At 34.8% G+C, this 68,251-nt stretch overlaps 11 protein-coding genes, 1 long non-coding RNA gene and 2 pseudogenes across 15 annotated transcripts; 8 read left to right on the top strand and 6 right to left on the bottom strand.

Moving 5' to 3' along the window:
* Positions 1-344: 344 nt before the first annotated feature.
* On the top strand, positions 345-1,986 carry LOC125607028 (protein FATTY ACID EXPORT 6-like). The gene is made up of 3 exons (XM_048776541.1): positions 345-826; positions 1,468-1,555; positions 1,686-1,986. The coding sequence occupies exons 1-3, from the start codon at positions 628-630 to the stop codon at positions 1,759-1,761; spliced, it is 363 nt and encodes a 120-aa protein (XP_048632498.1). The 5' UTR covers positions 345-627; the 3' UTR covers positions 1,762-1,986.
* A 148-nt stretch (positions 1,987-2,134) lies between these two features.
* Positions 2,135-5,269, top strand: LOC106424449 (glycerophosphodiester phosphodiesterase GDPDL5-like). Its single transcript, XM_048776540.1, has 9 exons — positions 2,135-2,499; positions 2,588-2,848; positions 2,919-3,028; positions 3,108-3,591; positions 3,667-3,708; positions 3,779-4,063; positions 4,147-4,289; positions 4,380-4,878; positions 4,952-5,269. Exons 1-8 carry the CDS (start codon positions 2,412-2,414, stop codon positions 4,665-4,667), a joined length of 1,701 nt encoding a protein of 566 aa, XP_048632497.1. The 5' UTR covers positions 2,135-2,411; the 3' UTR covers positions 4,668-4,878; positions 4,952-5,269.
* A 329-nt stretch (positions 5,270-5,598) lies between these two features.
* LOC106420397 lies at positions 5,599-8,039 on the top strand. The gene is made up of 2 exons (XM_013861236.3): positions 5,599-7,482; positions 7,608-8,039. The coding sequence occupies exon 1, from the start codon at positions 6,349-6,351 to the stop codon at positions 7,444-7,446; it is 1,098 nt and encodes a 365-aa protein (XP_013716690.2). The 5' UTR covers positions 5,599-6,348; the 3' UTR covers positions 7,447-7,482; positions 7,608-8,039.
* A 3,574-nt stretch (positions 8,040-11,613) lies between these two features.
* Positions 11,614-13,516, top strand: LOC106424452 (probable serine/threonine-protein kinase PBL23). Of its 3 annotated transcripts, none has more exons than XM_013865206.3 (5): positions 11,614-12,033; positions 12,131-12,312; positions 12,394-12,583; positions 12,663-13,057; positions 13,137-13,516. In XM_013865206.3, exons 1-5 carry the CDS (start codon positions 11,898-11,900, stop codon positions 13,350-13,352), a joined length of 1,119 nt encoding a protein of 372 aa, XP_013720660.2. In that variant the 5' UTR covers positions 11,614-11,897; the 3' UTR covers positions 13,353-13,516. The 3 variants fall into 3 exon arrangements, with proteins under 3 accessions (XP_013720660.2, XP_022572264.2, XP_022572263.2); XM_022716543.2 differs by having other exon boundaries at positions 13,156-13,436; XM_022716542.2 differs by having other exon boundaries at positions 12,663-13,064; positions 13,137-13,295.
* A 159-nt stretch (positions 13,517-13,675) lies between these two features.
* Positions 13,676-16,953, bottom strand: LOC106424448 (FHA domain-containing protein DDL). The gene is made up of 11 exons (XM_013865202.3): positions 16,859-16,953; positions 16,263-16,689; positions 15,673-15,704; positions 15,526-15,592; positions 15,375-15,432; positions 15,046-15,138; positions 14,599-14,713; positions 14,437-14,484; positions 14,303-14,348; positions 14,129-14,199; positions 13,676-13,944 (listed from the first exon to the last, which is right to left on the bottom strand). Exons 2-11 carry the CDS (start codon positions 16,662-16,664, stop codon positions 13,905-13,907), a joined length of 972 nt encoding a protein of 323 aa, XP_013720656.2. The 5' UTR covers positions 16,665-16,689; positions 16,859-16,953; the 3' UTR covers positions 13,676-13,904.
* Positions 16,954-17,179: 226 nt separating this feature from the next.
* On the top strand, positions 17,180-22,427 carry LOC106424447 (protein disulfide-isomerase 5-3-like). The gene is made up of 15 exons (XM_048776542.1): positions 17,180-18,163; positions 18,357-18,447; positions 18,529-18,623; positions 18,818-18,875; positions 19,344-19,528; positions 19,635-19,692; positions 20,261-20,301; positions 20,411-20,485; positions 20,650-20,706; positions 20,907-20,973; positions 21,095-21,241; positions 21,323-21,544; positions 21,624-21,785; positions 22,133-22,210; positions 22,299-22,427. The coding sequence occupies exons 1-15, from the start codon at positions 18,123-18,125 to the stop codon at positions 22,374-22,376; spliced, it is 1,455 nt and encodes a 484-aa protein (XP_048632499.1). The 5' UTR covers positions 17,180-18,122; the 3' UTR covers positions 22,377-22,427.
* Positions 22,428-22,526: 99 nt separating this feature from the next.
* LOC106424446 (early nodulin-like protein 3) lies at positions 22,527-23,442 on the bottom strand. Its single transcript, XM_013865200.3, has 2 exons — positions 23,179-23,442; positions 22,527-23,096 (listed from the first exon to the last, which is right to left on the bottom strand). The coding sequence occupies exons 1-2, from the start codon at positions 23,363-23,365 to the stop codon at positions 22,669-22,671; spliced, it is 615 nt and encodes a 204-aa protein (XP_013720654.2). The 5' UTR covers positions 23,366-23,442; the 3' UTR covers positions 22,527-22,668.
* Positions 23,443-23,661: 219 nt separating this feature from the next.
* LOC106424445 (COBRA-like protein 10) lies at positions 23,662-26,856 on the bottom strand. The gene is made up of 3 exons (XM_013865199.3): positions 26,034-26,856; positions 25,175-25,653; positions 23,662-24,863 (listed from the first exon to the last, which is right to left on the bottom strand). Exons 1-3 carry the CDS (start codon positions 26,626-26,628, stop codon positions 23,931-23,933), a joined length of 2,007 nt encoding a protein of 668 aa, XP_013720653.2. The 5' UTR covers positions 26,629-26,856; the 3' UTR covers positions 23,662-23,930.
* Positions 26,857-29,223: 2,367 nt separating this feature from the next.
* LOC125607029 lies at positions 29,224-32,678 on the bottom strand. The gene is made up of 2 exons (XR_007338275.1): positions 31,591-32,678; positions 29,224-29,448 (listed from the first exon to the last, which is right to left on the bottom strand). It is a non-coding gene; the product is annotated as an uncharacterized LOC125607029 (long non-coding RNA).
* A 399-nt stretch (positions 32,679-33,077) lies between these two features.
* On the top strand, positions 33,078-34,402 carry LOC106424444 (protein NDR1-like). The gene has a single exon (XM_013865198.3). It carries the CDS (start codon positions 33,559-33,561, stop codon positions 34,192-34,194), a length of 636 nt encoding a protein of 211 aa, XP_013720652.2. The 5' UTR covers positions 33,078-33,558; the 3' UTR covers positions 34,195-34,402.
* Positions 34,403-36,692: 2,290 nt separating this feature from the next.
* Positions 36,693-42,364, bottom strand: LOC106424469 (ubiquitin carboxyl-terminal hydrolase 14). The gene is made up of 20 exons (XM_013865231.3): positions 42,110-42,364; positions 41,870-42,041; positions 41,654-41,766; positions 41,223-41,559; positions 40,707-40,801; positions 39,907-40,040; positions 39,771-39,827; positions 39,562-39,639; positions 39,303-39,357; positions 39,167-39,190; positions 38,949-39,029; positions 38,591-38,789; positions 38,432-38,489; positions 38,237-38,359; positions 38,058-38,146; positions 37,872-37,961; positions 37,620-37,790; positions 37,426-37,538; positions 37,217-37,346; positions 36,693-37,112 (listed from the first exon to the last, which is right to left on the bottom strand). The coding sequence occupies exons 1-20, from the start codon at positions 42,203-42,205 to the stop codon at positions 36,934-36,936; spliced, it is 2,394 nt and encodes a 797-aa protein (XP_013720685.2). The 5' UTR covers positions 42,206-42,364; the 3' UTR covers positions 36,693-36,933.
* A 1,883-nt stretch (positions 42,365-44,247) lies between these two features.
* LOC106424381 lies at positions 44,248-46,764 on the top strand (annotated as a pseudogene).
* Positions 46,765-51,978: 5,214 nt separating this feature from the next.
* LOC106424480 lies at positions 51,979-53,866 on the top strand (annotated as a pseudogene).
* A 4,745-nt stretch (positions 53,867-58,611) lies between these two features.
* Positions 58,612-61,593, bottom strand: LOC106424416 (transcription factor bHLH123-like). Of its 2 annotated transcripts, none has more exons than XM_048776544.1 (7): positions 61,055-61,593; positions 60,331-60,943; positions 60,128-60,241; positions 59,698-59,763; positions 59,424-59,489; positions 59,263-59,313; positions 58,612-59,015 (listed from the first exon to the last, which is right to left on the bottom strand). In XM_048776544.1, the coding sequence occupies exons 1-7, from the start codon at positions 61,273-61,275 to the stop codon at positions 58,863-58,865; spliced, it is 1,284 nt and encodes a 427-aa protein (XP_048632501.1). In that variant the 5' UTR covers positions 61,276-61,593; the 3' UTR covers positions 58,612-58,862. The 2 variants fall into 2 exon arrangements, with proteins under 2 accessions (XP_048632501.1, XP_048632500.1); XM_048776543.1 differs by having other exon boundaries at positions 60,331-60,946; positions 61,055-61,579.
* Positions 61,594-68,251: the final 6,658 nt, after the last annotated feature.

Genomic DNA, 68,251 nt, shown 5'->3' on the forward strand with positions numbered 1-68,251 from the left:
GAACTGAAAACATTGTATGGAGCTCCTCCTTGCATCTCAAAGCTAATTGAAGGAAGCTTCTCTTCATCAGTGCTGCAAACAACAAAACAACAGACACATAAATATTCCTTCTTAAGTCAAATGTATGTAGTCTACGCACGATGATATAATAATGTAGCAGAACTCAAATTTTAAATAAAAATTATATAATTATTAAAAAAAATTATTTTTAGTGCTTAAAATAAAAATTTTAAATAAAAATTATATAATTATTAAATATATACATTCAATTAATATTTACTAATTTATTTTTTAATAAAAATGTAATTATCCGCGCGAATGCGCGGATTTGTTTCCTAGTATTTTTAATACAACTCCTTTTTAAAACATGCATGTTTATGAGACTAGTAGTTAGATGATTGATCCGTAGAAATGATGGAATAGTTGTTTAAAGACCGTTGACGAAAAGAAGGCGTACCAATTCCACGCGCTCACCACACCAAACCAAAACAAACACACTCTTGTAATAAAATTTCTTAAATCCACCACCAAGTCGTCTCTTTCACAACTCAGATCATCAATTCAGCACGATCCATCGTTTTCTTCATTCATCCCTTCCACCTTTCCCGGAAAATATCTTCGAGAAAAATGCATGATTTCTGCTTCACAATCCCCTACGGGCTACTCCTAATCGGCGGTGGGTTCATCGGGTACCTGAAGAAAGGAAGCATCACATCTTTCGCAGGAGGTGCAGGCACTGGGCTATTACTCATCCTCGCTGGATATCTCAGTCTCAATGCTTTCAAGAAGAAGAAGACTTCTACCATCGCTGTTGTTCTTCAGACAGGTTCTTCTTTGTGTTTTCTGTCTGATCTGCTGTGTTTTAGATGTCTCATGTTTAGAAAAAAATTAATTGAGGAAGGAGTGGTTGACTTTTGTTATGGTGTTCACTGTTTGAATCAAGAACTTGAGCAATTGGTAGTATAAGCTATGTTATTATTCAAGATCTTAATTAGACCACTAACGATCTGGAACCGAACATAAGTAATCTGGCTACATGATGTTGATCTGATTCATTGGTGTTCACTGGCGAATTTTTACTAGTACCATTTATCATGACTTCGATGGGATTTGAATATTTAATTATTTTGTAAAAACCAAAAAAAAAAATCAAAGTTTTGAACTGATTACTTGAAGAAAATCAAAATTTAGACTTGATTAACAAAGATTTGAAAACCAACATTTTGCTTTGTTTAGATATTCAACTGTAGCAGTATTTTGCAAATGAATATTCAAATGCAAAGTTTCTGACTTTAAGGATTTGGTTACAAGAATAAGAATAATTGAAGGCACTGACTTTTTTTTTTTGAGTTATACCATTTTGTATCAAAGAACACTACAGAGTAGCTCACAAAGAATCTATTTTTATTTCTCGTATTTAAGAATCTCGGTGACTGAAACTAATCTGAATTTTTTTTATTGATGCAGTCATCTCAGCTGCTCTCACACTAGTCATGGGACAGCGTTACTTGCTCACTCAAAAGATCATGCCCGCTGGTTTGGTTGCTGTGATCAGGTTAACCATCTTCCTTTTCTTTTCTTCTCATTTCCTTCTGGTATCTTTGTTTCGCATCCAATATTTGGTAATTTTTTGAGATTCTTCTACTCCATTGATTTTTAACATTAGAACCATATATGTATTGCAGTGCTCTCATGACCTGTTTTTACGTATACAAGATCGCTACTGGTGGCAATAAAATCCCATCAAAAGCTGCTGAGTGATGATGGTTATGCAACTCTGTTGGACGCAGACGATACTCTCCTTTGTTTGAATTTGTCGATTAGAAATCTCTCTTGTGTGTCTCTGAGATTAGTTTGTATGAGTTAAAAGAACTTTCATATGGTCTTGTTTGTTTGAGATTAGTTTCTTGTCATTATGTTTCTCTTAACCACAAACGTTTTGGAGCCAATATTAGATATTATGAAGATATCATCATGTTTGTGTTATCAACAATATATCTTGAACTGTTTCTAATCTTTCCTAATAGTATACAATTGATTCTAACGAGTGCAGGCAGAGACTAAGGCAAGACTCTTGCATGAATATTAAAACAGGAGACAAGCAAGGGAGACTTAAGCTACAGGTTCCATGCTGAGTGGAGGTAACACGGTTTCAAAAAATGTTCTTTTCTCACAAATTTAGAAACAAAGTGGAGTTAATGCTTACTGCAGAATCTCATTACCTGTTCTAGCTAAAATTTCTATTCTAAGAACATAGTAGTTTGTGTACATTATTGCTGAACTTTAATACCAAAAAAAGAAGAAGATTATTGCTAAACATCTAAAGGCCACAATTAAATACACTTTTTTTTTTCACTTCAATCTTCATCAGAATCAAAAACCAAACACTCAGAAAAAAAATCTCCATCACTATGACATTCCTTAGAATGTTTTTTCTGATTCTGCTCCAGTTCTTCAACTTACACAATGTTTCAGCAAGTTCTTGGCAGACACTAAGTGGTTAGAGACAGAGAGTTCTTTTCAGTTTTCTAAACATGATTCTTTATGATGTTTTTACACTTTCTTGATGTGTTTTTGTTTTGGGCAGGGAAACCTCCTGTTGTGATTGCTAGAGGTGGGTTCTCTGGTGTGTTTCCAGATTCCAGTAGTAAAGCATATGAGTTTGTCAGTGTGACCACTTCACTAAACCTAGCTCTGTGGTGTGATCTTCAACTAACAAAGGATGGTGTTGGAATCTGCTTCCCTAATCAAAATCTCTACAATTATTCTGATGTCAAAGACGTTTACCCTAATAAGAAAGAATGGTTCTCTGTTGATTTCACATGGAAGGACCTCTCTGATGTGAACTGTAAGCTTACTACCTTGAACCCTTTTTCAAATGTTTCCATACAAAGTTTCTGATAGTATCATTCCATCAGTGGTCCAGAACGTTAAGTCACGATCAGGAGTTTTCGATGGTTCCTACCAGATATTAACTGTTGAAATTGTAGCAGAACTAGGACCTCCAGGCCTCTGGTTAAACATTCAGGTATATATAATGTACATACTCTTGTATCCTTAAGACACAACTAATCTTCTTCTTCTTCTTGTCGTTCCTATACTTACAGAACAGTGCTTTCTACCGGCAACATAATTTGAGTATGAGAAACTATGTTGTCTCTCTATCAAAACGCGTGGACTTCATATCTTCTCCAGAGATCAGTTTCCTTAAGAGCATGAAAAAGGATGTGACAAAGCTCATCTTTAGGTTTCTGAATCAAGATCAGATAGAGCCCTTCACAGACCAAACTTACAGCTCTCTTTCCAAGAACCTAAGCTATATAAAAACGTTTTCATCTGGAATCCTTGTTCCAAAGTCTTACATATGGCCTTTAGGTTCAGATCTTTACCTGAAACCCCACACGTCACTAGTCACAGAAGCTCATAGACAAGGCTTACAAGTTTTCGCCTTGGAGTTTGCCAATGATTTTGTGTTTGTTTATAACTACAGCTATGATCCAACAGCTGAGTACTTATCTTTTATTGACAATGGAAACTTCTCTGTTGATGGTTTCTTATCAGACTTCCCAGTGACTCCATACCGAGCTATCAGTAAGTAGAAAGAAACCTTCCTTTGTTATACCTTTAGAGGTAAAGAAAGTAACATTCGTGTTTGCTTTTTCGCAGGTTGCTTCTCTCATTTAGACACCAAAGAAGATGAGGAGCCTGGTAATAATGCACAGAGTAAACACATCTCTACATCTTTGAATTGTTGTTTGATTTTGATCTGATCTTGCAGCTGTGGTTACTATTATTTCAAAGGATGGAGCTAGTGGAGACTTCCCAGGGTGTACTGACTTGGCATATGAGAAAGCTGTGAAGGATGGGGTTGACATTCTTGATTGCAATGTTCAAATGTCCAAGGACAAGATCCCCTTTTGCATGAGCTCCATAGATCTTCTCAACACCACTAATGTCTTTGACACAAGCTTCAGAAACCTGTCATCAACAGTTGCAGAGATTCAGCCTAAAAGTGGAATCTACACTTTCAGCTTGACTATGTCTCAGATAAAAACATTGAAGCGTAAGCACAAAAACTACAAAACTAATTTCAAGATTCAGTTCAATTTATGTAAAAGAGAGTTTTGTTTTTTTCCTTCATTGCAGCTGTTATCTCGAATCCTAAAGAGGATCATGCTCTATTCAGAAACCCAAGAAACAAAAACGTTGGAAAGTTTCTTACGTTATCAGAGTTTCTGTTTCTTGCAAACCGTTACAACTCTCTCTTAGGCGTCTTGATAAAAGTGGAGGTAAGAGCTCTGTTCCTAATCTTGTGTGTCAAGTAATAGCACAACACATGATTCTTTTCTTGAAACAGCATTGTTTTTTTGTTGTCTCAGAATGCAGTGTACTTAGCCAAACATCAAGGAATCAGCGTGGTGGATGCTGTGCTAAATAAGACGGAGAGACTAAGTACTCAAGAAGGCCAGACAACTTCAATAGCAATCATGTTCCAGTCTACTGATAAGTCTGTCTTAATGGACTTTAAAGAAAAGAAGCTAATATATCCTGATGAACTTGTCTATAGAGTGGATGAAGACATACGTGATGTCACAGATTCAGCAATCAAAGAGATCATGAGTTTTGCAGGCACTATTATCATCAGTAAGGAGTCTGTCCTTCCTTAAAATGGAGGGCTTGTTAAAAAGAAGACAGATGTTGTTGCTAGGCTGAAAGAAAGTGGGTTTCGTGTGTACGTAGAGACGTTTAGCAACGAGTTTGTAACTCAACCGTTTGATCTTTTCTCGGTTTCAACTGTTGAGATAAACTTCTTTGTCCAGGGTGTTAAGATTGATGGCATCATCACTGACTTCCCAGCGACCACTGCAAGATACAGAAGTAAAAACAACTCTTCTCACTCTTGCTTGTTTAAAGTTTTATTGAGGCAATCTGAGATGATGTTTGATTGCAGAGAGCCAATGCTACAGAGAGATGGGTATGTTTAGAACCGGTGAGCTCTTGCCTTTCGCGAATCCAAGGCTTCTTTCACCAGCTCAAGCTCCTTATCCATTACTAGTTGAGTCAGATGTCATGGAACCACCACTTCCTGATGTAAAAAGCAAGAACTCTACGCCAACAAAGGCAATGGCAAAAGCAATACAAGTTTTCTCTCCGGTTAGAACCATGGTGGTTCTTGTGATCTTCTTTATCTCAGTTTAGTGTACTGAAGTGCTTAACTTCAACTGCAGTATCTGGCAGTAAAGCTATTAATAACAACGTTTGATTAGTATGTCATTCTTCTTTTAAGATTTCTATTATAATATATCTGAAATTTTAAAATAAGATGAGGATATTAGGAATTTGGCAATGGATTTTAATTAGTGTTCTTGCCATTGATTGACACAGGACAAAGCTCAAACAAAATTACATACAAGCTTACATAATCTGTTTTCATTCTGCTATATAAGAATCTCCAGTGACTGAAACTCATCATATGGATGTTTTCACACAGTCATCTCAGCTGACCCATATGGAAGTTGATCTTCAAAACTTATTTGTACTTATGAAAAGGGTAAATCTATATCTAATTCGATATATGGTCTATCGATGGAAGTGACACATAGTTTTAGAAAATTGGCTTCTCTCTTGCTAGAAATGTAACGGAGGCCGAATGAGTTATGTGAAGATAATTTCTCGTGCTAGTAACCTTTACTTAAGGTCTCCAGCTAAGATAACATTTTTATCCTATTTTCATAAAACGACATTATTCTCACAAATACAGAAAAAGTAGCAAATAATGCTGCTGAGAGATCTGATTATGTTTTGAAGATAACTTCTCCATTTAAGAAAGTAATAACAGCTAGAATGTACAAATTATTAACTCCATTTTCAACAAGAAAAGTAAAAAGAAAACACCTAGCCATGGCGTGTACTAGGCTGGTTCTACTGATTCTGATCAAGTTTTTAATTATTGAGAGTGTTTCAGCTAGTTTTTGGCAGACATTTATTAGAGCAAACCCATTATTTGGGTCTTCTCAGCTCAAGCCCACATCTGAATCAAAGCCCACAAGTGAGCAGAAGCCCAAAACTGAAGAAACACTTCAACGGTCTTCTGCAACACAGCTGGAGAAAGCACATGAAGTGTACGGAAAGAAGAAGATGTCTACAGCTCAGCTGGTCCCGGTGCACAATCGATTCCAGCCATTAGATCCTGAAGACACATGAGATGAAAACCCTAGTGTTTAGCATATAAATATGAATGTTCTATGTAACAGGAACTCTAGGGAAAATCAATAAGAAAGAAACGTTTTCACCTTTCTCCTAGTTTGTTCATACTTTCATGGTATCAGAGCACTAGGTGTTCTAGCCATGGAACTAGATCCATACACTCCTCCCTCCTTAAACATCATCCACTGCGTCACAGCAAAGCTAAATGAACAAAATTTCTTGTTCTGGAAAAGACAGTTTCAGTCCTTTCTAAGTGGACAACGCTTGTTTGGATTTGTCACTGGTACCATACCTCAGCCTGTTTCGACCATCTTGGCGCCTTCTATTCAAGGTACATCTACACCAGTGCCGAACCCGGACCATGAGCTTTGGTGGCAGACAGATCAAGTCATTCAGTCCTGGTTGCTTGGATCTGTCACAGACCAGCTTCAGAGTGTAGTTGTTCACTGCACCACATCTCACGAGATCTGGACAACGCTGGACAACCACTTCAATCGACCCTCTAACTCACGCTTGTTTGAGCTGCAACGCAAACTTCAAACGGTCACAAAGGCGACCAAAACTATGGACGTGTATCTTCAAGAGATAAAGACTATCAGCGATCAACTTACCTCCATAGGATCGCCAATGACTGAAGTTATGAAGATCTTTACTGCTCTCAGAGGTTTGGGAAAAGACTTTGAGCCTATTAAGACCGCCATTGAAGGAACCATTGACTCTCAACCCTCTACTACATTTGACTCCACATGCCTCGACTTGTTGCCTTTGATGACAGACTTAAGAGTTATGATACTGGCCAAGAAGTTACTCCTCACTTGGCTTTCACATCAGTTCGCTCAGGTCAAGGGGGCCAGTATTACTCTTCACGAGGAAGAGGAGGCAGAGGTAGATCTGGAGCTCGTGGTCGAGGATACTACACAACAAAAGGTCGCGGCTTTATGCAGCAGTTCTCCTCCTCTGAGACAGATACGCGCATTGTCTGTCAGATCTGTGGAAAACCAGGACATCAAGCATTCAGATGCTACTTTCGCTACAACAACAACTACCAGTCTGAAGAATCTACTCAAGCCCTTGCTGCTATGCGCATTACTGACATTTCTGATGAGGCAAGTGCTGACTGGTATGCTGACTCTGCAGCTACTGCTCACGTCACCAACTCTGTGCACAACCTGCAACATGCTCAGCCTTATCACGGTTCAGATACAGTTATGGTTGGAGATGGGTCATATCTTCCTATAACTCATACTGGATCTACAAACTTGGCTTCAGCATCAGGTAATCTACCTCTAAAGAATGTTATTGTGTGTCTTAAAATAAAGAAATCTCTAGTTTCAGTTTCTAAAGTTACAGATGATTATCTTTGCTCTGTCAAATTTGATAACTCTGAGGTTCGTTTTAAGGACAAAATCACAAAGAAGGTACTTACCAAGGGAAGAAAGGTTAACGGGTTGTATCAGTTGGAGAACGCTCATCAAATAAAAGCTCTCTACTCCTCTAGGCAGCATTGTGCATCAGATGTTGTTTGGCATAGGAGACTTGGGCATCCTCATCAGCAGATTCTCCAGCACCTGTCAGCAAATCAACTCATTTCAATAAGCTCAAGATCAAGCGAGATGTGTGCATCATGTCAGTTTGGCAAGAGTAGTAGATTACCTTTTCAACCTTCAACCTTTGTTTCTAAAGCTCCTCTGGAGAAGGTTCACTGCGACTTATGGGGACCTGCTCCAACAGAGAGTATTCAAGGATTTAGATACTATGTAATATTCATTGACCATTGGTCGAGATATTGTTGGCTCTATCCTATGAAATATAAATCAGATTTCTATTCTATCTTTTGCAAGTTCCAAGCATTAGTATAAAATCAACTGAAGAGTAGAATAAAAACCTTTCAGTGTGATGGTGGTGGAGAGTTCATCAGCTCTGCGTTCCTGAATCACCTGCAAAAAGATGGGATTCAGCAACAGATCTCATGCCCTCATACTCCACAGCAGAACGGTCTTGCTGAGAGGAAGCATCGTCACATCACCGAGTTGGGGCTGTCTATGATGTTCGACAGTAAGATGCCATTGAAGTATTGGGTAGAAGCCTTCTTCACAGCAGCCTTTCTGAGCAATCTTCTACCAACTTCAACCCTGGAAGATCATCAAACACCACATCAGAAGCTGTTTGATACTCAAGTTAACTACAGCTTTCTAAGAACATTTGGGTGTGCTTGCTATCCATCTTTGCGAGACTATGCTATCAACAAGTTCGATCCTAGATCACTAAAGTGTGTTTTCCTAGGCTACAACGACAAATACAAAGGATATAGGTGTTTATACCCACCTACTGGTCGTGTATACATCACAAGACATGTGCTATTTGATGAGACCCTGTTTCCTTTTGAAGACACCTACAAGAAAAGCCATCCATCAGTCTTAACTCCATTGCTTAAAGCATGGCAGATGAGCTTTAAAGAGAGCAACTCTACACCTGAAGAAACAGAGCATCAGGAGAACAATTCTGTACCTGAAGAAACAAGAGTTTATCATCAGACATCTGCTCCTCGTTTCTCAGAAGCTGATTTTCCTCCTCTTGCTTCACAGAATACTCTCACTGTTTTTCCAGACTCTTCACAAAGATCAAGCACCAGTTCTCCTGATCAATCATCGAGCAGTACAACATCAGGTTCTTCAATTCCTGCTGCGGCTTCACCAATTATGGATGCTCCTGAACCTGCTCAATCACAACATCCAATGGTAACAAGATCAAAATCAGGAATAGTCAAGTCTAATCCAAGATATGTTCTAATGATACAAAAGGTTGCTATTCCTGAACCAAGAACTATAGCTGCTGCACTTAAGCATCCTGGTTGGAGACATGCAATGCAAGAAGAATATGATACATGTGAAGAAACTGGTACCTTCACTCTGGTTCCTCGAACTCCGGATATGCACGTTCTAGGATCAAGATGGGTGCACAGAATCAAGCTCAATGCGGATGGTTCTTTCAGTAAACTTCGCTCGCGTGTGGTGGCAAAAGGAAACGAACAGGAAGAAGGGATCGACTACTTGGAAACATACAGCCCTGTGGTAAGAATGGCAACAGTTAGAACTATTCTTCACATAGCAACAGTTCTAAACTGGGAAATAAAGCAGTTAGATGTAAAGAACGCGTTCTTACATGGTGATCTTCAAGAAACGGTTTATATGAAGCAGCCTGCTGGATTTGTTGATCAAAGCAAACAAAATCATGTGTGGCGTCTCAACAAGGCAATCTATGGTCTTAAGCAGGCTCCCCGTGCATGGTTTGATAAGTTCAGCTCCTTTCTCATCAAGTTCGGCTTTGTCTGCTCCAAGTCTGATCCGTCGCTGTTTGTCTACAAAATAGAAAAAGATATCATCATACTTCTACTATATGTTGATGACATGGTTATAACAGGAAACAGCTCAGACAGTCTTGCTAAGCTTCTTCAACATCTACACAAAGAATTCAGAATGAAGGACATGGGATTCTTACATTATTTTCTTGGAATTCAAGTTCAAAGCCATGAGAAAGGACTCTTTTTGTGTCAACAGAAATATGCGGAAGATCTTCTCGCAGTTGCCTCTATGACTGACTGCACTTCTATGCCTACTCCGCTTCCTCTTCAACTGAACAGAGAACAAGATGAGTCACCTCTATTCTCAAATCCTACTTATTTTAGAAGCTTAGCAGGGAAACTACAGTACCTGACACTGACGAGGCCAGATATCCAGTTTGCCGTCAACTACGTCTGTCAGAAAATGCACAGTCCAACTGTCTCCGACTTCAATCACCTGAAAAGGATCATCCGATATGTTAAAGGAACAATCACCATGGGAATCTCTCTGCATAAAGACACAGACTTCACACTCACTGCCTACAGCGATAGTGATTGGGCAGGATGTGGATCTATGAGACGTTCTACAGGAGGATACAGTACTTTCATGGGAAAGAATCTGATCTCCTGGTCATCCCGGAAACAACCTACAGTATCTAAAAGCTCTACAGAGGCAGAGTACAGAACCTTATCAGAAACAGCATCTGAAGTTACCTGGTTGTGTTCGATCTTCAGAGAATTGGGGCTTCCTCTTCTCACCACGCTTCTGTTACTCTGTGATAATCTCTCAGCAGTTCTTCTCTCTGCGAATCCTTCGTTTCACTCTAGAACCAAGCACTTTGCTCTGGACTACCACTACGTTCGCGAGAGAGTAGCTCTGGGTGCAATTGAAGTCAAGCACATACCGAATTATCTTCAGATCGCAGACATCTTCACCAAATCGCTTCCTCAGGCTGCATTCTCTTCTCTCCGTGACAAGCTAGGAGTTGATACCTTCGGTGCTGACAAACTCGATGTCGATGTTCTCTCCAAGCCGAGTTTGAGGGGGCCTATTAGAGCAAACCCATTATTTGGGTCTTCTCAGCTCAAGCCCACAAGTGAGCAGAAGCCCAAAACTGAAGAAACACTTCAACGGTCTTCTGCAACACAGCTGGAGAAAGCACATGAAGTGTACGGGAAGAAGAAGATGTCTACAGCTCAGCTGGTCCCGGTGCACAATCGATTCCAGCCATTAGATCCTGAAGACACATGAGATGAAAACCCTAGTGTTTAGCATATAAATATGAATGTTCTATGTAACAGGAACTCTAGGGAAAATCAATAAGAAAGAAACGTTTTCACCTTTCTCCTAGTTTGTTCATACTTTCAATAGTGGTCAGAGCCAGTGATATTGCATATGGGTCGGTAAATTTCTCCAGACGTAAGGATATTATGGTGTGATCTTGAACTGCGAAAGGATATTATGGTGTTGGAATCTTCTTCTCTTGACAATGGTTCTAATGTCATGGACACTCAAATAAAAAAGAATGGTTTCCTGTTGATGTCACATGGAAGGACTCTCTGCTAGTGTTGTTAGTTGTAACTGGATTTTTAAGTATCTTGTTTTTTTTTTCTTGGAACAATTTTCTTGCGAGTAAAGTTTTCTAAGTATTATTCAATCTATTGGAATAACAACAACTCTGCGAAACATACTTAAGATATCAATACAAGTTTTCTCTGCGGTTAGAAACATGGCGGTTCTTGTGACCTTCTTTAACTCAGTTTAGTGTAATTAAGTGCTTGTAACTGACTTCAACTGCAGTATCTGCCAGTATAATCTATGAAAAACAATGAATAATATACACCATTCTTATTTTGTGAGATATCTCAAATATTTCAAATTTAGAAGAGGATATTAATAGGAATATGGAAAATGGATAAATATATCTATATATGAATCCTGCAAAACCAAATATAGTTTAACTTGATCTTAATTATCTTCCAATGGATTTTCATCAACCTTCACCATCCATTTATTTCTTTTTTTCAAGGAAAAAAATATACATAAAATAAAAAGCCAAACATCCGGAAGAGTTCATAGTAGCAAAATTGATTTCTCATTGTTTTTTGTTGTTCCTTCTCCTTTTGAGGCCATAGAGACCAGATTCATTTTTGGTTTCTTCAAAGGCCAAACCTTATTTTCTCAGCAAACCCTTTTGCCATCTTACACAAAAAGAAAAAAAAAATCTTGTTCGTCTGAGAGTCTCTGTCCCTTTTGGATTTGAGGTTCAACAACATTCATGAACTTCAAGTAATCTATAATCTTCTTGTAGTAGTAATCCAGGAAGATACATTTACACACATAGACAGAATGAAAATAAGTTGCTTGTTCTGTTGTATGTCCGAGAGACAATTAACCAGACGATCATCATCAAGACAAGGCATCAAAGACTGCATTGATGCAAACAACACTCTTTCAAGATTTGAAAACATCTCTTATAAAACAGGTCCCAGTTCTTTTTTTTTTTAATCATCATTTTCATAATATACATTGTCAGATTCCAAGTTTTTTTTGGTAAAACAAGCTGACATATGTACTTGCAGATAGCAGTAGGAGAAGATTCATATCCGAGGAGATATCAAAACTCGGGAAAGGGAACATAAGTGCTCAGATCTTTACCTTCAGAGAGCTCTGCGTCGCCACCAAGAACTTTAACCCCGAGAATCAGCTCGGTGAAGGCGGTTTTGGAAGGGTTTACAAAGGGCACATAGAAACCTCTGAAAAGGTATATATACTTCCACTATTAATTACAACATATTCCTTCATATCCTTGTTCTTGAATCTGATTCTTGCATGTATTATATAGGTTGTTGCGGTTAAGCAGCTAGACAAGAATGGCTACCAAGGGAACAGAGAGTTTCTTGTGGAAGTCATGATGTTGAGTCTCTTACATCACACAAACCTTGTCAACTTGGTTGGATACTGCGCAGACGGTGATCAACGGATTCTTGTCTATGAATATATGCCAAATGGCTCATTAGATGATCATCTTCTCGGTATATATACATCTCAAACGTTACAAAACATCATTACCTATGCATTTTATAGTTTTAAAATATTAGCTTTTTATTTCAGACTTGGCGCGGACCAAGAGGAAACCGTTGGACTGGGACACAAGGATGAAAGTTGCGGCAGGAGCAGCTAGAGGGCTTGAGTATCTACATGAAACAGCTGATCCTCCTGTGGTCTACAGAGATTTCAAAGCCTCCAACATATTGCTTGACCAAGAATTTAACCCAAAGCTTTCGGATTTCGGTTTAGCTAAAGTTGGTCCGACCGGTGGACAGACTCATGTGTCGACCAGAGTAATGGGAACATACGGTTACTGTGCCCCTGAGTATGCTCTCACGGGACAGCTCACTATGAAGTCCGATGTGTACAGCTTTGGAGTTGTGTTCTTGGAGATGATCACAGGAAGAAGAGTCATTGACACGACCAAACCAACTCGAGAACAGAATCTAGTGACTTGGGTAACAAGTAACGAAAAAAACCTTCAATGTCTTTTATTCATTTGTGTTTTCTTGATTGGTGGGTTGCTAAAATGCGCAGGCGAGTCCATTGTTCAAAGATAGGAGAAAGTTCAGCTTAATGGCGGATCCGTTGCTTGGAGGGAAGTATCCGATGAAGGGACTGTATCAAGCGCTTGCAGTTGCAGCGATGTGTCTTCAAGACGAAGCAGAAACGAGACCTAATATGAGTGATGTAGTCACTGCGCTCGAGTACTTAGCTATGACCAAAAGCGAAGAAGATGGAGAAACGAATTAATGTAACAGATCTAAGCTTTGAAGCATTTTTGTTTTGTTTTGTTTTTTGTATGTAATTTTAATGATCTATTAGGAGATTTGAAGACTTTTTGAAAAGAATAAAAAAAAACAAAGAAGATTAAATCTAGAGTTTTCGATTTCCCTCCTTCAAGCAGATTCAAATTTCAGACTTCACATACCACTACTGTGGCTTATTGGTTGATTTTTCACTCAAAAGGCTTGACAAATCTTGAATATCTTCTTAGATAAAAGTCATGTTTTTTTAGTACCTTAAGTTGAAAACTCTTAGCTCGTCTCCAATGCCCAAAAGGGCTGGAGCTCTACTAAAAAAATTGATCTCATTACCAAATGCCAACCTTACAAAACCAAAATTAAAAATCTCATTCGATAGGTAAGCAAATGCTTTCTAAATGGTAAGTATTAACAAAATGTCGAGACTGTCACCAACATAGTAGATAAGCTATCTGAGGAAAGTATAAACGAAGCTGCTCAAATATCCTCTCTTTAAACCCCTGAGAAAAGCGATCTTCTTTCTTCTCGACTCTGATTTAGTTCACTCTGCAGAACCCTCGTGCAACAGTACGTACTCTCGACTGAAACCAAAAGAACAGGATAGGTCAAGACATTGTCAGAAAAAAAACGAGAAATCAGATACCAAGCAACAGTGTGTTAACCAAAACAATATACAAACAAGCAAAGATTGGTTAAGAAGAGAACAGACACGATCATTATTCAAAATTAATAAGTGACAAATTGCAATGTTCTTCAGTAGCATACCTGCTGTTACCAAACTTGATGGTATCTTTCTCGCGCAGCTCATAGTAGCGTTGTGGTTCAATAGGATCTTTCTGAAAGAAAGCAAAAAAAAAAAAAAGTTCAGTACAAACATTTGATCTTAATATGAGTATATGACAAAGAAACAATCAAGAAGGAATGCAATTCAGCACTTACATTGATGTAAGTCTTGTTGGTGCTGCCAAGATCCATAAGGTAAGGCCTGCAAGATGACATTAAGGTAAACTAATTTTTACCTCAAAAAAACCAGAAAATTTCTAAGCAAAAAGAAAGAGAATATAGATTCTTACTTCACTTGCTTCTCCACCATACCATCTGGTTTCTCCACTGTCACTTCCCTGGGACAAGAACATTCACGATGACATTAATATTAACCTAAACTCTTTCTTCTCATTAGAACCATGTTCATAAAAATTACTATTAAAGGGTAGAATTACAAATCAGAAATCTACCGGTACTGGATAACAGCATGCTGCTTGCTGCAAGAAGGGTGATCAGTAGGAATGTCGGCGATTCTTCTCTCACGTCCAAAGAGGTAGCAGCTTTGGCGATGGAGCTGGAGTGGCTCTGTTAATCCAACACATTTTCACATGCACAAAAATCACGCATCAAGAAAACCTCAAAATGCAAAACTATGTTAAGGATTCAAACGAGCATAGACACCAGAAACCAGACCAATGTATCAGATCAATTAACAGCGCATGACTATATTCATTATAGCCGCAGTGACAACTCTTAATCAGTATCATGCAGTAATTTGGCTACTGTTGCTAATACGCTATCATATGGATACTAAATCGTTAACGAATAATGGACCATTACTTTGACAGACGGAGCATCAAGCATGTGAACACACAATAACACTAAGAAATGGAAAACTAGAAGGTCGAGAGGCTCACCATCCAGTGGCTCGCTATCCTTGAAAACATAAAGTCTCCATCTTTTGTTGGGTTTTCTAGCCTCTGGTGGCTCATTGAAGAGGATGGCGATACCTGCAAAGGGTTCAACAAATCAGGGACGCATGCCTATGTTAAATTATTAGGCGATTAACCTCTTTATCTATCTCCATTCATTCGAGAAAGAGCAGGATTTGCAGCCAATAGAATATTTGCTGATACCAGATGCCTTATATCTAGGCTTTTAGTATAGCCACTAGCTACTGAACTAATATATTAGAGGCACAAAAATGCAAATTGCTAGCAATTGAAATGCAAGATGGAAACATCACCTCTGTATCTGTTGGTTTCTTCCGCAAGTTTTCCTGATAGCTCAAACGATGGTTCTTCCTGCAAGACATAACAAAGTTGGCATTAAAGCGTCAATACATGGATAAACTACACTGGAGATTTAAAATTAGTAGATGCTTCATATGATGATACCTTTTTCTTTGCTGCCAAAGCTTCTTCAGCAGCTTTCATTTTAGCAATCGAATCATCTTCATCATTGCTGTTAAAGAGAACCCCTAACATGGTTAAACAAAAGACTGAAAAGATTGTAAAGGTTAATCTTTTAAGAAGAAAACTTACGGTTCCTCGCCGCTCCCTCTTGCATTAGATCCCTGAAAAGATAGATAAAAGGAGATAAAAATGACTGAAGAAGTGCCAAAACTTGCGACTCACCAAAAATAATGAAGGGTTTTGGTCATGGATAGGCATGGCACAAATGTTATAAACGATTAAACTATGCAAGAAAATATACAGGAGAATTATTCAAACTTCAAAATCAACCAGTCTATATAATGAACTTTCATAAATAAAATAAAGAAACATAGCAAATTGAGTGTCACTGAACAAGCTAAGGGGCGCAAAAGAAACAATCTTAACTCACATTCAGCAAAAAATGGCTAACCGCAGGTTCTAGTTACAAACTCAGGCGATAGAAAGGCTAACCGCAGGTTCTAGTTACAAACTCAGGCGATAGAAAGGCTAACCAGTAACCACAGGATCCAAACTATGTAATATGTGAAACATGAGAGTACCAGCAGCAGCAAAAGGCAACCTTTACTAGCATACACTAAAGCTAAACAATTTTCAATCAAATCATCTTTTTTCAATCAGAAAAATTGAGCTAAAGAAAGAGAGAGCTACACATAGAAGAAGTTGAAATCATCTGATACCTCATCATGCCTAGATGCAGGAGCTCTCTCTGGTGAACGCCTACTCTTGCGACTACTCCTATCTAACGGTGAAGCAGACCTCTCACGTCTTCCTCTAGTTTGTCTCTCATCGTCTGCTCCTGCTCTCTTCCTTTCTTCAGTCTCCTCTCTCCCTGCGCCGCCGCGTCTTCTCTTATCCCCAACTTCCACATCTGCTACGTCCCTCCTCGTCCTCTCCTTATCTCCTTCTCTTCTTCTCTCCCTTTCCCTTCCTCTGCTGTCCTCTCTCTCTCTACTTCTTTCGCCTTGAGCTCTTCTCAGTCTCTTCGTCCGTGGCGAAGGAGACCTAGAAGATTCATCTCTTCTCGATGGACTTCTCCGTCGAGGAGACTGCCTGTGCCTCACCGGAGACTCTGAAGCCATACTCGGAGACGTTTGTTTCTCTCTTCTGCAAGGGGGCGCAGATTAAGAAAGCGTCAGAATCGTAAATTCCCAAACGCAAACGAGGAGCAAAAACCCTAAATCTAAAACGTAAGCTACAGATTTTGAGCATCGGCGTAAGTTACGGCTTGGAGAATCTAACAATTGATGAAGGAAGAAGGTGGAGATTGGTTTACCTGGTGGCCGGAGTTGCGATACTTCGGCGGAGAGCAGCGAGAAGAGGAGAGAGTGAATAAGATCCGAGATAATTATAGAACAAGTTTACAGAAAATCAGAATAAAGGGGTGTCTTTTGCAATTAAAAGAAACTTTAGGGTCCAATATCATAATTACTAGATAGTATTTTCTTTTCAGATTTACATTCTATCAAATTCCATTAAACTTCCAAAACCAATAACACATAAGCCTGGTTATTTTACCCGGACCCGAAGAATTAATTTGTCTACATATATTAGTAAAGCTTTTCAATCATTTATTCCAAAAAATTACAAAACTATGAATGTGGATGAATGTGTGAAGTTATCCTTCAACTTCTTAAAGACTAAGAAACTGAAACTGTATCGGGACGATTAATAAATTTTGAGAAATTCTTTATCCAATCCGGTAACAAGGTCCCATAGTCCAAACGGTTGGAAATTAAAGATCAATTAGGAATTACCACTTTGGAAGATATGGATAACTATTTGGGTATACCAAAAAAATTGAGAGGTTCTAAAACTCAAATATTCAGCTTTTTACATGAAAGGATAAATAATAAGATTAATAGCTAAATACTCTGGTTTCTTTAGGAAAGAAGTAATGATAAAATCAATGGCATCGGCAATGCCAAATCATGTCATATTTCAGACTATCAAAGATGGTTATGAAAAAACTAACATGGGGGATTGCTCACTTTTGCTGGAGTAGTAGCGAAAATAAGAAAAAAATTCAATTGGTTCTTTTGGGATAAAGTATGCAAACACAAAGAAGAATGAGGTTTAAATTTTCGAGATCTTCAAGATTTTGATTCAGCCTTATTGACAAAGCAATTATGCGCTTAATAGATGAATCTCCAGATAAGTTTGGATATAGGCTATGGAATATATGAAGACTCTTAATTTTTCAGAATTAGTTTTTGCAACAGATTATTCTCAATTGGTGAATATAACGTCATCACTTAAAAATTGTCAGATCGGTTCTGTTTGGCTTCACTTTTTTGGATCGGTTTAGCTTTTCGGGTTTAGTTTTTTTTCATCCTAGGTTAGGTTGACCGAAAAAAAAAGAACAAAAAAGTTCTAATAAAAAAAAGGTAAAGAGATTGGAAACGCAAAGGTTTCCTTCAACTTCACGCCATGGTGAATCACTGATCGGCATTAGAGAAAAAAAAGGAGAAAGAGATAACTCTTCTTCTTCATCCCATCACTAGATCTCTCTCTCACCGTCTTTTCTCCGCAGCAGAGCTATGGTTTCTCCCACCAAACTCAAATCCGTTGATTTCTACAGGTGCGGCCCTCTCATCTCTCTCTTGCATTTCTCATTTCCTGTGATGCATGTGCGTATGAACATTCACATTGTGGAATGAATGTGATTAGTTTACCCCTTTGGATTGTCGTCAAGTATACATTCTTACGTTGATTTTCGTTGTCCTTGATAATTCTTTCAATGATCTGACGTTCGAGGTGCCTTGTTGTTCAAGGAAAATCCCGAGAGATTTGACAGAGGCGTCTCTCTCTGGCGCTGGCTTATCCATCGTAGCTGCTCTCGTTATGATGCTTCTCTTTGGAATGGTAAAATCCTTCTTATTTATGGATATCGCTTTCTCTCTGTTTTGATTAAGACAAGACATGCATGATCTTTGTATCTTGCAGGAGCTGAGTAGTTATTTGGAAGTCACCACTACAACAGCTGTCGTTGTTGACAAGAGCTCTGATGGGGACTTCTTACGCATTGATTTCAACATCAGGTTTAGATATTGTTTGACGTAACTGGTTAATCAGTTAATCATTTTTTTTTCTTTGTTGATTGATATTGAAATCTGCTCTAGATGTCTAGGTAACATGGATAATAGTCACTAGATATTCATAAATTAATGTTTTTCTTGTCGAATGATTGCTATATAAGCTAACATTTGTTTTCGTATCTTTTTTCTATTTCTAGCTTTCCTGCCCTTTCTTGTGAATTTGCATCCCTTGATGTGAATGACGTGTTAGGAACAGTAAGTCTCTGCTCACAACTCTCATCTCTTTCTACATTGATGATCCCATTCTAACTTTTTTGAATGCATCTTCCAATTAAATTGTCTATGATCATCATACAAAAAATTCTTGACGTTGTTCTTCAGTATCAGAGAATGTATGTTTTGGTTATATGATACTGCATGATAAATTATCTATAGAAGCAACTTGAGTTGCGTGCAATGATTATAAGGATTTAGACCAATGTTCATTTTTATTTTAGTACTTGTAAACTTGTAATCATCAAAGTTAGGTGAAACTCAGTAATACCATCCTTTCAATTATTTGAAAACTTGAAGCTTATGATCTTATTTCTGAGTCCATGTTTCAGTTGTGCAGAACTTGTTATGTATTATGTTAAAAGCAAGACTTAATAACCAAGCCCATGATATATATTATTTAATATGGTTAAATGAGGCCTAGATCTAATTTGATGTTTGAATTTTCAGAACAGGTTGAATATAACAAAAACAGTTCGCAAGTTTCCAATTGATCCACATTTAAAGGCCACCGGCGGAGAGTTCCACTCTGGCCTTGCATCACATCACATCAACCATGGAGAAGAAATTAAGCAAGAGTTTCCTGATGGTGCAATACAATTAACAAATGGTGGTTTTGAATCATTGTCACACCAGTGAGTAGGCAGTTTCCTTTTTTTTTTTTCTTTGTGGATGTGTAGGAGTCAGTCCTATGTGAAGGTATGAATATGGATTGACGTAAAATGACTTTTTTTTATGCAGCTTTCCGTTATTGATTGTTAACTTTAATGCACCATGGTGCTACTGGAGTAATCGTCTGGTAACTCACTTTTTTTTTTTTTTTGGTAAAAATGTAAAGTGGTAACTCAGTTCTCTTATTGATTTCTTATGCTTCTTTGAAAAAATAGTTGGTAGCTTTAATTAAAATTCTTGACAAAAAAAAATGTACCTCTTCAGGTTATTTCCAACCAAACTACAAAACACTATTTTAGTGTAATTTTTACACTAAAACTTTTCCAACCCAACTGAAAAAATCACATTATTTTAATGTCACATTATAATTTCTCACCAAATTTTCACACTATAACATTATTCACTCCACTAAAAATACAATTCACTTATTTTATTAATAAAATGTATAATTAAAAAATGACAAATAAAAATTTAAATACATATAATATTATAAAATAACTTTTAGTGTGAAGTTTAGTGTTGTGGTTGGAGAATAACATTTTTTTTGTGTTGAAACTACATCAAAATAGTGTAGTTTTAACACTAAAATAGTGTTATGGGTTGGAGATGCACTCAGTACTTGTCTAACAATGAGAAGTTCCTTCATGTTTGGTTATGATGAGCTTCTTTTGTTTTTTTCTTACTGTTTGCTCCAGAAACCGTCTTGGGAGAAAGCTGCTACCATTATAAAACAGAGGTTTGCATTAAGAGTCTTCTGCGTTTTTATTAAGTTTTTGGAATCCTTAAGTAAAGGTGGCTAATATATTTATTTCTGAAACATGGTCATGTTAATATCTCTGCTACAGATATAATCCTGACACTGATGGGCGTGTTCTTCTAGGAAGTGTTGATTGCACAGAAGAACCTGCGCTATGTAGGAGGTACTAGGAAGCTGGTTTTTTTCTCTCAATCTTCTTCTTGTTTCCGGTTGTGTATGAAAACTTGGTGACTTGTTTGTTTCTTGCTTGTTTGCTCATATTTTAATGGCTGATGTTTAAGTATGTATGTATGGGAAGCAGAGCAGTGATTGGATATATTTTTTCAGGAACCATATACAAGGCTATCCATCTATTCGGATTTTCCGCAAAGGCAATGACCTTAAGTAAGAAACCATCTGATTAGATTTTTTAAAACTTCCAGCTACTAGCGTAGTTTTAGTTCTTTGTATCTTCTGCTTAACCTTATGAGTCAATCATTGTCTTAAATATACCTTCCGTAAGTACGCTTATGTGAACCACATGTACGTGGGTGCCAAAAATATTCCTTATGGACAGTGTTCCCTGCTTAATTTGTTGTTTTCAGAGAAGACCATGGACACCACGAACATGAATCTTACTATGGAGATCGGGACACAGAGAGTATAGTTAAGGTAGACAAGATCCAAATTAGTTAACATTATATCTAATGTGTTCATTAGTTCGTCTAGTAGTTATATATACATATACATGCACAAGACATCATATCTTTTTAATTGAGTTTCTTTCTTGCAGATGGTGGATGAACTGGTAGCACCAATCCACCCGGAGACGCACAAGCTAGCTTTGGATTGGGGTATATCCAATGACACAGCAAAACTTCTTAAAAAGGCACCAGTTACAGGAGGTTGTAGAGTTGAAGGTTATGTGCGTGTAAAGAAGGTAAAACCCTCGGGCTGTTAAAAAAAAAAGTGAAGACTGAATCAATGTCCCTGGAGTAATGTCTTTTAAGTATGTTTTCAGGTTCCAGGAAACCTCGTTATCTCAGCTCATTCAGGAGCTCACTCGTTCGATTCTTCTCAAATGAACATGTCGCATGTTGTCACCCATCTTTCATTTGGGAGGATGATTGATACTAGGTTGTTGACCGATTTGAAGCGCTTGTTGCCATATCTTGGCCAAAGCCATGACAAGTTGGATGAAAAAGCATTCATAAATCAACACGAGTTTGGTGCCAATGTTACTGTAAGTCCCAAAAAGACCTTTGTACGAATCTAGATTCTTGACGTCTTTGAACCTATGTTCTTTTTAATGGCCCTTACAGATTGAACACTACCTACAAATAGTTAAAACAGAGGTCATTACAAGAAGATACGGTCAAGAACATTCATTGACAGAGGAACATGAGTACACCGCTCACAGCAGCATAACTCAGACTTACTACTTACCCGTTGCAAAGTTTCACTTTGAGCTCTCTCCCATGCAGGTTCAGTCAACATCTCTCGCAAATTCGTCGGAATATATACTCTCCTCTGTACAACTAAAGAAATACTTTAGGATAGTAATAAATGGTTTTTTTTAATCAAAAATGAATTTTCGGATTTTGAAATAAAATTTCCAAAACAAAAATTGAAAAAAGAATTTCGAAAAAATTGGAATATTGAATAAAGTTTTTTCAAAAAAAATATTATTACTTTTTATTTATATTCATTTATATTTATATATCTGAAGATGTATAATTATCATTTATCTCTTTAATGAAATCTCTTCTAGTCAAAACATTTTTTGGATTCTTTTTGAAGATTATCCCTTACAGTTACTTTGTTTCTGCAGATTCTAATAACTGAAAATCCAAAGTCCTTCTCACACTTCATCACAAATCTTTGCGCCATTATTGGTGGTGTTTTCACGGTTAGTATATTATCTCAATCAATCTTGCGTCTTTATACTCTCATGGACTCCATGGTGGTTTCAGATTCTTGCTGTGGAATTTTTACAGGTTGCAGGAATTATAGATTCGGTTTTACACAATACAATAAGACTGATTAAGAAGGTCGAACTTGGAAAAAACATTTGATTGGCTACTGGAGGTTAGAGTTTACCATTAATTCATAAAACCATAGAAGAACCTCATATTGTTTATTTGGAACAGCTGTTCCTACATAGAAAACTCAGTAAAGAGAGAGAAGTTTTGTTTGACAGTATCTTAGTTTCTTTATCCTTAATATGCACACAATTAGAAAATTTTATTCACGTACATGAGAAACAAATGTGAAAAGAATCAAACAACAAACACCAATGGACACAAAGTGGGGTGAAAATATAGAAACTTGTTACATAGTGAAAATACAAGACAAAACAGAAACTTCTTAGTGTAGGAATAGAGTTGAAGCAAGAGCAGCTCCGAGGAGAGCAACAATAAAGGAAGAAGATGGAGAAGCTGCGTTGTTTGGAGTTTCTTGAGATGGAGTAGGCGTAGCTGCTGGGGGCTCAAGGGCTCCCTCCATAGGCGGAGAAGGAGCGTATTCTCCTGAAGGAGCCGGGGCTGGAGATGGAGGTGAGGGTGATGTAGTGTTGTTGTTGCCGCTTCTGTCAGCCATGACGATGACCACTAGCTTCTCATTCTTGTTGCAGTGGTCTTTGTTTCCGCTGATGAAATAGTACGGACCAGAATGTGTTAGTGCGAATGAAGTTTTGCCGTCTGCGAATTTAGCGGTTTGTGCATTCGTGTTGCAGCTGTCGTAAGCGTCCCTTGTGACTTGGAGCACTGAGTCTTGGTTTGGTTGGTACACAAACACTGCATGTGTATACATATTTGGTGTCTCATATGTGAAAGAAAGATATGATTGTATGGTTAATAGTAGAGTGTGGAAACTTACGTAGAGAGTCACCGATTTGGAATCTGCTCTGTTCTGCCCATTGACTATAAACTTGAGAGCCGGATGGGACGGTCCAACCTTTTGCACCACCGACCGCAAACTCTCTAGCGTAGGCTTTGTTAACGGTCATGAACAGACACACAAGGCCGAACCCATGAAGCATCATGTTGTTTAGGTTTTTAACCATTTCTTAAACTGAAAAAAAAAGAGAATAAAAGGCTACGTACTAGAGATATGGATGTGGTCTAGGATTTGATGAGACATGATGAAAGGCTAATGGGTTTATATAAAGGTGTTGCAGAGAAGCTTTTTAATTGTATTTCTCAGATTCTAAGCAAAGCATAGATACCTGCTTTAAAGAAAGTGTTTCAGTTTTGGAATCTCATGTGACTTGCTTCTTCTGTCAATAACTTTTGTGCCTTGCTTCTGCATCTTTGATTGTGTACTTTATACAAAAAAAAATATAATTAAAAGGACTTATAATTAAAAGACTAATAAATCTTCTTCATGTCAAAAAGAAGCTGACATTGTTCTGAGCTTCTGGAATTGCTACCAGAGAGAACAACAAACGTACACATGAATACTTTTATAGACCAAACAAAAGTATTAATACAATAAGTCCTTTTTTTTGTTCAATATTTAGATCAATCATATTACAAAGATCTCTCCACATCTGCTCCTTTTGATCCTTTCTCTGCATCAAGAACTGACCAATCACACTAGCTTTAGTTATGTCTTTGGTAGTTAATTCATCATAGTGCAAAAGCCGTGGCCATAGCAAAAACAAGTGACATCAAGACACTGATACCGCCTCTATGTCCTGAGCTCTTCTTTGGGAAATGTTTAGGAAGCGCACATTCTTCTCCATTAAAGAAAAGCTTTGTCGGAAACCCATCACCTTCAGCTATTTTCAGACCATTAATGTTCTTCTTGGTAAACGAGATAACAGACTGTTGCTTGCCCGGCACGGGAGGGTCTCTTAATGGATGTGTTCCGTTAACTTGACCCACAAGGTAGTTCAAACCAGGCAACCCTTGGAACATAACAGTTCGGTTGTTCGGTGGAACACGTGTGCCGTTAAAGGAGTAAACGTTTTCATACCCTTTCCCTGATTTTCCCATCTCAACCGCCACAAACCAATCCTCAAACGCGAAGTCTCTCCAGTTGAAAACAGTTAACCTAGCGGTCCAACCGTTTCTGTAATCAGTGTTAACGTGCCAGTTGATACTGACTCCACAGTTATCAGGACAAGGGAGCTTCTTAGGTACAGGCATGTGGTTTTGTTTGGCCCAAGCTTTAGCTTTTAGGGTTCGGTTATCGAAGGGAACAAGGAGAGCGTCTGGAGGGAGGAGGAGAGGGTTACGGTCAGCGTTGCATGTGTTGGTATCGATGTCATTGCATCCGCAAGCGCAAGTGTTACAAGGAATCGCGGAGTTGTTGTAATAGGCAGAGAATGAGACACAACATCTAGAGGCTTGTGCTTTGGGTTTGGTTATGTTGCAGACAATTTGCCAGCTGGAGATTGCATAGGTTACAGCCGGTAGACCGGAAGAATCCGGGAACTGTGACGGGTCGACCCGAACCGGTGGCCCGCATTTGTACTGAGGGTTGAGAACTCCGTCTATTTTCCAGTGCTGAGGTGGGTATAGAGCTGTTCTGTTTAGGTCAGGAGGCAACTTCCAAACCTAACATAGCAAAACAAAAACTTTAAAACCCTAAATTTATGCTACTCATGACATTATCTTGTTCCACAAAAATAAATGTTTAAAAAAAAATCAAAAAAGATAAATGCATTTTTTGTGTTTCTATTATTCAAAAATTGTAAATAGTGTATTTTATAAATTATCTGAACTACTATTGGTTTAATTTATTAAATTACAGAAAATGTTGTATTTATAATATAAATTTAATCTGTTTTTTTTTCTAATATGAAAACATGAAAGAACCTATTTTTGTAGAATGAATTGAGTATATTTTTTAACAAAATATTATTTACCTGCAGCTGAAACATAGACCGAGATTTCGAAGGATCCATAAGAGGTGGCAAAAGAGTTCCATTTTTGCAACAGAAAGGTAACTTTCCCATCACCTTGTCGTCCTTCCTCTCTGGAGGCAAATCGGAAATGGCTGGCTTCTTCTGACAATTCATGACCTGAGAGAAGTCTAAGTCTTTGTAGTACTGTCCAGCTTTGCTGTAAAGACATTCAGATGGATCTCTCTTGTGAGTGTAAGCTCCTCTCATGGTGTTTATAAACTCTCCTCGCATCCATTCCCAAGTAAGGTTCCAACGGTCTAACCGCCCTAACGGATTATCGTTGTCGATGGTCACTTGGGCTAAGTAGTTGCTGCTGAATGATTGAATAACATCGTAGACGATGTTCAGATCACCGTGCCTTCTCGGTGCAAACTTTGTCTTTGGCCCTGTCTTGACCTTGAACTTAGGGTTTCTCTTGCAACAAACGTTCATAGTGCCTCCTGCGCAAGAAATCCAAACCCATTGAAAACCACATTCAGATTTTATCTAAACATCTTTATAGTAATGACATATTTATTAGCAACAATTTTATTTTCGGCAAAACTCAAACCCGGCTCTAATTAGTGACCATGTTGAAAGAAAAAAATTATGGTAAATTCTTTGTTCATTTTTTTCATTCTTCTAGTGGTCACCAATTGAAGCCTAGTAATAACGTATTTATGATTTATTTCAAGTCAATCCTTAACACTAGGCTACCATCATTTGGTTAAGCCGTTAAGGTTAAGAAGTAAAATGTTGTGTCTTTAAAACATTAGAAATGACCTAATATGCACACACAGATTACTTGTGCTTCAAGCAATCAAGTCTAGTATGGCCTAACCTTTTCTCTTAGCGGCAGGACATTCCCAACCATCGTTGACGAGCTTTAGAGTTTTCGGCATGGGCATCACGGACTTCGCAACCCCGAAAAGAGTTCCGGTGATTTCGATATTCGTCGATATCTGAGTGAAATCACCTGCGGTTAAAATAGAGGTTTTCAAATCCGTGTTGGGCGATCCAACGAACGTGGTTCCATTGCTAGCATCCAGAGGAAAATCACCGTCCATTGGAACCGCACCAGTCGCAGAAACGATCAGTTCCTTGTGGCGAAACCCTATAAACATTTGCCATCCCGTGAGCTCTTCCTTACCCGCGTTTACAATCATTGCCGTCGATTTAAACGCCCACGATTGAGCGGTCACGTTCTTGACGTGAGGATACTCTCTCTCGCGGCTGCCGAAGCTGTAGCTCATGAAGATACCGTTGCAACGCGCCATCTCTGGCGGCGGCTCTCCTGCTCCGTCTTCGGTGGGTGTTCCATAATCTTGGCCGTTGCATAGGAAAAGAGTTGATGATAATAAAATCAATACACTTAATGAATAGCGTACGTCCCAAGGTATCTTCATACCCGTTTTAACTTTAATAATAGGCTTCATCGTATGAACTCTTTCTTCCTCACCGCCTTGAGATTACTTGAACCGCAAGGCAGCGGGACAAAAGAAAATACAATGAATCAACCAAGCCTTTTGACAAAAACCAAAAGGATTGAATCAAACGATGAAGGTTTTAGATTGAAGAAACCTGTAAAAAGATTCAAATCCGATAGTTTTAATTCAAAGCAAGGAAGGTGGTTGGAGAAGAAGAGAGGCTCTTAATAGGTAGTTTTGATATGAGCCTCTGGTTTATTTTGAGGCGAAGCGGAGAGGACATGTACGAATGTGTGTTAAGACACAATGGCTAATTTTGGAACAGAGGTTCATAGTTGTTTATAAACTAAAAACCGCTTCGATTGTTTCTGAAATGAAACAAACTCTGTTTTTTTTCACAGAGGTACTTGGATTCTAGTTCGGTTTAACTCTGGCAAATATGGATTAGCACATTTTGAGAATATTTAACTAATTTGTTTTAAAGACTTACGTTAAGTCTTTTATAGAAACATTTCAATTTATATTTTGATATAATTTTTCTTATCCGACAACATGTAATATACTGTCTGAGACCTTGTGGTCAGGTGGTAAAAGAAAGGGTTTGAGACGCTAAATCGTTTCGAGTTCGATCCACATGTTGTGTGAAACTAATTCATATTGTTCTAGGCAACCTACACGGATATAGGCTCCTGCTTTCAGCCTATTTATATATCTAGAAGATAGTCCATATGCGGACTACACCTCCATTTAGAAATCAGTCTAGACTTTTTCATAGATCCAAGATTTCTTCAGGTTAATCCAAAAAACATATAATATACTTACGAGCTAGTTGTTTTCATGCACCAAAAGCAGAAATAAAAGTTTTAAATTATATCTAAAAATAATATTTTGTTAATTTTTAGATTTTATTGTTTGCTTACAATATTTATTTTAAATTTTAATTTAATTATATGTTAAAATTAAGATAAAATAAATAATATTGTATTTAAATTTATATTTAATCATATATATATGTATATATTTAAATTATAATCTTGGAAATATTTATTATCTATTTTTTGGTTAAAATATGCTAAATCAAATTCTATAAAATTAAGAAATTTTGTTTAGGTATATAAATATAAAACGTAAAACCAATACTAATATTTTAAAATTTTGTAGATATTAAAAGAAACTAATGGTATTATTATTAAATACTACAAATTTTAAAAAAAAACTGCATAAAATTTTGAAGAATTGTTTTAGTAATAAAGCTTATATAATTATAAAAATATAACTAAATAATATTTTGAAAATTCTAAAATATTTTATATCTTTATTTCTACTATTTATTATTTATTGTTATATTAGTGATGATTTATGAGTGATTACCATATTTTAAGAAACTTACCAATAATATAAATTAAAATTGAATGTAAATATCCATATCATAATTAACTTCAAGCTATCTCATCAATGTTAATATAACGTGTTCTCATTTAAAAAAAAAAAATTACTGTCGTGATAATACATGGCAAATCATTTCTTAAATTTTGTCTAAAAAATTTGCATTGGGGATGATCGAGTAAAGTCACTTGTGGTGGCGGACATGGACCCCGTGCTCTGACTCTCCATATCAGTCTTATGATATAAAATGCTTATTAATTTATTAGTTCGATTAATCTACAAATCACTATTGAATTTGATAATTTGAGTTTACATATAGTGTTAAGACAAATGCTAATATTGGAACACAGCTACTTATTTGTTTGTTAACTAAAAACCGCTTTGATTGTTTCTGAAATGAAACAAACTCTGTTTTTTAAAAGAACTATTTGGATTCTAGTTCGGTTTAAATAAGGCGAACATGGAATTAGCACATCAAATCATTTATCAAGAACTGTTTATCTAATTTATTTAAACTGTTTACGTAAAGTCTTTTGTAGAAAGTTTCAGTTTATAATTGATATTATTTTTCTTATCCGACAACATGTAATATACGAATTTGCATCGGGATGATGATACAGTAATGCCATTAGCCTATTCCGACCACTTGCGGTGGCGGACATGGACCCATACTCTGACTCTTCATATCAGTTTTATGATAAAAGAAGCTTATTAATTGATTAGTTCGATTAATCCACAAATCTCCTTATTGAATCTGCAAAACTGGGTTTACCTATAAGACTGGTCGTTAGTGGGTGCAGATCCTTGATCAAAGTGGTGAGCGGTGGTGCGAATATAAAAATATTAGAAAAAGATAGCATTCACGAGAAAAGAAAGGAAAACATCTAATGATTGGTCGAACAGTACAAGAAAAACGTGTTCTGTAGTGATAACTTGATGATGTTTGTACCCTGCAGGGCCATAAGACCATTGTTAAGAAACATTTTAATATAAACCATATCAAAATGTTTTCCAAATTGTCCAAAAAAACAAAAAAAACATATCCACATGATATAACTTGTTTTATATAAAGCTCCACTTGAAAAATATTTGTTTTATATATAAATCAATACAAGATATATATTTTTAATCCCTTTTTTATTAAAAGGGAAGCATTTTTAAGTTGTAACGTTCTATTTAGTGCTGAGGTGTCACTTCCACAGAGCTTCTCACAGCCTCTGTTTAAAAACCCTTTTGTTACTAGAGAATTTACAAATAATGCCACTATAACTTAATCATACGACCACCTTTACATTAAAATGTTTCTAACAATTAATTAACCGAGCCCTTTGTAATATGTTTTACACCGAACCATATATTGATGATTTAAAAGATTCTTCTTTCTTAATCACTTCAAAGTTCAAACCGAAATCAAGAGTCGACCGTTACATATCGGTTTTACACCTGTCAGAATAACAAAAGCATAGTTAGTATCAATATACTAACGAATAAGGATAAGAGTCTTATCATCTCAATATGAACAAGTACAACGATACCTAGAACGTGTATATATACAAATAAACTAACGAAAAAGGTCAAAGTCTTATGGCATATATGTGAACAAAAATCCCAAGAACATGTCCAGCAACACAAAGCTTTGACATATATACATTTATATATATGTATATACATATATATATATATACATATATATAAAGCTTTAACTCGGATCACATCACTCCCAATTTCAAATTCACAAATACACTAATGAAAAAGGAAAAATTCTTATGACATCTATAAGAAAAAAGATACCAATAACATGTTCAATATTACAAAAGCTTATATATACAAATCTTTCAATCCCAGTTTCAAGTTCTATTTTGCACTAACGAAAAAGGAGAAAGTATTACTATCTTGAGATGATCATGTTACAAACTCTGATTTGGTCCCAATATGCGAGAGAGTCTGGGCACACCAATTAACTCACATGAAGTCTAGATTGGTTTCGTATTAGTTGTCTTTTTCAATAATCTATCTAACATGAAGATATAACCAATTGTTTGATAATTAATCACCATATAAACATAAAGACAATCTGATGTGAGTCAGGTTCATATACTTATATTTTGAGTTATATCTTAGTTGAGATTACAAAATCTCTGCAGCTTCAAACTCACGAGAGGAAAGCTAACACATGTTCAACATTAAGCATAAGTGAATGTTAGTATGGTACATAAGGGATAACTTCACGGGTCGTTAGTTTGTTGCATAATTGATAACTGATAAATTTATGATTTTGGTTTGGTAACCTTTTGTGTGTTGGTTTAGGTTCTTGATTAGAATTCTGTTGGTTATCAGTTCTTTTAGATATATTAGGTTCTTAATTAATAGAATAAATTGAGTTAGTCATATATATTGTGTGTGTTCCTCAAGCCAAACTACTTACTTGCTACGAGCAAAAATTCTATGTTTTTGGAAACAATTTATGTCATAATCAATAGCAAATTAATTACCTATACAGAATAATCTGCCGAATAACGCAATTTAGAAAGTCTTATACAGCAAATATATAGAGGACAAGGATATAGTTAGTCATATATATTGTGTGTGTTCCTCAAGCCAAACTACTTACTTGCTACGAGCAAAAATTCTATGTTTTTGGAAACAATTTATGTCATAATCAATAGCAAATTAATTACTTATACAGAATAATCTACCGAAATATCAATTTAGAAAGTCTTATACAGCAAATATATAGGGGATGTGATCCTATGAATGTTTTTGGTAAAAACTTAATATACCTTTAATGATATCGAACATAAATATATAGGGTGTTGACTGTATCCCAGAGACTTTCTATAATTAAATGACGAGTGCATTGCGATTTTTTATATATTTGTTGGGTAAATTGCCATTTTATATAAGGCATTTATTACATACTGATCTCGGTTATTAAGTATTATATTTCATTGAGCCCCCATATTCTCTATATATATAGCTACTACCTATTCAGTGTCATTACACAAACACATCATCACAACTATATTGTTTTTTATCTCTTAGCTTATGAAATGGCTGACTTTAACTTTGTTTCCGACTTGAAACCCTTCAAGTCTATGTGGAAAATCAAGGTTGAGATCATACGCCATTGGAAACAGTATTCAGCTTCTGATGGTCTCACAATTGAAATGGTTTTGGTGGATTCAAACGAGAGTTTCATATATACTGTTTCCATTAGTTCGTAAACTCACATATGAAATGGTACTTAAATGGATTGTATATCATTTACTTATATTTCAGTGCTTACATATGGTTTTTATTAGTGTATTTAGCTTCGTATTTTATATGTGTTGTGTTTACATAATGTGTCTTGGACAAAGACTTGATTGGATTGATAGGGTGATAAGTTCCACGTAACAGTTTCAAAATTTTCTATAGTTTTCTCATTCTAAACTTATAAGCTAATTTGTTTTATATGTTCAATTAAGGCAATTTCTTCAATATCTTTTTTTTCTCAATGAACAATATTTTACATATATATATCACTATAATGTATATGTACATACAGTATAAAGCACAAAACTACATTTAAGTTTGTTGACAAACCTGTATCCGTCGTTGTCCGGGAATCATTCAGCCAAAAATAATTATTAGTCCACCACGGTTCTTTCTCGATGCCATTTGAGTGGAAGGAGTTGAAGATTTTGTAGAGGATTTACTTTCCCAGAACATCCAGTTTTTGTATTTTTCCAATTTGATCGTTTGTCAAAAAAAGAGGAATCACTAATCGGAAACAATCGCAAGTAGGGGAAAAAATAAGAAACGGCTGGAAGAAAAGTAAGAAAACGAAAACTCACATGTGTTCGTCTGGTGAAAAGCAAATTGATTTCGTTTAAACCCTAATCCCCCTTTGCTCATGAGAGAGTCGATTTGTCTCGGATGAATTTTTTTCTTTATTTTGTGAATTATAACAAAAAGAGATTTGTATATGTTTTCCTAAAACAAAGCCCATCGTATGTAGTAGGCCTCTGCTATCAAACAAAATGTAGCCCATATATTTGTAGCTCATATATTAATATTATCTAAAAATATTGATCTAATTTTTTAAAAGATAATTATTTGCTTAATAGTTTGTATGTCCAATACAAATTTTAACTCTATTAATATAAATATATAACGAAATTTATTTTTCGAAAATATTTATATTTTTATTTTTAAAATTTTATATTGTTAAAATTTTAAACCTTACCCCCAAAACTCTCTCCTTTGACTCTAAACCCAAATATGTTTTTTGAAATACGAAAAGAAAATTTGAAACTATTTTCATATTTTTATTTTAAAATTTTAATATGTATTTTATATTGTTAAAAATTTAAATCCTACCCTCCAAAGTGTAAAGTTAGTTAATCCTAGGAATATAAAGGTATAATTACTTTTTAATAAAATAAATTTTGGTAACTTTTTTTTGTAGATGTATTGTGAAAATAAACTAAAAAAAGTTATCATAAGAAATTTCTTTTAAAGATATGTAAAATAAGAAAAATTATATAGTAACTAAAATTCTTATAATATGATCTAATATATGAAATTATAATATAGATCTAATATATGATTATAATTTGAAATATATTTCATCCCGCGTAGGGCGCGGGTCATCACCTAGTATAATAGTATATGATCAAACATAAAATTTCGTAATGTATATATAACAATTAAAATATTACATTGATAAAATTTATTATTATATGAGATTATACCCAAAAATAAAGGTATATTGTTTTTATATCTTTTTGTTTGTATAGTTTTTAGGATGTAATTTTAATAATAAGAATAAAATTTTAGGTCGTGTTTTGTCTACAATAAGATAATATGATATTTAATGTTGTTATACAATTTCATAATTTATCTTATATTTTTAATTTATAAAATAACAGTTTTGAGAATTCCATCAATCAATTTATTAATAATTAGCATATAATTTTTTTAAGAATTTCATACTTATATTAAAATAGAGTTGCTCTTAATTCTTACACTTTTTGGTGTTAACTATTAAAGTTGATTTTGATTTTTTTCTTCTTCTTGCTACATATATAAAAGATTTGAAAATATTTTGGTTTTATGTTACCGAAGACTTTTTGGTGCTCTTTAATTTTAACCACGTGATGGTAGTGTGGTCACAAACGAGCTTTTGATTGCTAATCAAGTTCGGTACAAATGCACTACACTACATTTCATCATGTGTCCAAGTGGATATAAACACATTGTTTACTGCCGATTTGAATACTCGAAAAAATACACTTTCTTTAAAAAATAGTTTGGATCTTTTTATAGAATCGAATTATTCTAGGTCAATCAAAAAATGATAAAAAAATATTTGGAATATGACAATTTGTTATATAATTCCATTATTTTTACTTTTCTTGTGGCTAAGAGCTTGCGCGTGTGTGACTGCTAGCTAGTCGTCTCTTTGGGTCAACTTAAAATATCAGCTAAAACAATCCCAAACCAGCAGACGAAAGAAACTAATCTACAAAACATCTTCAAATCTTTCAGACAATAAATCTGAAACTCAAAATGGATCAAGATCAAGACCACGGTGGAAGAAACTGTTGTAGCTGCTGCTTTAGCTTCATCTTCACGGCAGGTCTCACTTCTCTTTTCCTATGGCTAAGCCTTCGTCCAGACAAACCCAAATGCTCCATCGAATACTTTTACCTTCCTGCCCTCAACAAATCTTTAGACTCACATTCACCTCTCAACACCACTCTCAACTTCATGGTTCGTCTAGCCAATCCAAACAAAGACCAAGGAATCTACTACGACGATGTCCACCTCTCTTTCTCCACAAACAGTTCCTCTCTTGTGAACTACACAGTGCCAAGATTCTACCAAGGACACAAGAAGAAGGCCAAGAAGTGGGGTCAGACTCTGCCTTTGAACAACCAAACGGTTTTACGAGCGGTTTTGCCTAACGGGTCTGCGGTTTTTAGGATGGATCTGAAGACGCAGGTGAGATTCAAGATTGTGTTCTGGAAGACTAAGAGGTATGGAGTTGAGGTTGGTGCTGATGTTGAAGTCAATGGAAATGGAGTTAAGGCTAATAAGAAAGGGATTAAGATGAAGAAATCTGATTCTTCTACTAGGTCAAGAAGAAGCTGTTTTTGGATTTGTGTTTTGATGAATCTGCTTGTGTTCTTTGTGATTCGTTAACTGATTAATATGGTTTTGATTTTTTTTTTCGATTTTGTTGACTCTTTTCATGAGTTTTGTTGTGTGTTTTAGTTCCATTTTCTTCTGTCTTTCTTATTCGTAGTTTCTAAATTCGACCAAGTGATCGTTGGATAATTTGTTCAATTATTGGTTTATTTAAACTATGTATTTGTTTATTCTATCAACAACATTCTATTTGGAAAGGAAAGTAATTAGCCTTACATCTATCTTATTAAAACTCAAGTACAAAATAAGATTGTTTGGCAATATGGATAGTAGTTAAAAAAATAGTATTGTTTGGAAACATGGATAGTAGTAAGTTAGAATAAATAATAATGGGCTTATGCTACTAAAAAAATTAAAAGTCCATTACATTATATTAAAAAGTAATGAGTATATGTTACTTGATATATATATTCAAATCAAAATAATAATTTAAAATTGATTTATATCAAAAATTCATTCAAAAATATATATATATATATTCAAAATTTGATTTTTACTAACATATTTTCCAATAACTATTATAAAAATGTTTTCAATATATATAATAAAAATACAATACAAAGCCCAATTTCAAACACCAACTTAAATTATGGTTTTTATATTTCACATTAAATTTTAAAATATAATATATCTATCTTATTAAAACTCAAGTACAAAATGAGATTGTTTGGCAATATGGATAGTAGTTAAAAAATAGTATTGTTTGGAAACATAGATAGTAGTAAGTTAGAAAAAAAATAATGGACTTATGCTACTAAAAAAAATTGAAAGTCCATTACATTATATTAAAAAGTAATGGGTCTATGTTACTTGATATATATATTCAAATCAAAATAATAATTTAAAATTGATTTATATCAAAAATTCATTCAAAAATATACATATATTCAAAATTTGATTTTTACTAACATATTTTCCAGTAACTATTATAAAAATGTTTTCAATATATATAATAAAAATACAATACAAAGCCCAATTTCAAACACCAACTTAAATTATGGTTTTTATATTTCACATTAAGTTTTAAAATATAATATATGTGATTATTTATATGATTGTACGTATAAAATATTATTAATTATAAAAAAAACTTATTTGATGGTACGTATAAAATACGATTAATTATATGATAACACATATTTTATAACATATGATAACACATATATGGATATAATGTATATATAGTGATTATGGGTGGGCGTTCGGGTTCGTTTTCGGGTCTTTTTGGGATTTCGTGTTCAGTTCAGATCTTCGAGGATTTGGTTCTGATTTGGATAACCAATTTAAATAGGTTTGATTTAAATATTTGGATAGAGAATTAATAATTATTTAAGTATTTTTAAAGTTTTGAGTATTTTTTAACTATTTAAGATATTTACGTTTAATTATTTGTATATATTTTCAAGCATTTATGCGAACTTAAAAGTATCATATATATTCTGGATGTTTTTATATATATTAAAAATAATTCGGTTCAGATCGGATTAGGTTTCAATTCTTCAAATACCAAAATTTTGAATAATTCGGATATTAATCAATTCTGGTTCGGATTTAGTACTACTTATTTGGATTGAGATCGGTTCGATTCTTCGAATTCGAGTTTTTTTGCCCAACCCTAAATAGTGACATAAAAAGCAAATAACATCATATTTTTTAAAAAAATACACCCGCACGGGCGTGCGGGTCAAAATCTAGTACATAATTATAAATTGGGCATGAAATGAAGGAACAAAGAACACAGGACAAAGGTACATCATAATACAGTAGTGATTCTTTTCTTCTTTTGAAAAATAATAGTGTAAAAAGTATGAGACGAGAGCTTTGTCTCTCTCTCAAGTAAATACTATAGAGAGAACAGCTTTGTTTTTTCTTTCTTCTTTTGACAAATAATAGTGTAAAAAGTATGAGACGAGAGCTTTATCTCTCTCTCTCTCTCTCCCTCTCAAGTAATACTATAGAGAGAACAGCTTTGTTTTCATCCTTTTTTGTTATTTCCACTTTAATTTGAAGTGTTTTCTGGCATTTCTTTTATCTTTTTCATTTTTGCATATTTATTCGACTTTCCTCATGTATATAGGGAGTTGTCGAATTCGGAAGGATTTTGTGAATCTCTTGTCTGCTTGGTTCTTCTCTCATGCGGGTGTAATTTCTCAGTTTTCATGTTGGTTGGTCTTCTGAATCTGAGTAAAGGTTTTCCTTGATTAAGTCTCAAGATGATTCAAATCGATTAGAATAGGGTAATCAAAATTTACTCGTACATTATGATGACAAATTATTAATTTTTGTTCACTTCGATGGTTGATAGATAACATCATGATGTGAAGCAAAACATTCTTTTGAAAAAATGCTTTCTCAGCTTGCTAGATGAGAGAAAATGCGTAGCTAGAAGATAACATGCGAGAGAAACCAGGATGCCCTGCCATCTTATGTTTTGTAGCTAGGAACGTTGTAGTTTTCTTGGAGGTTTTGTTTCTAGTTTTCAAATAGTGATGTTTTGCTTTTAAACATGTAATCAAATGTATGAAGAATTTTCATCATCACACTGAACCAAAATTAGTAATTTTGTCATAATCCACAAGTAAAATTTGGAAAACCAAGTCGTCACCCATGACCAACTCAATCCAGATCTTAAAACCCTAGACCCTAATGTTTCTATAGAAAGAACGGGCTAGTTTCTGTCTTTTCTTTTACTGGCTCCATCCATGGAAGTCAACACTCTCGGTCTCTCCCATATCAATTGTCCAGACGCTGAAAGAAGTAAAGGTAACCCATGTCTTTAGGAGGATTTGTCGAGACACCTACTTTGCTGTCATTGAAGATCACCCAACGACCTTCTTTCAATATGTGTGCCACATAGTGACCACAGTGAGTTGATGTTCCAATGTGGCTTACTATCCCAAACAGCTTGTATCCTGCATTTTTTTGGAAGCCTTTTAATGTTAGCATCATTCTCGCACTTTAGATTCGTTTTGGAAGATGAGAAAGTAATAAAAGTGTTTTCAAGAAAGAAACTTACTCCCTCCTCCGTCTGGTAATTCACTTTGAGCTGGAGTTTGTGCTGAATTGCTTGAGGACACGTCCATGTCCGAGATAGATGCATTAGGGTTGTTGAATATCCAATCTGTTGCTTTCTCAATATCTCCTCCCTAATCATAAATAGTCACTAATGAGAAAAAAGAGCCTATAACAAACTGGAATTAATTAAGGGCGGTTTAGAAGATTTACCGAGGCTTTGAGTGCCTTTCGAGCAACCTCATCAGCAAAACCAAAAGAGATTAAGGTATCAACGCTTGATTGATCAACGTCAGATGTCTGATTGGAGATTGGTGCGTCGATATCTATGAAACACAATACATCATGTTAGAAAATTTGGTCAAATCAAGTATCAGCTGCAGACTTGTGGAAATATTTTCAATTACCTGGATCATCCATGTGAGAAAGCAACCAGGTCATCGCCTCTTCCACCCCAGTATTAGAAGTATTTATGGCGGCTTTCTGGCAGTGAAGCTGGCTGAATCCCATTGAGACAAGTTGTGCAACTATCTCCTCATTTGCCACAGGCTGTGCTGATTCCATCGCTTCTTCTGGAACTGTATTACAGAGTTAAGTTAATCATTTATTCAGGCGAAGAGGATGAAACACCGTTATTGCAAATCAATATAACAACACACCATCGTCTGGCAATAGTTCCTCGCCAGGCTGAAGCCCTTTGCTGCGCATGTGGCTGATATCAATTACATCCGGAACATCAATGTACACATCTGTCTCCGCCAAATCAAGAAGAAGAGAAAATGAGCATTTTTATATAAAAAACCAATGGAGGGAGTATTAAAAGGATTGGAGTTTCCGAAAGAGACCAAGTTTCTTTGGCACCCAGCCTGCCTCCATAACAAACTTCCGCATGTGCAACACCAAATAATCTGGGAAAGATGTCAAACTAGTTGTCCTGCACAGAATTTAACCCTTAAGATATTAGTGTATATTCATTCTAGTCTTCATTTGTGGTACGATACACTCAGAAAAAAAAACACCATACTTGATAGCTGTTGTCTTCCCTTTCAGAGCAGTGCTATAGTAATCAAGAATCTGCTCAGGTGACGAAAACGTTGCTAGACAAGCTTCTAAAGGAACTCGTGGGCGTACAATTTCATCAGTTGACCTGCTCAGGATAAATATATTAGATATTGCAGAGAAACTACGAAACATATAGAACTTGATTAAACTAACTCACATATTATCTTCTTCCAGTCCTTTGTCTGCTTTCTGGTTGTTAAAGGCTTCTAGTTCATCTTGATCACCAAACATTTAGCAAAACAAAACACCACAGAATTAAGAAAAATGCCAAATGTTAAAATGAAGCGGAACAGAGAAGGAAGAACAAGATATATACCTTTATTAGTTGCCTCCTGCAATGGAATGTTCAAAGAAAGAATACAGTCATCCCTCTTATTATATGAAACCTTTCCAGATGAACAAAGGATCTTTTCTTCTACTCCAAATTTGAAGCTCCTCGAAGGGTCTAAATCTGGTCTCATGTTGTTGCCACGCTCAACCTTGTCTAGCAAATGGAGGAAAAAGTCAAGAGCATCCTACAACACAGAATGGTACTGGTTAGTGTAAACTCTTAACTAACTCAGTAATTTTTTTTTTTATCACGATGAACTAACTCAGTAAATAGATGACTAGAAGGAGCGTCACTCAGAATAATCTAAAAAAATACTGAGCATTTCAAATGACATGGTTTTCACCTGTTGTCTCATAGAAGAGAATTCTGCATGTCCTGCAGCAACCACCGATTTGAACATGCGAGGAGGTATTCCTTCTTGTCTCTGTCATCGATTAAAAACAAATAAACATGTAAAGAATCAAGATAATACAAAACAATGTGTGCCATCTTCGCGTATGTATGTTTATTCAGATGTCAATATGGAGAAGAAATTAGAAACATGTCGAAAAAGAATCTTACAACATCTCCAGTTGCAACATCCTTCTGCAATCATAAGAATGGGAAAATCAATGTACTGGCGAAAAGAGGTGGTTTGGAACTTTGGATAATGTACAGGTATATGCATTCAATGTTTTTTCTCTTGAAACAGCCATACCTCTGCCACAGGAATAGAGTACTTCCCAGATAATAACCCATGTCCAAGCTTTGTTCTGCCACCAACAGCAAAGTTTAAGAAATTAATATGCAAAAACCGCCATGCAATTTGAAGATGTATATGAAAACCAAGCGGAGAAATAAATAAAAATTTTTTTGAGTATGTATCATGCAGATACAGAGCATGTAACAAATATAAAGTTGAAATCTTTTTATCATTACAATGTCAAAAGTTCAACGGCATGGTAACAGAAACTCACAATTGCATATTGATGTCCAAAGTTGGATCAGCCGGAGCCATCTCAAATGCCAACTTTAAGCTCTGATGTGAAAAGTATCTGCAACAATTTCAAAACCAGAAGTTATTCCAACGGACTCCAGAGCAAAAGATTTGTGTTGTTTTTCGTTATACATGTAAGACGGAAACATGGGCAATGACATCTACTTGCAAATATTTAATTATATATACCTTGAAATAAACGAATGGGTCGAGAAAAGAATCTGCATCGTAGCGGCCAAGTAGCAACTAGCAAAAAAAATGAAAGGGGCATAAGGCATCGCCAAGGAATTGATATCCCTGACAAGTTTTTAATTACAAAGAGTACCTGTTCCCAAGATTGACAAGTCCGGTATATCCCGGTCCAAAAACTGGTACCAATTCTTTTCCACTCTCTTGTATACGATTCCAATCAAAATTCGTATTTTGATCAAGTTCTCTTTCGGCAGTTGTCATTTCTGTCTGTAGATGTTGATATTAACAACCCAAGAAAGTTAAAAATTATTCAGATGACAGATGTTTTATCAAATGGCAGATTATTGAACAAAGAAGATGATCAAGCAGTATAAACTGGCAAACAAGAACAAGAGAACTAGGGAATGAAGCGTTATTGCAAAGAAAGAGGACAAAAGACCCAAAAATTACCCTCATATTGTAAATGCTTAGACGTTAATGACACAACAAGTACATGTTATTAGACTGAACGTGTGTATGGAAAATATAGTCTCAAAGCAACCTTAAATGACATTCTCTAGAAGCATGCTACAGCTTCTCATTCGCAGTTATAAAATTGTATGCAGTAACACTGATGTGAGTGTACTAGCTCTTGGCAAATGAGAAATTTAGACTCACATTGCAACATGTACAGCATGTTGAAGAAAACATGGTTGTTTCTGTGGCAACTAATAGTGAGAAAAAACGAACATGAGATAGAACCTTTCTGGAACAACCAGCACTTGCCTAATGCGACTTAGAAAGGGTATCTATCAAAACCAAGGACTACAAGGATACTAAGCTTGGGCGGTTGGGCCTCTAATAAAATGCACTATACCGTATATACGAAACGCATTACTTAGACAAACAACAATATAAAGTGTCAGATAAAACGCACTCTTCCCCCTTACTAACCTTCTGCATCGTGGAGAAGTCGATTCCAAAATGGGCCAGATGCTGAGCCAGGTGCGGGTCCAACACACTGTCATCTTCCGGATAGGAATAAACATCTGCCAAAATATTTATAACAGTAAATGCTGAAGATATTAGAACCACATTTATCACCCAAAAAAAAGTGATGCAGGACGCCCCCCTTATCCAGCAAAAAGAGAAATACTCAAGAGTCAAGTCCAGTGACTAATCTGGTTCCTAAAAATACAGCTTCAACATCTTCAATTTTATAGGAAATTTATAACTTAAAATCTGAAAGTTCCAGCCACACATTACTCCAAAAGGTAATCACCCTCACGCTTACTTTGCCTTGAAGGCAGAGATCAGCATTTTTAGTATACATTTAATAAGGCTGAAGAGTACCTAAACTATTTTTAAACAGACGTATGACTAATCCCCTTATATCACAAGTCTTCACATTTCTCACAGATTAAAATAAAGACATTCCCAACAAAATCGACTAAAACAAGAAAACTTTACCTGCTGCTCCCAAGTCAGCTGTGATAGTTCCAAGCTTGACAGCAAGAGGGTAGTTTGTCTCCTTGTAATGCTCAACTGCATGGTTATTTCCACCAGTCCCATCCCAGTTCTTCCTTCCACAGAGAATCATCCCGTCGGTAAGATTAAGCCACAGATTCTCCGTCTTATCACACTTGGAACATTTCCAACCAGAGGGAGGAATAACAACGCCGCTCTTGATCTGCTGCAGCGTCAACGCATGCTCACTAACTTTCTTTTCCTCAGCTGTCCAAGCCGCAACTTGCTCTCTCTTCTCAGCACCAACTGCACTCATTACAGTATCAACCGCAATCCTCACCTGCAATTATAAAAACACAAAAAAAAAAAGAATTTAAACACGTGCATGTTGCTGTAACAAAGCTTAAACCACACAACAACACATTGCTTAGTACCTTCTCTGGTAGCTCAACAGAAGGGAATGGAAGTGAAACAAAATCCGGAAGTATGACTATGCTATAAGACTCTTCATACTCAGGCTCATTGTTGTCAAATCCACCATCCACTCCTGCATATCAACATATCTCAAATTGTTCAAAGCAATCTTAATAAATTGACTAAAATCCCTAAAATCTTAGAGCCTCTCCCCCTGGGAACAATCACTGTGATACCTATAGCGAGGAGAGTCGGCTTCTTCAGAGGCCGATCCTCAGGGACAGACTTGGGAGACTCCTTGATGTGCAGATACACAGGGTTTCGCGTCTTCTCGTAGTTCCAGGAAACGTAATCTTTCCCAAAAGCGAGAAAGCTGTTCATATCCACGAACAATCCTCCTTCGGATCTCTGAAATTCATAAACTGAATCAAACGATTGAAAAAAACAAACGGAGTGTCGAAGGAGAGAGGTTTTACCGGAGTGTCGAAGGAGAGGCAGCACTCGTGCTTGTAGATGCGGTGGGTGGGCTCGGGGATCTGAACCCTAGACAAGTTTGATCGGAGGAGCTCCATAGCGTTTTCTCGAAGCTCGGCGGAGTGAGCGAAATGAGTTTGTTTTGTGTTGTGTGATTATCGCACGTCTCGTTAACAAGGTTTCAGATGAAAACGTCGTCGTAGTAGTAATGGTAGATTCTTTTTCCTCTTGATTCTTGCCTCAACTTTTGGGTTTCATATAGAAGAGAATCTTGATAATTAAAAAAATGCGTCAGTTTTGGAAATTTCGGTAATCAATTTTTTGTTGGATAAGTTTTTAAAATATTAACCAAAGGGAGGAAAATTTATTGGATATGTTTGGCCCAATAGCGACTTTGTATTTTTACCCAACCCTTTTTATGATAAGATTCAAAAACAAAACAAAAAAATTAGAAAGAGGATTATGCAACAAGATGAAAGTCAAAAAAAAAAAATTAGAGAAAGAAAATAAATGTAGAAAAGTGTTATCTTTTTTTTTCCTAATCAAAATAGTGTTATTTTATTCTACTTCTTAAATCATATATTTCAGATTTACTCCTACAAAAATGAATTTTTTAATTATATGTATTAAGAAAACACATTGAATTTGTATTATAAATGATTTATCTTTTGTGATTATCAATGTTCAATAAAGTTAAAACAAAATAACTTTAATAAACTCTTTGAAATCTACAATTTACTATTATTAAATAAAAGAAAAGTTATAAAACACACACAAAAATCTGTCTTTTTAACGATGAATTATTATGATATCACAATATAAAAACAACCGATAATATTACATGCTTTATGAGGATCTACACTTAATTGTATCACCTAAACCGTCCTATGAAAATTCACGTTTCGTCAGATTTATTTGCACCATGTTAAAAATCTTTTGTAAGCTTACTTTCGTAGTCAGGATAATTATTTAATAAATTGTTTTCTTCATAATTGAAACATGGACCTCTTGTAATGCTCAATCTACAAAAAATTCCATAGTCTGAAATTCGAATCGTAAACCTGGGTATAGAAGTTTTTTAACCTTAACAACTAAGATACGGTGTTCCATGTAAATCTTGTATATTTCATATCCACTTTTAAATTTTAGCAAATACAAAAATTTGCCCAACAACATATGCACGAACAAGGGCTAATTTGATGGGTATCTATAATAATAATTTGGAGTTTTCTCCCACCTCAAACAGCCACGTCCTTCTTTTGGTGTGGGCATATGTGGCCATGTGTCGATCCCAAACACAAGTCACCGTTTGGCTTCTCCTCCTCCTAGATTCGTCGGAGAAACGTACCCAGTTATGTCATTCAATCCACCACGCCCACTACTTAAAAGCTTCAATGCCTCTTCAATTCCTACCAGATTCAGTGAATTAGTATATATACTGTGATGATGAAGAAGGCGTCTGAGGCGAGCTTGCAATCCTGGTAGATTAAAAATCCCCTCCATTACAGAAAAGAAGGATGATGAACTCTAAGATCACTTGAAGTCTGGAGCTGCGGAATCACCGTTCTTTTTAGACTCAGAGGTGATGACACCAATGGCAGCCACAATCAGGAGCCTCTAGCAAGAGGTTAAGAGCTCCCATGGTAGCTTTTCCTCTAGCCTCAAACCGCCGCAAATGGACTGCGTCTATTTAATCTAAAGTGGTTCGGTGATATGCATAAACCAAAAGGTAACGGTTACGCTACCAATATTTCCTTATAACTCATATTGGATTTTTAATCTGCAATTTTCTGCTCTAGATTTAATTTATTATAATTGTCTATATTGATATTGGATTAGAGTTCAGTCACAACAAAACAGATTTGCTGGTTTAGTTGCTTATCTTGCTGAAAAACTTTTGGTAGCTCAGTTTATAGACATGAATATCTCTAGCAACATTAGTGCAAACCTTGAGGCTTGCAAAGGGGAGATGTCAAATAGAGGAGCCCTCCCAGACAATTAGCAGAATAATAACTGAATAGGATCTCTGAAGAAGAATGGAAGAAGAAGCTTACTGATAATTGATTCATTTTCTATGCAGCATTGGTACTGACCTCACAAGAGAAGACATGAAGAACTGTTACCATCATATCCAGATGATATGGAGATTCAGAGGATCCAAGACTCTGTTACCATCATCTCTAACCGTCTCATGAAAGCCATAATGCCTTCAAAACTAGAGTCAGCTCCAGTGAAGCAACCAATGTGCTAAAAATGCTTCTTAAAATAGTGAGGTACACTCTTGGAAACTTGCAAGCGTGTCTAGAGATTAAAGTCCATTGTTATGTGAATGAGGACACTGATTTCTTTTTTTTTCTAATGGTCCAGGAACATCATTGAGCAACCAAATGCAGGGAAATACAAAAGGCTGCGTAAGGTATGTGGAATCAATAGATCTCTAATGTAATATACCAACTTAATTGAGTTATTATTTCAACCTTCTGATATGTTCGACTACATGAATGCCATTTCAGGGAGACCCTCCAGTTAAGCGCAAGATACTCAACTTCGCAGGTTTTTTTTTCTTCATCGTCTGATCATTGAGTGTGTATGATATAGGTGCGTTAAACCGACTCTGGCGGGGTTGTTTTGCAGCTGCGGTTGAGATCCTTTCCGTGGTTATCTTTGGGAAAGGGATGGTATTAGAAGGCACATGAGCATAAGAACGTAATGACCCAGGCCTTTGTGGATTGGCAAGTCTATGATTGAATCACACACCACAGGTTCTTTTTTTTGATAAAAAAAAAAATATATATATATTACGTATTTTGTTCTGTAAAAAACTGTTGTGTCATAAAAGTATGATTTGGGACTGATTATATATGAAGCGTGGTTCTGTAACCCTGTATGTGGAAGCATAACATTTCCTGTAATTGGAGTGTGGAACTGTTGATTGTAAAGCAGTTCAAGAATATGAAAAAGGGAGATGAAAGCTTCACAGTTGATTCTCATCATGTGCATCATGCAATAACACGACAACGCAGTTGGTCTTCTCAGGTATACTCTCAGTCAACTAAATTTTTTAGTCTTCTTTAACTAACATTTTAATTTTTCGTTACAATCTCACCACTACTAAACAATGTAAACTCTGTAACTTATGCAGGTACCGTGTATTTGTCACATTTGATGGAGAAGAACGGTGTTCATTACCATTCACTGATAAAACTGTGATGGAGAAAGAGATCAACGACGAGAAGTTTCTTGAGTTCGCTTCTGTTCATGGTAATCTGTACGGAACCAGCATTGAGTCTGTTGAGGTTGTAACAGATTCAGGAAAGGTAATTATAACTTTTCATGAATCTGCTGATCTTTTTGAAATGATTTAACTTTATCTTTTTGTGTGTGTGTGTATAGAGATGTATACTTGACACTGACGTTCAAGGAGCGAGGTCTGTGAAGGCGAGTTCTCTTGATGCTGTATTTATATTTGTGTGTCCTCCTTCAATGAAGGAGCTTGAAGATCGGCTCCGTGATCGGTAAAGACTTTTTAACCATAAGCGTTGTGTCTTCAGATCTTTGAATGTTTGTGTTGAAAAAAACAGAGGAACTGAGACAGAGGAGCAGATACAGAAGCGGCTTAGAAACGCTGAAGCTGAAATCAAAGCTGGGAAGTCCTCAGGGATATTTGAACATATTTTGTATAATGACAACCTTGAGGAATGCTACAAGAACCTTAAGGTGACTATTGTTTTGAAATTAATAATCCTCTTAAAGCAGTTTGATTGATGGTAAATAACAATGGTTTCTTCTGTTTCAGAATCTCTTGGGGATAAACGGTGACGCTCCTGTGAATGGTGTTGAAGGTAATAAAAACCAAAACTAAAAGAGTGTAGACGCAATGTATACACTAATTAGGTTTGACAAGTAATCTTAATTGGATTGTTTGATGAAAGCAGTAGAAGAGATCAATCTTCCCAGGGAGCACACAGTGACAAAGATGGAAGATAAGATTTTGATTCAAGAAACAGGAGCAGCAACCAAGAACGACATGTAACTTCTTGATTTTTCTTGGTTGATTTCTCTAAAGAGTTTTTTTTGTTAATGAAACGTGTTTTGGTGAGCAGGATCGGCTTGGATTTATCTTCAATTAACGGGGGAGCACTGGGAAGAACAAGAGGGATCGTTCTGGACACGGTAAAGTCACCTGAGTTTTCTAAAAGGTCCAGGTTTGGAGGACCCGATCAAAGACCCCTACCACAATGCTTAGAGGACTGGTTTGGAAGAAGAATAATCCGCAAGTAGTGGAAGGCATGATCTGCTTCATCTTGGTGGAGTCAAAGCTGACAGTGCAGAACTTCAGGAGGACATGCACACCGTCAAGAAGGCATGCAATGGTTAGCTTCCCATCATAGGGATTGTCCAAGCCCAACCATTTAGCCAGAATAGTATTGAAAACATCAAAACACTAGCTTAATACATCTTATCATTAACGAAAAGGATAAAACATGTCAGCCGGATGACCACATTAAAGTATCTCATATGTAAAACAGAGATAAGTTCATCCAAAAACAAAGAAAAATGTTGCATCATATTTAAAGTGGCCGGGCATCATTTCGTTTCTTTGATAAAATAATGGTACTTTTGATACTTTAAATTAAATCACTGTAAATTTTAGTAATTGTTGTTTTTAGTTGTCTCTTTTTTTTAGGCATTATACTGTAAGTTTTGCTTTTATTTGTACTAGCATTCTTCATAAATAATACAACAATCTATACTAATACCAAAATATTTTGCGAACCAATACATGTTGGTTTTACAATGGAAATAATAATTCAAAACCAAAAAAAAAAGAATTAGTCAAGAGAAAATACCAGATCGAATCTGACTTTAAAAAATACCAAACTCGAACAAAAAATAATAAAATATTCAATGATTTTAAAAAATTTATCCAAAAAACTGGAACTGAACTGGACATGAACCAAAAAATTACCGAAAAAGACACAAACTACAATTATATATTTGAATATAATAATTAATTTAAGATATAATATCCAGAAAATAGCTAAAATAAACTCTAAATTGTTTAAAATACCTGAAAATATCTAAAATATCCAAAATAAATATCCAAAATAGCAAAGATACACTCAAAGCATCAAAATAGCCAATGATTCTCCATTCAAATATCCAGCCGAACCAATTTTCATATTAATTTTGGATATTTAGTCATACATTATTAAAACAAATATTTATATTACTTTTATTTTTGGATTTTGAAAATTTTAAAGTATATTTGAATTTCCAAATGAAATTAACATAATTTTAACGGGTAGACAAACACGCAAATGTATGAACCAAATCCGAGCACAACTAATAAATATCCAAATTAAATTAAATTTCTAAATCCAAAAGCTTGAATAATCCACACAAACACGATGATTGCTTGATTATATTACACATAATGTCCACCCCTGCATTAATTTTAAAACATATCAGAAAAATAATTCACATTGTTTAACTGTTCTTAAAAATAAATTAACAGCATACCTTTATTTTAGTCACAACTCACAACCATGAATATATCTGTAAAAACAATATAAATTTAAAAATAACTAACAAAATTATAAAAGAATATAAAACCAATTGTTTACAATATAAAAAAGAATATAAATTTGTAAAATGTTTTTAAAAATAATTATAAAATATAAAAATAAGTTTCAACCAATAATGTATTTTATGAAATAAATAAATACATGAATATGCATTGGGTCCAAAATTCTTTTACCCGAAAGAACCGGAACCGAAAGGAACATGCCTGAAACCGAAAAGAACCGACCTGAATAGACTCGACCCGATAAGAACTGATTGGTATCCGACTTAAAAACATGTATATCTAAAACTATGATTTTTTGTTTGTATTTTATACATATTATTATATGATGTAGTTAAAATATATTTTGTTAACAATATTTGTATATTATTTTGTAACATTTTAAAGTAATATAAAGCTTTAGAATGTAAAATTTAGAGTTTAAAATTTTTATTTTTATTATTAATAGTTTAATTTAAGATATTTTGCAAAAATTTAGATATATATAACAAATATCGACTAAATTTGCTGGTGTGGGTATTTCATGTTCTTTACAAATCCTAAGTACCGGAACCCGATCCGGATCCAAAAATTACGGATTATTTACATGTATATTAGTTATAGATCCGAATATATCCGGACCCAAGAAGAACCGATCCGATACCAAACTAAATAGATCCGACCCGATAAGAACCGATTTGTACCCGACTTAAAAACATGTATATCCAAAACTATGATTATCTTTGTTTGTATTTTATATATATATTATTTTATGATGTAGTTAAAATATCTTTTGTTAACAATATTTGTTGTTATTTTCTAACATTTTAAGTAATATAAAGCTTTAGATGTAAAATTTAGAGTTTAAAATGATATTTTAATTATTAATAGTTTAATTTAAGTTATTTTGTAAAATTTTAGATATATGTGACAAATATCGACTTAATTTGATGGTGTTTGTGTATTTCATGTCCTTTTTTTATCTTAAATACCCGAAACCTACGGACCCGAAAAGTACGAGTAATTTGCAGGTATATTAATTATAGATCTGAATCAACTCGGATCTGAGAAGAACTGATCTGAATCCAAACCGAAAATTTACAAATATTTATTGGGTTAAAATGTTTAGGACCAAAAGGATCCAGATCCGAATGGAACCGGCTCGAACCCGACCACAAGACCCGAACGTCCATACCTAATCCTACCCCTACAATTTCATTTTCTGGAAAAAAAACATTTTTACTATATTTTTGGTCCGTAAAGACCTGAAAACACTGACACCTATCATACGCATTTCCGTACGCATTAAAGAAATACAAATATCTTCCAAAGTCTGAAGTATAATCATTATTTAAAAATAAATATCATTAAAATACTATGTCTACGCAACACCAACCTAAAAAAAACGAAGATCATCACCACACCTCATTCATATTACAATAGAAATCTTCAAAAATCAATGATCATAACAAAAAACAAACTTCACAAACACAACATCACATGTATTTATTGAGATAGAGCGTCCACGATCCCACGCCTGCGCGGGGCTCAGCCACTAAAGGCAGACGAAGTTGATGTAAGCAAAACTCTCATCAAACACACATTAAAACAATCTTCGTTTTTTCAATTACACAAACTCTCATCAAGCTTTCACGACAAATAAAAAAGAGGAGTTGAAGATTTACCAGTTTATTCAGAATCAGACAACATTCAGATTAAAGGCCCACTTATTTTCATGCCCAAACATTTTAAAGTCAGTTTTACTTAATCAATATAAGGCCTTATTTAAGTATTTTTTTCCTTATTTAAGTGTTTTTTTATTTAAGTCTTTTTTGTCCAACACATATCATTATTAACAAATTCCAATAAAATATACAAAACATTAATTTTGTAACTATATAATTTTATAAATTTGTAGATTTATTAATCATAAAAAACAGTTTATTAAATCCTAAATTATTATCTTCTTCCTTACACTTTTTGATTAATATACTAACAAATACTAAAGGAAACACCAACCACATAAACCACAACTTTTGAACATAAAACCGCTAATAACGATAATGGCCGATCAAATCACTACGAAGAAAATATATTACAAATATCAACACATGAATTCACCGGTAATTATTATATTAACCAAATCAAGTTATGTGATGTCCTATGTTCCATTCTTTTTTTTTATCAACTCCAATGTTCCAATCATCACATTATAAACAACACACAAAAATAAACTTTTTTTATAAAATCAAACGGCAACATCGCGTGCATAAAACTACACAATGCATCAACAACGTAGCCGGCCTCGCACAAGCGCGAGGCTATGCCCCCAGTAATTTACAATGCATAAGTTAGTTTCTGTAACTATTGTAATGTTCGTGAGCATTAATTCTCTAACTATTGTTAGAAAACAATAACAAAAGTTACACACATCTTGCAACCAAGTAAGTGAAAGCACCGTGGGCTAGTGGTCAAGGTTTAAAGGCTTCTACATCCAGGTTTGGGTTCAAACCCCAGACAACGCAAATTTCTACAGGAAGTGGTCTGGGTTTCAATTCCCGGAGAATGCAAATTATGCAGAAAATTAGAGAAAATGTTTACAAGAGATCTTCAGCATGGGGCAAAGAGTACCGTCAGGAATGAATCTCATAGGGCTACTCAGGGTGATGCAGTCAGGCGTGAATCCTTATAAAATAGGTAGAATTGTCGGCTGTAATTGAATTAGAAAAATAAAATTCGAAAACATAATTTTTTTTATTTAAATAACCATTTATTATATAAATATAGATAATAAGGGTATAAGAATTTTATGCCTTTTAATGAAAATGTATTTTTGAAAATGTCTGTTTAGTAGTGGTAAACATGAATAATTGTACAAAAAAGTGATAAACATGAAATTTCTCAATAGTAAATGATGTCCTTGATTTTCAATTTTTTTTGCTGTCCGAAGCGAATGTTTTTTTTTCTTGCTATTGAGGCGCCGCACTGATCACCTGCATATTTATGTACGTATATTGTTTTCTTTTATCTTTGTTGGTAAAATGTATCCAATATTCACACAAAACAACTAACCTTTTGGTCTAACAAAACAACTAACTTGGTTTTGGAGTATATGCGCATTCAACATGTCAGAGCTTTGGTACGGATTGCAAGAATTTGATAGCCATAATTAAGGAGTTTCAAGCTTGGCGAGACTTTGCGACAAAATTGGAGAGGATAAAGACTCTACAAATATGCTTCCTGGAATTTAAGATCATTCATATTCCAAAAGCGTAAAATATCAGATTTTTTAGTTAGTACTGCGATGTCTTGTCATAGAGAATTGTGTTTTATTGGTTGCTTTATTCCGGTCTTGTTATTTATCTCAAGTCTGAATAATAAAATAGATGTTCGTTTTCAAAAAAAAAACAACTAACTTGGTTAAGCCCTTGGTTTGTTGATGCAAATGACAGACAATGATGGACCCATCCTCATCAGTCGAAGACTAAATCCTTTTCTTGTATGTTCTTTTGAGACTCAAGGTATACACTTGTATAATAGTATATGATGTATTAGTACATACATGAATATTAAAAAACAAATAAAGGGAACGATCTGATATATATTTCCTTTAAGACTTGTTTTAAAGATGGACTCAATTGGAGGGGAGATTGTAGGCATTGCATTTCCCACAACTTGGGCCTTAGCCGCTGATCCTATTAGTTCTTTCTTTGACACTGTGTAGTATGTGTTTTACATATTAGATTCTGATGACAGAAAGAGAAGCCAGAAGAAAGTAAGGTATATAAAGTGTCAGCATCAAGGGTTATTGCTGGGTCTCGTGCAAGCTACTGCATTGATATTAGGTTCAAGGCTTCTCCCAAGTGTCATGGGGGTAAAACATGCAAGTCTCAACGCTCAAACTGTTCTGTGTCTATCAGGTTTCCTTTTTGCTGGTTCAACAAGAGAGTTGAACTATTAGCTTTGTGAAAACACTGACTTTTCTAACACTATCTTATATTAATGGTCATAACTGATTTCATGGATCTCTCAATACCCTACTTATGTAGGGTATGTGACATGTGGCTAGCCTTGAGTTCAACTACATCCAATTCAGAGTCTTATGAGCAAAGGGATTTAGATGTAAAATGACCAACCAATTTCATGTAACTAGCTAATACAATGCCAATTTATAATTATTGCTGTGAGGTACTAGAGCCCCTACTTATCTCAGAATGTGATATGTGGCTAGTATTGAGTTTAGCAACGTCCACTACAAAGTTTCTTGAGCAAAGAAACTTGGTTATAAAAGGACCTACCAATTTCATGTAACTAATAGAGTGACAGTAGAGAGAGAGAGAGAGAGAGAGAGAGAGAGAGAGAGAGAGAGAGAGAGAGAGAGAGAGAATGTAAAATGAAGAATTTGTTGAATATCATTACTATAATCCTTTGTGTATGGCTCAGTTTGGGTCGTACCAATCGAGCTCAAAAGAGAGAAAGTGGTGAAGTTTCTTTTCACAGAATTCAAGCCAGCTCTGTTTTTCCTTCACCATCATCATCATGTGTTCTTTCTCCAAGAGGTGAGAGTATCATAGCTAATACAGTTCAGTCTCTAATTATCTATTCTACTATACATGATGATAGGTGCGGGTAAAAAATAATTAGAGGTTGATAAATTTTGGTTATTTTATAACGCTAGTTAATCGATTTCAGCATCTAATACCAAGTCCTCGCTGCACGTGGTGCACAGACACGGCCCATGCTCGAGTCAAAGCAGCAAGAAAGCCACGACGAGTTCCGACCATGACGACATCCTCAGACTCGACCAGGCGCGCGTAAAATCCATCCACTCAAAGCTTTCAAAGAAGCTAACAGCCAGAGATAGAGTCAGTCAAAGCCAGTCAACGGATCCACCGGCTCGAAACCAATACATAACGGGTTCAGGAAACTACATCCTGAAGGTCGGAATCGGGACGCCGAAACAGAATCGGTCTTTGGTATTAGACTCAGGCTACGATCTTACGTGGACTCAATGCGAGCCATGTGGTGTAAGTGGAACTTGTTATCCACAAGAGGAGCCCATCTTTAACCCTTCTTCGTCTTCTACCTACACCAACGTCCCGTGCTCATCGCCGTTGTGTGATTCTCTCCCTTCCCAAGGTTGGATTTTCATGGGGTTTTTTTCCACCTCTTTATTTAAAAAATTCAATCTTTTAAAATTTTTAATTTTTTAGATTTCACCCCATTTATTAGGTCTCAATAAATATTGCTCGGCTTCCAACTGCTTCTACAATGACACAATATACGACGATAACTCGTTCACTTCTGGATTTTTCGCCAAGGAGAAATTTACTTTAGACTCCGAAGTCTTCGACAGTGTTAACTTTGGCTGCGTCGTGAACAGCGACGAGAATTTCAAAAGTAGAGCCGGATTTCTCGGGCTTGGCCGCGGCGAAATCTCATTTCCGTCGCAGATGGCCGTTAAGTACAATAATATATTCTTCTACTGCATCCCTTCTTCCCGAGAGTACGGTGGCTATCTCACTTTCGGATCCCGTGGGCTATCTAATTCCGTCAAGTACACTCCGATCTCCACAGTCAAAGATACCGGATCCTATTATGGCCTTGATATCGTAGGTATCTCCGGACCTGGAGATCCCTTTAACCGTATTCTCTACTGCCGGTACTATAATCGACTTAAATACCGAGTTTACTCGCCTCCCTCCCAAGGCCTACGCAGCACTGCGAACTGCGTTTATGGAAGATATGTCGGAAGCGAATTATACGATTACGGTGGGACGATCGATACTGGACACGTGCTACACTTTACCTAGCTTGGAGAATGTGAGACTCCCTACAATCTTGTTCTCCTTCGGTGGCGGCACGGTCGTGGAACTTGACCCAGTAGGGATGTTGTACGTGTTTGATGTGTCGCAGGCTTGTTTTCCGTTTGTAGGGAATGACAACGATGATGACATCGCCATTTTCGGGAACGTTCAGCAAAGGACAATGCAAATTGTGTACGACGGTCTGGGCGGGCGGGTCGGGTTTGCTCCCAATGGTTGTATGTAGTTGATGAGAAACAAAAATAAAAATTTGGTAAGTTTGTATTTTGAACAAGTTTTATCCTTAATCAAGTGTGCAACTTTGGTAAACTAGAATGGCGGTCTTTGTAAGCGTGAAGTATGTGTAAGGGCAACATTATTTTTTGGTCCTTAAAATCTTCTTTTTTTTTGTTTTTTGGTTTAAAAATAAAAAAATAAAAAAATAAATCAATAGCGGATCGTCACGTGTCGTGGAGCCCGTAAACAGTGCTAATAACTCAGTGTTCCTTATATTGGGACATTGTGGCACAGTCATTGAAAAAATATGGTGGGGCCCACGCTAAGAACTCTCCTCCTACCACAGATAATGTTGCCCTAAGTTTGCCTGCATGCACCAGTTCTTTTATGTTGTGCAACTCATTATTATATTAATCCTAAGGCTGGCCTGCTATGGGCGAGATAAATATTTGAAAATAATTTAAATTATTAGAATAAGTGTTTAATGAAATTTTTTATTAATTAAAAATATAAATATTAGTTAAATTTTGTACATGTTTTTTTAAGACTAAATAAACCATGCTATGTTGATAATTAGTTATATTTATTTTCTTTTGGGGTGACATTACATATAATAACTTATGTGGTGCATTTTATATTTATTATAGTTGATTTTTTTATATATATATAAGTGAGAAGTTATTAATATTGTGTAAGTTGTGATTGAGAAGTTATTAATATTGATTATTTATATTATTTATTTAAAATCTTAGGGGTTTTAACCTTGTTTTAGTTCTTTTCCATTTTTGTTATGTTATTAACTTTAAAAGTGTTTATAAATATTAAACTGCTAAATTCCCATTGAAATTTTGTGATTGAAGTTTAAATATTTATAACAAAATACAAATGATTACAAAAACATACGGAAGATATATTTGTATTGTATTTTTAATAACATATACCATATAAAGCCAACTAATTATTTAAATTCAGATTTTAATAGTTGCATTGTATTTTTAATAACAATTATGGATTACTAAAAAGAATATATTGTTTGAATTTTTATTAATATATAGTGCTTTCCAACAGAATGCGAATGATTATTTTTATTTGAAAATAAGAAATATTTTGACTAAAATATAGTGTCTCGACACATGTGACCACGTCATTTTAATATATGGGATCATTAAGTGTCCAAATATTTTGTAATGTTATTTTCTCAGTTTCATAAGATAATTTGAATATTTAACTTTATTTCTAATGTTATTGGTTAGTGTATTTTAATATATTTGGAAATCCAAATTAAATATATTATTATTAGTTATCTAATTGTAAAATATATATTGAAATCATGCGTTACTGGTGGCATGATTTAAAAATTCTAATTCAAAACATGTGTTATTCAATCATACATATTTATTAATAGATTTGATTTCATAATGGATTTGAATAGATTTCTATATTTTTTTGTTAAAATATAAATTTTCAAATATATTCGGGTAAAATAATTTTGGACCCAAAGAGCAAACCACTAGTATAGTATATACTATTGTTAAAGGGTAAAATCACGATAACTTAGCATTCGAATGATAATAAACTGCATCGCACTGTAATTAATAGTAACAAAAATTTATATATACATATGTATTTATTTGTTTTTATCTAAACTATTAAAACTAAAATATAACTTGGAATTAACCTTATTTTTTCCTAATATTTACCATCAAGTGCCACTTAATATTAACTACAAAATGAAATCTCAGCAAAGCCCATTAACAATCTTAACTAAATGTGTTTTTCAAATTTAATTCACAATAAGATTAACTGGTCGCGACCAGATTTCCCAATTAATTTATGCATAATACGGTTTACATATACTGTATTAGTAAACAAGGCATGTAAAACCAAGTGCATAAAAATATTGCTATCCATGCTACAACTATATGTAAATATGTTATATATATATATATATATATATTTCACGTTATGATATTTAAATTAATAATAGTGGAGTTTAAAAAAAAATATATATATATATAAGCATATCTTAGTTCAAAAAATATTAAAGTAGAGCTTTTCCCATATACATATAATCTACCCAACTTATTGGAACTATACGAATTCCAAAAAAAAAAACTTAAAGTTAGTAATTTCACATTAAATTAAACTATTAGACATAGGCATGCGGTTTTGGTTTCTTCGGTTAGTTCAGAATTCAGTTAGTTTGGGTTGGTAGAAATCTCACCATAGTGTACCAAAAAATTCGGTTCGATTTCCGGTTAGTTCGATTTCAATTTTCTTAATAATTATTTTTGGTTTTGCGGTTAGTTCAATTATATATTTGGTTTAAATTGAATAAAATTGAAAAATTGATTATTGTAGCTCGGTTTAAAATTTTGGTTAAGATTGGTACTATTTTGTAATTTTTTTTAAGAAAACTGAACTAACCGATTACCGAACCGGATTGAAACGAAAACCAAAATTTTTTAATTAATCACAATAAAAACAACCAACAAATATACAAATGTTTATAACCTATATATAAATCACAAGTAAATCATAAATATTATTACAAATAAAAGAAACACATGTGCGGATACACAGATCAAAATCTAGTTATTATTGAAACTGTACCACCGTTGTTCCGCATAAACCTTAAAAAGAAATCATGCACCTTATCCAATAATCTTATTTTTCAGCTTTCTTTTAATTTTACTTTTGTGGACAAAACATTTACTAAGATCGAAATGAATGAAATTGATAGGTCAGTGCTCTAATCTCATGTCACTATACCTCACCATGTTGGTTCAAATTTATATACAAAGTGGTCTAAACCCACTAGAGTAGTTGAAATAGGGAAAACTGCCAAAAAAATCCCCAACTTTCGAATATAAGCTAATAAAAGCTCCAACTCATTAGTGAACTATTTAAATCTCAAATTGTTTAACCTTTCTCATTTAAATCACAAACTTTGTTTGACCGAACTAATTTTAACACCTTAAAAGTCAACAGTTAAAAATATGTTAACACCGTTACCTAATAAATTATATCGTTTTCGCCTAATATAAACTCCCCTTAAATCCCCAATTGCCACACCTTATTCTCCGAAATTCCTAAACGAAAACTACAATCTTTCTACTCAGTTATGTTGGCGATATGAAAATTTCCTGGAAACTAAAACCGAAGATACTACTTGAATTGGTTTATGCGTCGGTGCTATTATTTAGTGAAGATGACTTTGGCGTCGACACAAGTGATTCTAAGTCCAAACTCTCCGACAGAGGTATTAAACAACCATCAGGTCTTGCGTCCAGAAACTTGAAAGATGCAGTTTCGTTGTTTGTTTAGGTTGTGCTGTCGGCTTCTCTCGGCTTGTGGTTGAGACGAAAATAATGTATCAGGAGTTCGAAGCTTCTGATAGAAGTCACACGCGTAAACTGGATTAGGGTTTAGAATTTCTTGTTGAAGGGGGAAAGAGTAGAGAGGTCAGCATCAACACATCAGGACTAAACAAAAACAACATATTAGATGCAAGTTATGCAACTGATGCTAAGTTCTATTGATTGGAAAGTGTGGCTAAAAGTGTGGAGAAATCAAGAAGATCAAGACGCAGTACAGGTCGATGCCATTCTTTACAAGTCTTGCGGATATGAATAATCTAATGGTTTTTATTTAGTTATCATCTATACATATAGTGTTGACCACCTATACATATAGTCCATCAATTCAACGTGCTATTTGGATATAATAACTTGGTAGGAGTACTTGGTATCCTTTATATATTTCAGTTTTTTAGGTTGAGGATGGTATCCTTTATATATTTCAGTTTTTTAGGTTGAGGAAAAGAATCTTTCTGCTTAATGTATTTTTGTCGCAAGAGCTGAAATATATATATATATATATATATAGCTCAAGCTTATCTGTGATATGAATATCGAAGCAAAGGGAATCGTTTATCTTCAAGTTTAACATTTCATTACATACTAAAAGAAATTGGTAAAAATGACAAGAACTACAGAGACGACAGAAATATATTGAAGAGTTTCTAATGATCATGCCATTGACTGTAAACAGAGCTCCACTCATTGATCATGCCATTGAGGGGAGTTTATGTTAGGCAAAAACGACATAGTTTTATTAGGTAACGGTGTTAACATGTTTATAACTGTTAGACTTTTGAGGTGTTTGTATTGGCTCGGTCAAATAAAGTTTATGATTTAAATGGAAAAGTTTAAACAATTTGAGATTTAAATAGTTCACTAATGAGTTGGAGCTTTTATTGGCTTAGATTTGAAAGTTTGAGGTTTTTTTGGCAGTTTTCCCAGTTGAAATATAGCATAACCTAGTTTTTCCATCCAATTTTATACATGTATAAAACAATTCTCTTTAAACCATTGTACGCCTTCAACTTTTTTTAATTTTTTTTTTACGCCTTAAACGATTGTTCAGTATCATGAAAATTCGACTGGAAGGAGAAAGATATTTTGGGCATGAAAATGCTTTTATTTTTCTTAGCAAATGTTATGTTGTATAAAAAACGCTTTGCGAAAGAAAAAAAAACATGTGGGCCAACATCTTACTTCCACTAACATTATTCCAAAGTTATAAAATAATAAGATTTTTTTCTCTTGTCCAATCAAAATATGCATATCAACACATTACTCTCTCTTATTCGTGGAATCTAATTATTCATTTTTCGAAAAATAGAATAGCTAAAAAAGGAAGAAACAAAAGCTCATTTTTGACATAATTAATTAAGTCGTCTTTCTCCCTCTCTGAATCAACGAAAACTACTTGAATTATAGATCCTACATTCTTCTTTAAAGACTAACTTATATAGTCTATCTTCTATCAACAAACAACAAAAGAAGACTCATCCAGATATGTTTTGAGTTAAACTTTTGAAACGAAAAAGAAATACATGTCAAATCTCTTTAGATCTTACATATCCTCTATATATAAGCATATTTCTTCAATTACACATTATTTTAAAGTTTAGTTATAAATCTAAAATATGAATGGACAAACACTTTTCAGTTGTCCATTAATCGATCTTCTCACTTCGACTAAAATCGGTGGTTTTCTCTTATCAGCAATTAATCAACGTATATGTAGGTTAAATTATACGTCAACCGACATCTAACATAACTTTTTCATCTGTATATCAATCTATCTAAAAGTCCCACCAAACGTAGGAGTCCAGAAATCTACTGTAGTATCCTGCGTCACTGGAAATATGCTCGAAACTGGCACTAAGCATAAACCTCGACTTCTAAGATCTGGTTCTTCTGAAACTTCTAGCTCTTTGTGATGATCACTCATCTGCATCATTATTTAAAAACAAAAGACAAAAGATAAGTTTCATATAAACTTTTTATTTAATTGCAAAGCGTCTGGCTACATTGTTTCGGAATGATGTTTGTCAAATCTTGAAGATTAAGCAACCATTAAATATAGACATGTAATAAAGAACACGAACGAGAGCCGTGCGTTAATTCAATTGTATAATAATAACAGTATAATCTTTTAATAATGTACATAAAATTATATGATAAGCAAAAAAAACTACCTGTTGATGCTGTAAAGATGCTCCACTTTTCATATATGGGTTACTCAGAGCCTGAATTATAATCATTTGCAGGTTTGTACATCAGTAGAAATACAATAACTAACTAATAATGTAGAAAAAAAAAGTTATATACTATAGAAATAAGGGATGGGCTAACTTACTGAAACTTGTTGGTGTAAGAACTTAGTGTATTCAATGGCTTCAGAGAGCACTGAGGCTGCGTCAGTCTGACAAAACCACATGAGATTCAGTAAAACAAAATCTAACCGTTGTATTTGATTTATCCCCAAAGATAAGTACATAGATAGAATAGACTTTTACATATATATAAAAAGACATATAATATTATAAGTAATAATGACAGTATAGACAAATATACTAATACACACTCATCATCTTTCTGAAAGCTAAAGCAAAAAATTGCAGACAGAGTACCTTTCCGAAAGGTGAAACCAATTGTTGGAGCGCAGCGATTCTGTCGCCCATTTTCTCTTTCCTGACCTAATTCAGCAAAAACAAATATTTATACGAAAATTAAGGAGAAAAACTTAAGAATTATGCCAAAATTTGGGAAAGAATGTTTGTGAATTTTCTTAATTTGAAAAAAATACAACTTAGCAAGCCTGCTTGTTTCTATCAAAAAGTGTGGATTTGGGTTGTCTAAAATCAAAATTTTAGATAGAAATGATAATTTGCTCGTTTAAATTAGGGTTTTGTTTTGATTAACAAGAGATTCGTTTTTTTTATTACCAAACCATGGAAGGCTTTTATTTAAATTCATTATAAAATATTAACGTGCAGAAAGATGTCTTTATAACATTCCTAAAAAGAAGCTTTTATTATTTTATGTAAAAGCAAAATATACCTTGGAAGCTGGTGACGGAGAAGGTGCTTCGCTCTTGGCCCTCTTAGCCGCCGGCTGATCTGCTCCACCTCTCTTTACTTCATTGCTCTTCGAATCAGGAACCTTCGTTATACTCTACAACAAGAACAAAAAAAAACATATAAAACATCCGTCGTTTATATATAAACAAACTCGTGATATATATAGAGAAAACATATAGATGCCTTTTGTTTATCAAAACTCGGCGCGTGAATCTGCGGCGGCCGTAACGCCGGAAAAAAGTTCGACGACGCGTCATGATGAGTAGGACCCACGTTTCCAGCCGTTGCCGCTGGGTTCCAAAACGTTGCGTTGTTAGAGAATCGCAGAGGACTGTTTGGTTTAGGCGGCGAAGATCTTGAAAACCAAGTCGATGCCAGCTGATCATAGTTTCCGTATCCAAGATTTGGTTGCTGATGATTCCTCAGCGGTTGTTGGTCGGAAGAGCCAGGCAAATTAAAACCAGCTCCTTGATGAAACATAGCCGAAGAGGAACTAGGAGTTGTTGCTGTTCCGTACAACGAGTTGTCAACGGCGAAGCCTTGACATGTTACCGTGCTACTGTCTGTACTTGAGCTCCCGTGAGGGCTGAACTGATGTTCCAAGAAAAAACCGCGGTTGCTGCTCGTCATATTTAGCTGCGGTTTGAAATCGCTATTATTGATCTGTGTATCTCGCCACAAAGCTTGGTGGTTAGAGGAATCAGATTCTTGAATAGCGTTTGCGTTTGAGGTGGCATCTAAATTGAGATTCTCTTGAAGCATCGCTCCAAAGCTTGTCTCCGCTTTACTATCTCCTCTTCTTTTGTTCCCCGCAAAGAAAAAAAAAAGACACAATCTCTAAGCTTCATAAATATTATGATTTATGATATATTGAAAAAACATAAAAGAAGCAAGTTGAAAGACTCACAAGAGAGGTTGGTTCCATTGATCAACAGGTGACTGTGAAGAAAGCCCTAAACCAATCATTTGTAGATGATGATCAGTAGCTAATGAAGAATGAAGCTTTTCGTCGAAAACATCAGAACCGCCAGATACAATTGAGCTTGCTCTCATGGAAGAAGATGTTGAGGAAGAAGAAGATACTTTCCACCAGCTTCCTGAGTTGATGAAATCATGATGATCTCCCATGGCTTTTTTTTTGGAATCACAAAGCGTTTAATATATATGTTGGTGAGATCGATGATGGATCTTTGATTTGTTGTGTCTTCTCAGATTGTGCTTCACATGAAATGATGATGATCCACACGAGAGAGATACTTATAGTTATAAAAATATGTCAATTTATAATGGATATTTTATTTTTTTCCTGGTAGGGTTTTCGTTAACTATTTGTGAAAAAACCGGTTGACATTTTTCAGGTGGCTCTCGCTGACTCTTTTACATACGTCATACCCAACTTGTAATTTTCTCGATTTTTTTTTTCCATTGCTATTACTTTAAATAATACTATTTCTATGCTAGTATTTCATTTATCTTTGGGTAAAGTTTACTTTAAGTATTGTAGAAAGTACGTTCTGGAAGAACAATGAAAAATCAATCCCTCTTATGAAAACATGCACCGTTTTATTATTCAGAGTAAACGAATTAGCTACTTGAAACACATGGAAAACATATTGTTAGCACTTTCACAAACGACTCTATAACGAAAATTGTATCGGCATCATGAGGATTCGTAACAAACGTTTCTACACGCATCATGTTCACGATGAACATTTGTTAATTAACATTATAATAGATCTTGCTACGCCACACATGAGACTTCAAAAAATTTATATCTACTAATCTGCAATAGAATCAAACTATCTAGTATAAAAAGCTTTCCACCATATGTTTATCACTATGCCAGAAGCTTTTTACAACGACTTTCAATTCATTTACTGATAATTAGAAAACTAAAACCAAAATATCATTTCCTTTAGTATAAATTTATTGACGTTTTAACATTATGTTTCAAAATAAATATCTTATAAGAATTTCAATATAATTGTGGTATAAATATTTCATTTACATTCAGTTAAAACATATTATCAAATAGAATATGAGGAATGAAATTATGTTTTATAAGTATATAACAAGTAGTCAAGTATACTCATTCTAGGAGGATTTATAGGATTTAGGCCTGTAACCTTATATTTGTATACGAAAAGGAAAGTTCAACATGTTTATAGTGAAATGTATTACACATTTAGAAGTAACACACGAACAAATAAGAAAATACAAATTGACTTATCAACAGTGCATTGAGCTAGTGGCTTAACAAAAACAAAAACAAAAAAAAATCATTGTGTTTCTAATTTGATTCTCGCTGGAAAAGTATACTTTATACCATGTCTTGAGATATTAGCAACTGCTAGTTTCACGTCTAGGAAAAAAATAGAGGATGAACCAAACTTTTCCCGGTTGACAAAAACAAAAGAATACAAATTGACTTTCTTAGTATATATAAAAGCCATGAAAATGGAAGAAAGAGGTTGAAATGGTATTTGACTTATTTTAAGCAGGGCGTCACGGTCACAATCAGAGTCACAGACCACTTTGAGATATTTTTATTGTCTTGATTTGAGTTTTTGCCCCCTTTGGCTATGACCTTCACCGTTATATTTTTACGGTCACATTAGGTCAACGAGTGGGCTCCACGTGGCGTGCGCGCGTGCTTTAGCATCTAGACCCCACTTGTTACGTCTCAGAGTCAGAGCCCGAATGTGACACTTCTCTTCTTTTTGTTTTTTTAGGCATCTTTTCTCAATGTTAATAACACAAAATTATACTTATTAATACTAGGGGTGTCCGCGCGCGATTATTTTTTCATTGTTATTAAGTATGATTTTTTAGATGATGTAATTATGTGATCAGTTTTTATTTGTCAAAAATATTGTTTGTTGTTTTATTGTGTTATGTAGTAATAGACAATATGTTAATATATTATATGTTTGTTTTTCACTAATGTATTGTTGTGTATAGTAGTACTTGTTAATGGTGAAGTGACTTTCTGATTATTTTGAGATATTTTTTGCTTTTCCCATCTTTTGACTTTGAGCCGTCTACGCTTATGTATTTTGTTTACCTTTTTGGTGTGCGGTGTTTCTCACCATAACCGGAAAAAGTCACTTTCGTGCTCTTGTTTTTTCTCTCATTCTTCTTTTGTGAGATTATCTGATATTTGTTGTAGATCAGACTTATGAGTTTACAGTTGTGCATTTGTTTCTCACAGCGTTGTAGATTGTTCCGGTCAATATTGGTCATCTTCTTCTTTAGATTTTGGCTAATATTAGAAAATACATCTCATTGGATTGAGTCAAATTTTAGTTATAGTTGTCTTTGATTTTGTCTTCCTCGTCATTGGCTTGCCGTTGATATTCTCTTCTCTTTTTGGTTTTCAAGATATGGTTTTTAGTGATCTGACTTATATGTTCTCTTTCATATCTCGAGAATAGCTCTACAGTTTACTAATATCGTTTCGTCTTCTTTTTTCTTTTTTTTTCATCTCGTTGTACCTTCCATCGATGTTCGTGTCTCTAGTGGCTCTACCTTTCGCCATGTTTGTCACTCCAAGTTTGGATAGTGTGTTCTTTATATGTTATGTGTTTTGGAAGGTTGTTTCTGGTCTCAAACTTGAGCTCTAATTTTTTGGTGGTTGGCTTTCATTCTTGTCCCCCAGATTATTTCTATTTTTCTCCTTCTTCCTTTGGTATAGATGTGCGGAGTTAATCTTTCGGAGCTTTGGTCCTTTCAATTCAGAGTTTGTAGTTCTTTGCTGGTATGTGCGCCTTGTAAGTGTTTGTTTAGGTTGTGAGGTGTTTCTTACCTCTTAGTTGGTGGTTGTGCTTCTGGTGTTTTAGGCATCTGTCTTTCTGCTTCGTGGTGATTTTGGTCTTCCGATGATTATTCATATGACCCACTTTTTTGGTTTTTTGCGCTGGTGATTGATCGCGCTCCTTTGTGTTCGGAGGATTTCTTTGTCTCTGGTTTTATTTTTTACTATTTTCTGACCTCTGCTTGTTTTAGCCAAAATGTTCTTTGTTAAGATGAGGTCAGTTAGTCTTTTTTGTTGATCTCTTTTCAGTGCCAAACTTTTATTAAGTTAGTGTTAGTATGGTATTTTGATTTTTCTCTATGATTGTGGAAGTTATAAGTTTAGATTTTGTGTGTTTATTCTAGTTTTTCTTCTTGGTTGGTTATTTTAAGATTTTAATAGTTAAGTAAATATATAATTTGTAAATAAAAATAGAAAATATTAACAAAATAATAAAATAGAAAAAAATATTTTATTTGTAGTTAAGAATAAACTAAATATTTAAAATATATTTATATTATTTTATATATGTTTTTATTTATCTTGAATTTTTGTAACTAATAAAATAGATTTTTAAATTTCATATAACTATGTTATTATGTTAGTGTGGAAAAGATTAGATAGTGTACAATCCTCTATATATTAATTGAGAATCATTTAAAAAATAGTAACCTTATATTTTGTAATATTTACAAATTAAGCTTACTGATGTGGCGCTTAATTAGAACACAATTTCGCTGAGGTGGCATGATCAGAATCAATTGGAAAATTAGTTAGTCCAATGTCAATTTGCTAGGGAAATTATATTAGACGTAAACTTTGTTATATGATTAACAACTTATAAACGAAGTCTAAAAAATATAATAACAAAGAAACGTAATACGTTTCTGAGAGGCCGTTGCGGCCGCGGAGAAGGAGTGGTGTGAATCAGGGAGGCAATGTGGTGGGCAGAGAGAAGGACAGTTGAAGAAAGAGAGCGGAGGAGCAGTTGGTGAAGGAGATGGAGGTGACGAGACGGAATTAATTGGGAGCCGGCGTCACAGGTTATGACAGTGGTGGGGGTTTGGAGGAGGGACGGTGGTCGCAGGGGTTTTGACGGTATTGAGAGGTTCGAGGGCTTTGACATGTTGTGGCATGTGGGTCTAATGGAGGTGCGAGGAGTGGGAGAGGTGCGTAGAAAGGGAGAAATGGTTGGAGAAGGATTTGGGGAGAGGGAAGGAATGGGATTGCTAATCACTTGGTAAGTCTTTTTTTTCGATCTAAGAATCAAGATCTTTCATGCTTTTCAATATATGTTCAAGCTGTTGAAACGTATCTGCAGACTTACCGTCTTATGTATATGTGATGATAAATGTCTGATGCAAATTATTATTATTGGATGACAATTAGTCTTATTTTTTGTGGGTTCATTACATCTTTTATTTTTATGGTGATTTGAAATACCTGTTTGGACTACTGGCCTTAAGGAATTTGTTTTGTCTCTTAGGAAAATCACTTGATGTGCTATGATAGTTCTGATGTTTTTGTTCAGCACTAAAAGTCCAGACTTTGAGATGAGATACTTTTTTAGTTTCAGATGTTATATTTATATTTAGGCCAATATAGTGATTGCAGAGCTTCTAATCTTCCTCTGTCTTCAATTTTTCTGAAGGTCATAAATACACATCTTCTCGGTCCAGTGCTGGGATGTTTGAAAATGACTACTATAGACCATCAGCATTACTTGGAGACTGGTGATATACCAGGAGTTGCAGGGATGATAGATTCCTTTTAATATGTGGACTGGAGGTGCAGTACGTGGGAGATGAGCAACAAATCTTCTAGAGCTTTTGAGAGGCCGTGTGGTTTTAGAAATGGTCGGACCATCGGAGGTCGTTTGAGGAAAGGCCACCACCTGCTTCAGATACTAATACTACTGTGATGAACTCTTGGGAACCAGCTAGGAATGTTAAATGAAAGTATTTATATAATTAGTTACATAAAATTGAGTAATTTCATTTTATTTCTATATATTACATTTTCAAGTAACAAATATCTAAATCAAAATAATCCATGATTCATAGGATGAGTGTTCAATCTGGTAAAACCGAACCAATTAGAATCGAACCGAGCAGAAATAGAGAAAGTTATTTGGATTTGGTAAATACTGAATAATACCGAATGAATGAATAATACCAAATGAATGTCATTTTTAAGAAACTGTGATATATAGATATGGTTTGGTATATAAACCCATCAAACCGAATAAACTGATCAATTCAAATTCAATAGTATAATTATATGTAAACTATATAAGATAATTGGGAATAAATACATAATTTATTTTATTGTATGATTTTTATATTTAAAATGTTTATTTTAGTAATTTAATATTTTATTTTAAGTTCAAAGTTATGTTTCATTTTTATCTAATTAAATAAAACATAATTTTTTTACCTTTTTGTTGACAAATATGTGTGCTAATGTTTAGTTATTTATAATATTATGGATTAATAATTTTTGTTATTATTTCTAACCTATAAAATATTATAATTATTAACTTAATATGCTTACTAATTATTTTAAATAGTAAAATATAAATAAGGCTATCTAAAAACCAAAATATATGTATGTTATATAAAAGTCGATATTTAATCATATAAAGTAAAATTCATAAAATATTTTAAAAGATAGATAAATTTATGTTTTTTTTGGTATAAAACTAAATAAACCGAAAACTGAGCGTATGTAAACCGAGCCAAACGAAAGTAAATTTGTGGTAGCTATTTTTTATAAACCGAAATACCGAAAACCAAAAAAACTGAACCGAAATCAAACCGATATCCGAATTGAATACCCCCACTTAATAAATTTAAATTTTAACATGGGCCAAGCCTAACCATATTTTTTTTTAACACTGAAGTTCTTTATTAATTTAAAAGTCCAAAGAGGACAAAGTTGAGGGAGAAACAAAGAAATAAAAGCTGAAAAATACAAGTACCATTAGGTACCACATCACTCTTAATAGAAGAGAAATAGAGAATGGAAGCAACTTAGAGCCCCCTGAGGACGGAGGAGGAGGGAGTTTAATATCCTGCTTCTTGCTGAATAAGCTGATCAAGCCACAAAGGACTACCAGACCCAACATACGATTGTGAACGAGCCCATGTGACCACACTTTCTGCAATGGCTTGTGCTACACTGTTTTTCTGATCAGAGACATAGCATATAGACCATTCTTCAAAGCAGTGCAAGAGAACTAGGATTTGTTGGATCAGGGGTAAGAGGTCCATATAGTGATAAGGGTTCAAAAGGGACTGTCTCACTCTATCGAAGAAGCTTCAAATATGACTTTCTTCTGCTTCAAGCTACCCATCACTTCTGCCTATAAACGAGAGTCGGCCTAACCATATATCTATGAACCCATTTTAATATCTATAGAACTCAACCAATTCCGCTCCATATATGAAAAATTGAGTTGTGTATCCCAGTTCAGACAGTTAGGTCTAAAAACAACATAATTCTTTGTTTTAGACTTTTGAATTTCATTTTATCCGTATAATGTCGTCCCGCGCAAGGCGCGGATCTTTACCTAGTTAAAAAATATTAGATCAAATTGTAATAGTCTAAAAGAAAAAAAACTTATAATATAGAGAAAGATTAGACGACACGTGTCATCAGATCTCTCTGCTACTTGTCTTAGGAATAAGAAGAAAAAACTAACTTGGATTTTAAATCCGATTTTTAGAGTTATTTCACAGTTCATCTCTCTAATCATTTCCTTTTGCCTAACGTTGGTCGCTATACGCTTAACGAGACCGACAAAAAATAAAGTCACGTAAATATTGAATTCTGCTAATTAAACTATGCATCAGTTATTTGGATTATAGTGAAACAGTGTCGAGATTGTCTTGATTTGGATTATAGTGAAAGATAAAGTCACATACTTTCTTTTACAGCCGCTAAAAATTACCAGTAAGTTTGCAATTTGTATGATCCGGTTCTTTCTTTTTTTTGTTCAAGATCCTGTTATTTTCTAATAACATGCATTCTTTAAAAAAAATCAATTTAGTTATTTCTTTTTTTTTTCATTTACACTAGATCAGTTCTTGTCACTGGTCCAGTTACCTGGTTTGAAACACAAGAACAAACAACTATGCACAGCACCAATTACCTTATATAGTCTCCTTTTTTCCTTTTACTGAAGTGTTAAATCTCATTCTTCTATGATAGAACTATACTGAAATTAATTTACTTGTTATAATACTGAAGTACTCAATATTACTTATTACAATATGATTGCCGTTGGAGAAGAAAAGAGAGCTCCACGGT

This window comes from Brassica napus, chromosome A3, assembly GCF_020379485.1.
Source record: "Brassica napus cultivar Da-Ae chromosome A3, Da-Ae, whole genome shotgun sequence".
Classification (NCBI taxonomy): Eukaryota; Viridiplantae; Streptophyta; class Magnoliopsida; order Brassicales; family Brassicaceae; genus Brassica; species Brassica napus.

Coding starts and splice junctions, on each gene's coding strand:
- LOC106424469 (XM_013865231.3), bottom strand. CDS start 42,205: ATGGAGCTCCTCCGATCAAACTTGTCTAGGGTTCAGATCCCCGAGCCC. Junction 41,767..41,869: donor GCCGACTCTCCTCGCTATAG/GTATCACAGTGA, acceptor GTTGATATGCAG/GAGTGGATGGTGGATTTGAC. Junction 38,360..38,431: donor GGACTGGAAGAAGATAATAT/GTGAGTTAGTTT, acceptor TATCCTGAGCAG/GTCAACTGATGAAATTGTAC.
- LOC106420397 (XM_013861236.3), top strand. CDS start 6,349: ATGGAACTAGATCCATACACTCCTCCCTCCTTAAACATCATCCACTGC.
- LOC106424449 (XM_048776540.1), top strand. CDS start 2,412: ATGACATTCCTTAGAATGTTTTTTCTGATTCTGCTCCAGTTCTTCAAC. Junction 2,500..2,587: donor TTCTTGGCAGACACTAAGTG/GTTAGAGACAGA, acceptor TGTTTTGGGCAG/GGAAACCTCCTGTTGTGATT. Junction 4,064..4,146: donor TCAGATAAAAACATTGAAGC/GTAAGCACAAAA, acceptor CCTTCATTGCAG/CTGTTATCTCGAATCCTAAA.
- LOC106424452 (XM_013865206.3), top strand. CDS start 11,898: ATGAAAATAAGTTGCTTGTTCTGTTGTATGTCCGAGAGACAATTAACC. Junction 12,584..12,662: donor ATTAGATGATCATCTTCTCG/GTATATATACAT, acceptor TTTTTATTTCAG/ACTTGGCGCGGACCAAGAGG. Junction 13,058..13,136: donor AACAGAATCTAGTGACTTGG/GTAACAAGTAAC, acceptor TAAAATGCGCAG/GCGAGTCCATTGTTCAAAGA.
- LOC106424448 (XM_013865202.3), bottom strand. CDS start 16,664: ATGGCTTCAGAGTCTCCGGTGAGGCACAGGCAGTCTCCTCGACGGAGA. Junction 15,705..16,262: donor CTGCATCTAGGCATGATGAG/GTATCAGATGAT, acceptor CTATCTTTTCAG/GGATCTAATGCAAGAGGGAG. Junction 14,349..14,436: donor ATGGTGGAGAAGCAAGTGAA/GTAAGAATCTAT, acceptor GTCATCTTGCAG/GCCTTACCTTATGGATCTTG.
- LOC106424446 (XM_013865200.3), bottom strand. CDS start 23,365: ATGGTTAAAAACCTAAACAACATGATGCTTCATGGGTTCGGCCTTGTG. Junction 23,097..23,178: donor CCAAATCGGTGACTCTCTAC/GTAAGTTTCCAC, acceptor ATACACATGCAG/TGTTTGTGTACCAACCAAAC.
- LOC106424447 (XM_048776542.1), top strand. CDS start 18,123: ATGGTTTCTCCCACCAAACTCAAATCCGTTGATTTCTACAG. Junction 20,302..20,410: donor GCTACCATTATAAAACAGAG/GTTTGCATTAAG, acceptor TCTCTGCTACAG/ATATAATCCTGACACTGATG. Junction 20,974..21,094: donor ACACAGAGAGTATAGTTAAG/GTAGACAAGATC, acceptor TCTTTCTTGCAG/ATGGTGGATGAACTGGTAGC.
- LOC106424416 (XM_048776543.1), bottom strand. CDS start 61,275: ATGGGAGATCATCATGATTTCATCAACTCAGGAAGCTGGTGGAAAGTA. Junction 60,947..61,054: donor CAATGGAACCAACCTCTCTT/GTGAGTCTTTCA, acceptor GGGGAACAAAAG/AAGAGGAGATAGTAAAGCGG. Junction 59,314..59,423: donor TCTTACACCAACAAGTTTCA/GTAAGTTAGCCC, acceptor ATTATAATTCAG/GCTCTGAGTAACCCATATAT.
- LOC106424445 (XM_013865199.3), bottom strand. CDS start 26,628: ATGAAGCCTATTATTAAAGTTAAAACGGGTATGAAGATACCTTGGGAC. Junction 25,654..26,033: donor TCCTGCCGCTAAGAGAAAAG/GTTAGGCCATAC, acceptor TTTCTTGCGCAG/GAGGCACTATGAACGTTTGT. Junction 24,864..25,174: donor GGTCTATGTTTCAGCTGCAG/GTAAATAATATT, acceptor TTGCTATGTTAG/GTTTGGAAGTTGCCTCCTGA.
- LOC106424444 (XM_013865198.3), top strand. CDS start 33,559: ATGGATCAAGATCAAGACCACGGTGGAAGAAACTGTTGTAGCTGCTGC.
- LOC125607028 (XM_048776541.1), top strand. CDS start 628: ATGCATGATTTCTGCTTCACAATCCCCTACGGGCTACTCCTAATCGGC. Junction 827..1,467: donor CGCTGTTGTTCTTCAGACAG/GTTCTTCTTTGT, acceptor TTATTGATGCAG/TCATCTCAGCTGCTCTCACA. Junction 1,556..1,685: donor GGTTTGGTTGCTGTGATCAG/GTTAACCATCTT, acceptor TATGTATTGCAG/TGCTCTCATGACCTGTTTTT.